This window comes from Nomascus leucogenys, chromosome 5 (genome assembly GCF_006542625.1).
Source record: "Nomascus leucogenys isolate Asia chromosome 5, Asia_NLE_v1, whole genome shotgun sequence".
In the NCBI taxonomy this organism is placed as follows: Eukaryota; Metazoa; Chordata; class Mammalia; order Primates; family Hylobatidae; genus Nomascus; species Nomascus leucogenys.
The window spans coordinates 67,005,539-67,066,486 of record NC_044385.1 but is presented as its reverse complement, the minus strand read 5'-3'; the positions used below and the strand labels follow the sequence as shown (position 1 = coordinate 67,066,486).

At 40.0% G+C, this 60,948-nt stretch overlaps 1 protein-coding gene across 1 annotated transcript; it reads left to right on the top strand.

Moving 5' to 3' along the window:
- The first annotated feature begins 340 nt into the window (after positions 1-340).
- Positions 341-43,721, top strand: MRPS31 (mitochondrial ribosomal protein S31). The gene is made up of 7 exons (XM_003270014.4): positions 341-578; positions 4,423-4,710; positions 12,339-12,497; positions 14,115-14,255; positions 17,056-17,129; positions 21,852-21,995; positions 43,422-43,721. The coding sequence occupies exons 1-7, from the start codon at positions 427-429 to the stop codon at positions 43,649-43,651; spliced, it is 1,188 nt and encodes a 395-aa protein (XP_003270062.1). The 5' UTR covers positions 341-426; the 3' UTR covers positions 43,652-43,721.
- The last annotated feature ends 17,227 nt before the right edge of the window (positions 43,722-60,948 follow it).

Here is a 60,948-nt window from a genome sequence, read left to right as displayed (position 1 = left end):
GGCCATGGCGCATTTTGAGAACGTGGTGAACGCTGTAGTCCCTTTCCCTCCAAACATCGCAAAATATTGTCTGTTAAAGAAGAGACTGATCTCACTGGCACCATCTGTAGTTTTTGCACAACTGGTCACGCCCTCCACTGTCCGGTTCGCCGGACTGGGACCCGCCTCGGCCAGCGAACCGTTGCTGAACTCTGGCGAGGACTCCGCCTCTAGGACTACAATCGCGGGGTGGGTGGGGTCGCTTGGAGGCAGCTGGCTCCCCACGGCCGCGGGCGAGTCCGGAACACAGTTACCCGCCCCTGTTGCCCACCGGAGCGCAAAGGGAGAGGAAGGCGCCAGGCCGGAAACGGAAGAGAGGGCGGGGACGTGTTTGGCAGCGGGACGCACCATTTCAGTTGTGTTCTTGGTTCATTTTGTGTCTCGGCGATGTTTCCTAGAGTCTCGACGTTCCTACCTCTTCGCCCCTTTTCCCGCCACCCTTCGTCCTCTGGAAGCCCGGAGACATCAGCGGCTGCGATTATGCTACTCGCTGTTCGGCACGGAACAGTCAGGTACCGCAGTTCAGCGCTCTTGGCCCCGTAGGTCTTCAGGCAACCCCGGGCCCCGTTCTGTACATCCTCCGACTTCCTGGGGTCGATGTTATTACCTGCTGGGTCTTAGAAGCTATTGCTTTAAATCTGAGGAAAGAGAAATCCTAGAAAGAAAAGATGACGTTCCCAAGGTCATAGTGTGCGTGAAAACAGAGCTACGATTATAAGCCTGGTCGCTGTGCTCTTTCTACTACACGCCGCGCCTCATTCCTCTTGTCATCATCTCCTGTCAGTTTACCCAGATTTTCATCTTTTGCCTCCCAAGATTTATTTAATAGTGTCATTTGTTTTCCTTTATTCTTTAGTTCATTACTGAAAAACTTGAAAAACAGCGTGCCAGTACTGGTTGTAAACCCCAAGTGAGAGAGTCCTACCATCACGGAGCGTGTAGTTCCAGCAAGTAGACAATTCAAGTGCTACGTAGTGAAGTAATGGCTGAGATAGTGTAGGTAAGCACAGAGTACACTGTTCAGCCGCCATGAATGACTATTTGCTGGGACAGCAAATAGGGACACCTAACCATTGTAGGGGAGACTCAGGATATCGTTTCTGGAAAAGTCTGATGAAATCTGAAGGAGGACCACTGGTCGAAGTTAGCCAGGAAAAAAACGGAATTGCGGCATACTTGGTTTTGGTATTTATCCTCCGAGAACTTTATTATGAAAACCTAATTCCACTGCATAAATTCCGTGCGTTAACACTCAGAAGGCAGTTTGGTTAAGTACAGTGCTGAAGCAGGTTAGTAGCGGTGAAGATGGGAAGGACCAGCTGAATGGAGGAGAAAAATTGCACAGGTAGAATTAAAGAGATGTGACATTATGGGATAATGGTACGGTGGTCAGAGATAGCAAAAATTTCAACTGGCTGCGTTGGAGTATTAGGGTATCCTTAATGTTAACAGAAGAATGCGGAGCCAGGCTTGAGAAAGATTTTTATATATATTATAATTTTAGAAAACAAAAAATACCTGTTTATGTTAGGGGGCCTTTTTATATAGAAGGTGTGAAAAATGGAAAGTCAGTCTGAAAGAGGAGTCTTGAATGTGGCGTTGAAGGTGTTGCATTTGAAGTACTGATGAGATGCTGTCAGTGGAAACAAACTCAGGTGGGAGGTTAGGTCTAGAGTTTTATTATTTTTAGTGCTAGGGAGTTACTTAGACGTGATTTTCCTATAATGTAGATTGCTTTCTGTGGTATGATAGCAGTCTTGAAAGAAAACAGTGTAGTAAAGATTACATGTGAGATTCATTCCCCTGATGACCACCTTTCTATTACAATACCTTGAATAGTAACTTTAAATGTAAAATAATGACCATTTTCTTAAATAGATTGTACCATATATTGAATATTATAATGAGAGTCCTATGTACTGATTATGAGGATATTAGTTATGCAGTTGGTTTTTTATTCTAATTTTAAAGTGCCTGATTTGATAGCCTCTGATGTTTCCATAAGCAGATCAAATAGTTTCAGCATTTTTTGAAATTGCCATTTTCTCTTTCATGTAAGTATCCTTAACCTGTGGCTGCCATTTTCTGTCTTTAAGAACTTGATACTATATATATATATTTTGGGAGAGAGTCTTGCTCTGTCGCTTAGGCTGGAGTGCAGTGCGCGATTTCGGCTCACCACAACCTCCGCCTCCCGGATTCAAGCCATTCTTCTGCCTCAGCCTCCCAAGTAACTGGGACTACAGGCACCAACCACCACACCTGGTAATTTTTGTATTTTTAGTAGAGACTGGATTTCACCATATTGGCCAAGCTGGTCTCGAACTCCTGACCTCATTATCCGCCCACCTCCGCCTCCCAAACTGCTGGAATTACAGGCGTGAGCCACCACGCCCAGCCGAACTTCATACAATATTTAACCCAGAGTCTGATACAGGCTCTTGAGCTCACCTGCATGAGAATCACCTGGGGTCTTAGTTAAAATGTTAAATTCCAAACTAAGAACTGTGTTTTAAGTCAGCTCTCTGTGTGATTTGTATAACCTCTAGAGGTTCATAACCACTACTTTAACTTCTGTGGGCAACAGTTTGTACTGTAAAGTGAGAATAATGAAACCTATTCTGTTAAATTGTAAGGATTAAGTAACGTACATAGCTAGTGTAATATGGTTCTCTGACCAGCAGCGTTAGCGTCACCTGGGAGTTTGTTAGAAATGCAAATTCTCAAGTCTCTCCTGGACAAAGCTGTTGATTCAGAATTCTTTGGTGGGACCAAAGTGTGTTTTAGCAAGGAGCATAGATAATTTCTGTGGGCCGGGTGTGGTGGCTCACACCTTGTAATCCCAGCACTTTGGGAGGCGGGCAGATCGCTTGAGCCTAGGAATTCAAGCCTGGGCAACATGGTGAAACCCTGTCTCTACAAAAAATTAGTCCCAATTACTTAGGAGGCTGAGGTGAGCTCAGGGAGGTTGAGGCTGCAGTGAGCTGAGATCACACCACTGCACTCCAGCCTATCTGACAGAGTGAGGCCCTGTCTCAAAAAAAAAAAAAAAAAAAAAAAAATTCTATGCATATTAAAGTTTGAGAAGCAGTGCTGTAGCACGTCAGCTTCATAAAGGCAGGGACCATGAAATTCTTATTTACTATATATTGTCAGTACCTAGTATAGTGCCCACCACAGAGTAGATATTCACTATATTTAACGAATAATTTTTTAATATACCCTCTTACTGAAACTAACACATCAGAGTTTTGAAAGTTCTTCAATAATCAAATACCAAAACAAGTTTTTAACCCCACAGAATAAAATTGGATATTTGGATTACTTAGAATTAGGAAATCTTTTTGCATGAGTCTAATATAGATGTAATCATTTGTGTTGTTCTTTTTCATAAATGTATCTGGTGAAGAAAGCACAAATGACATTTCTAGTCATTGATTATTTTCTTTTCTGTTCCATTCTAGCTTACCTTACAAATGGTTATGGGTTAAGTAGCGTGTAGCTCGATGAGAATGTTGATCAGATTAGATAACACCCACTCAAAGTTTTTTTGAAATAATCTTTATTGATAGAAATTTATTTTTGTATTGTTTAATTATAACTTTTTAAAGAGGTATTGTGTTAAGAGCAAGGACTTGCAGTCAGTCACATTTGGGTTTGAGAATAATAAATTGTCATTTATTAACCATGTCAGTGTTTTTCTACCGAACCCTGGGGTAAATGGAGGGAGGGAACAGACTTGGGAGCACCAGCACCCCCAGACCTCCCCTGGCCACCCCAAGGACCAAGTGATCAATATTTCAACACACCTCTACTTATTTGTGGCACACAGTGTGTCTTAGTTCTTAGTGAGCTGTGAGCTACGTGACTATGGGACTTCTCTGATTTTCAGTTTCCTTATCTGCAAAATAGAGATCTTAGGGAGTTAATGTGGGTATGAGAAATGTAAATAAAGTATATTACACAAGATGAGGCATGTAGTATATGCTAATGAATGATAAGTTGCTGCTATTATGGTTAACAATAATTATAAGAAGAGATCAGCCTGACCAACATGGGGAAACCCCATCTTTGCTAAAAATACAAAATTAGCTGGGCGTGGTGGCACATGCCTACAATCCCAGCTACTCGGGAGGTTGAGGCAGGAGAATTGCTTGAACCCAGGAGGCGGGGGTTGCAGTGAGCCGAGATCGTGCCATTGCACTCCAGCCTGGGCAACAAGAGCGAAACTGCGTCTCAAAAAAAAAAAAAAAGCAAATGGAAAGGGCTTGAATTGAAAAAAAATTTTAGATACGTAATTTTTTACTTTATTGTAAGTAAGTTTTTTACTTTATTGTAGACTGCATTGTATTTTTCATTTTTTTCTTTGATGCATCTTTCCAGGACAAAAAATAATATCCAAAGATATTTTGGCACTAACAGCGTGATCTGTAGCAAGAAAGATAAGCAGTCTGTTCGAACTGATGAGACTTCCAAGGAGACTTCAGAGAGCCAAGACAGTGAAAAGGAAAATACGAAAAAGGACTTGTTAGGCATTATTAAGGGCATGAAAGTTGAATTAAGCACAGTAAATGTACGAACAACAAAGCCCCCCAAAAGAAGACCACTTAAAAGTTTGGAAGCTACACTTGGCAGGCTTCAAAGAGCTACAGCATATGCTCCAAAGAAGAGGTAAATTTAATTGTAATTCAAATGTTGTTTGAAACTCCAGTAAGCTTTTCCTTTTGGTAAAAAATATTTTTAATACAAGTACTTGGGAAATGTTGAATTAATGAAGAATAAATATCAGCTTGTAAACACAGGGACTGTAATAATTACTTGAGGCTGGGCATGGTGGCTCACACCTATAATCCCGGCACTTTGGGAGGCCGAGGCGGGCGGATCACTTGAGGTCAGGAGTTTGGAGACCAGCCTGGCCAACATGGTGAAACCCCGTCTCTACTAAAAATACAAAAATCAGCTGGGCGTGGTGGTGCGTGCTTGTAATCCCAGCAACTTGGGAGGCTGAGGCAGGAGGACCATTTGAACCCAGGAGGCAGAGGTTGCAGTGAGCCAAGAATTGTGCCACTGCACTCCAGCCTGGGGGACCGAGCGAGACTCTGTCTCAAACAACAACAACAACAAAATAATAATTACTTGAGAAATGCTGTTATTGTATTATATTTAAATAACAAGAGGATATCTGTACACAATCCAGAGAAAGGAAAGAAGTGATCTCATTGAGAATTTCACACACTTATTACATATTTATCAGTGTTATTAACTGCTATGTAATTGCCTCTTTAAGCTGTTAATTAACAATATCATTTACATCTTGATTTGAAGGTAGCTTATTGTCTGTAAAGGACTTGCTTATTTAAAATTTTCCATTTTAAAGATTTCTGGAATAAAGTTTTAGCATGTTGATTACAGCTGCTTTATATGACTTCCCTTGATCAATACCTATCAGTGCTTTCAGCTTTCTTAGTAGTTTCCTCAGAGTATTAAAAGTATTTGTGTTTATCAAAAGAGTATTATATTTAATTCTAAGTGCAATCAGTGATACTTGGGATTGTGTGGTAGGTTAAATGGCAGTATTTTTTTTAGTGGTATGTAATGATGTATTTCAATGATGTCATTAATTCAAGTAGTAAGGTATGTGGCTTTAGGATACTCATAACTGACTTCTCTTACCAGAACAAACAGATTTTAATAGTCTTCTGTTTCCCAGACTGATTTAACATTTTAATGGAACTTCTTGGTTTCTACATTATATCAAAAAATACCTCTAGAAAGTATGATTGGGTAGTAGAGTAAGCTAATTCAGACTATCAGTACCCATAATAGGTACTTTTTCCTCCTCCTCCTGCTTTTAGAAACAAAACGGTTATATATAAATATATGGAAATAAATAATACAAACATATATAAATACTTTTCAAGAATGGCATTTTTAACGCTCCTAGACCTATTTGTGACCCATCATGCTCTTTATTATAATTATAATTGAATTAACAATTACAGAAATGGTAAAGTGAGTTGAATGCTTTGGAAAGAGTCAGTAAAGGTCATTTAAAATTTTTCTTTCCAATTAGGTATGAGTGAGGCAAACATACATGTGTGGGAAGATCATACACTTAGATTGCTTTGTAAGCTTTCTTACATTCTTGCTCCACTTTTCTACTTAAACTAAAATTGAAAATATTGGAGGATGGGTGTGATGTATATAAAAGATGTGTCTTAGAACATCTATCAGTGGTCCTATGTTCAAAGAAGAGGCTTTGGTCCCACATCAAAAGACTGGTGAATGAGGTACATTTGTTTTGAGTTTTAAAAAGGTGTCTTTTAATGATTTTTTTTCCTCCCCTCCCTCTTTTTCAAGGACTCCTAGGTGCACGGGATTAGGTTAGTCATGATCTTTGCTTCATGAGGTACTGTCATCATTGCTTCATACATAGACTGCTTTTCTTTGTTTGTATTAAATATTGAACCTTCATTGATATGGTTACCATGGCTACACTACCTCCCAAACTTAGTGGTATAAAACATTCATTCATTATGCTCACAGATTCTGTGGGTTAGCGATTTGACTAGAACACAGTGGGGCAAGGCCAATCTGTGCTCTGTGATGTCTGGGGCCTTAGTTGGAAGACTTAGAAGTCTGAGGATGGAATTGTCTGAAGTTTGCTCACTCATAGGTCTGGCAGTTGATGCTGGCTGTCAGCTGAGACCTTATTAGCAGAAACACCTACATGTGGCTTTCTTTGTGGGCTGGGCTTTATCCCTGCATGATGGCTGGGTTCCAGGGCGGGTGTCTCAAGAGAAAGTGAGCCAAGAGAAAGTTGTATTTTCTTTTTAATGACCTAGCCTTGTAATAAGATTGGACATTACCATGTTTACCCTTGTTCCACATTGATTTTCCTGGGATATTTGTTTTTATCACAACCACTCCTGAGAAACAATCTTGACAAAGATATAGTGTCATTGATAGGAATGGAGCAATATACAGTTGGTCCTCTGTATGTGCACGTTCTGCATCCAGAGATTCAACCAATTTCTGATTGAAAATATTTAAAAAAAATACAGTATAACTACTTACATAATTAGGTATTATAAGTAATCTAGAGATAATTTAAAAGTATTCGGAGGATGTGCATTACTTATATGCAGGTACTCTGCCATTTTATATAAGGGGCTTGTGCATCCATCCTGGTGGGGGCCAGAGCTGTTCCCGGAAACAATGCCCGTATCCCACGGCCCCACCTCCCCCAACCCCTGCAGATATGAAGGGACTGCTGTAATGTTACTGTGAATTGCCTAGTTTACATCATTATTGACATGATTGTATTTTCCTGTGCTGCCCCAGAGTACCTTAGGACACAGTTTGGGAGCCAGGGTCCCAGGTGGAGAGCTTGTGTCTTCTCTACTCATCTTTAGCTAAGGTAGATTCCGGGCTGGGATCTGGAATCGTCTGAGGGCCCTTTTCCAGTGGTTGATACTGGCTGTTGGCTGAGGCTTTAGCTAGGGCTCTTGGCCAGTACACTTACCCGTGGCCTTTCCATGTGGCCTGGGTTTCTTGCCTGGTAGCTGGGTTCCACAGACAAATGTCATGAGAGATGGAAGTGAAAGCTGTATCACATTATTTGATCTAGCCTCAGAAGTTGCAGTGTGTTACCTCTATCTTGTTCTGTTCATCAAGGCAGTCACAAAGTTTCCCCTGGTTTTCAGGGAGGGAAGATAGATCTCCCTCTTGATGGATATATGGCAATGTTTTGGAAGAGCATGTGGAACCAGAAGTAATGCTGTCACTATTTTCTGAAAGTATAATCTGCTTATCAGGTACATCTGGTACCTGATAACTGTAGAATTTCAGCTATATTATAGGCAACATTGTCATGACAAAATTGACCCCTAATTCATAGATTGCATCTGACCTGGGAGAACTACGGGTACCTGATGGGGATACCATATTTAGGACTTAAATGCAGTGATTATTCTTACTGCATGTCCTTTGCAGGGACCCTGGAAACTGCATGTGGCCTTGTTACAAGAGAGACTGGCTCCTGTGGGGCAGTAAGCCAGGCAGCTTGTAGATCTCATATCCTTACTCTAAGATGATTGACTGTGTGAAGTGTCACCTGCATGAACACTACAATAACTCCCACTGAGAAGGAGACCGAAGGCTGCCCTGCTGGCCTGCTGTGGTTCTGTCTTTCATCTTCCTGAATGGACTGGGCCAGGTGTCACCTGTAGTGGTCCTTTGGGTCTGAATGTTTAGTGGAACCTAAGAATATCCCTGGTGATGCAGCAGTAACCAAAATTTCTAGCATCTGCTTTAACTTCCTCTTAACCTGATTCATTTGGAAGGCATCAGCTAACTATTACTCACTTAATTGATCCCTGTGGAAATTTAGATTATTTCTGGTGTTTCACTAGTATGAAATGATGCTATGTTTAAGATCGTTTATTCATTCAGCAACTTTCGCTTGCCATTATATTTCACACCATCCAAAGTGCTAGAGGTTGGACATTGAACAAAACAAAGTCTCTGCTTCCTACATTAAAATGGGGGGAGGGATGTAGGAGAGGAGATATATGTACAACACACACACACACACACACACACACACACACACACACAATGTCTATACCATGTCAGGTGGTGAAACATGAAGAAAAATAAGAGTGATGGGGTTGGGCCAGGCACAGCCTGTAATCCCAGCACTTTGGGAGGCTGAGGCAGGAGGATTGCTTGAGTCTAGGAGTTTAAGACCAGCCCGGCCAACATAGTGAGACCCAGTCTCTACAAAAAATGGAAAAAAAAAAAAATAGGTGGGTGTGATGGCACGCACCTGTAGTCCTAGCTACTCAGGAAGCTGAGGCAGGAGGATTGCTTGAGCTGAGGAGGTTGAGGCTGCAGTGAGCTGTGGTTGTGTCACTGTACTCCAGCCTGGGTGGAAAAAAAAAAAAAAAGAATGAGGGGGCTGGAGAGGTGCTATTTTTAAGAATAATTAGGGAAGAACTCTGATAAGGTAACATTTGAGCAAAGATTAGAATCAAATTAGGGATAAAGCCATGTAGATATCTGAAAGATGAATTCCTTTTCAGGCATAGAGGATAGAACTGCCTAGGCCTTGAGGTTGGAGTATGCAGTATCCTTCAAATTCCACAAATTTGTTTCTTTTCTTTCATTTTTTGATACAGAGTCTTGCTCTATTCCCCAGGCTGGAGTGCAGTGGCACAATCGCCTCTACCTCTGGGCTCAAGCAATCCTCCCACTGCAGCCTCACAAGTAGCTAGGACTACAGACATGCACCATCACACCTGGCTAGTTTTTTTTTTTTCTTATTGTAGAGGCGGTGTTTCACTATGTTGTCCAGGCTGGTCATGAACTCCGGGACTCAAGTAATCTGCCCACCTTGGCCTCCCAAAGTGCTGGGATTACAGGCATGAGCCACCACGCCCAGCTGTTTATTTTCTTTCTTTCTTTCTTTCTTTTTTTTCTGTTTATTTTCTTTAAACACATATTCTTAGAAGTGGAATTGCTAGGTCAAAAGATGTGCATTTTTTTTTTTTGCCTTTGATATATGGCAACAAGTCGCCTGCCAAAAGCGGTGCCAATTTATCCACTCAGTAGTTTCTTTCCCTCATCAGAATTCTTTTCTGAAATTGTATGTCATACAGTTTATTTTAAAGAAATTTAAAAAGTACAGAATGTTATGAAGGGGAAAAGTTCGTATTGATGAAATCGTTTTAATTACAGGATAGAATAGATTGTTAAAAGATACTTTAACAAGTTCTCCTTACATTGTTAAAATATATGAAGAAAGATCCCTGTATGTAAAAATTATTCAATGACAGAGGCTCCCCCACAATTTTTGTTAATTAGAACATTTCAAATTATAAAGCTAGAGAGTATAACTATATAGGAAACCATTGTTATGAAATGTATCATTCTAGAAAATGAATATTCATCTGTGTTCTGTGTATACTTTGATCAAATATATTAAAATTTGAAAATGAAGTTCACAAGCAGTTTATGAAAGAAATACAATGACTTTGGAATAAGGTTAAAGCTTTATTCACAGATAACAGTTTTAAAAGCACATTTTATTTTAACTGTTACATTTCTCTATTTTTCTTTTCTTTTTTTTTTTTGAGACAGACTCTCACTCTGTGGCTCAGGCTGTAGTGCAGTGGAAAAATCATGGCTCACTGCAGCTTCTACCTCCTGTGCTCAAGAATATGTGATCCTCCCACTCAGCCTCACCAGTAGCTGGGACTATAGGCATATGCCACCACACCTGGCTAATTTTTTTTTTCCCTTTTCTTTTCTTTTTTTTCTCTATCCCAGGCTGGTCTCAAACTCCTGGGCTCAAGCGATTCTCCCGCCTCAGCCTCCCAAAGTGCTGGAATTACAGGCATGAGCCACCATGCCTGACCCCTTGTTTCGTTCTTCTGGTTTTCTTCTATCCCTATCTGATTTTAGATCTTTCATACCTTAGTTAAGTCCTTAAAATCTTTCTCCAAGAACTTCAGGAATTTGGGAAGTTTAACTTTCGTATTAGGTAACGGATCATAATATAGAAAGCCAGGAATAGTAAAACATTAATTTGGATCCCACTCATTGAGATGTCAGTTCTCAGTGAGTTGAAAAATGTTGCAAATAGCCAGGCATGGTGTCAGATGGCTATAGTCACAGCTACTCAGGAAGATGAAATGGGAGGATTGCTTGAACCCAGGACTTTGAGGCCAGACTTGAGGACATATTGAGATCCCTGTCTCTTAAAAAAAAAAAAAAGGAAAAAATGTTGTAAATAATTTATTTTCTTTTTATAATAGAATGTTTTTCTGTTAACTTGCTCTAATTTAGGAAGCTTTTAAAAGCTTTTCTTATGAAAAATTTAAAACATATGCGAAGAACACAAAATGGTATAACCCCTTTCTACTGTTGCCCAACTTCAACAGTGATCAACATTTTGCCATTCTTGTATCATTATGCCTTCACCCACTTTCCATCTCCTACTTGATGATGATTTATGGCTCTTTTTTTTAGGTAAAATTTAAGTATATTAAAGTGTACAAATCTTAGCTGTAGGATTTCGACAAACAGATAAGCCCTTGTGACCCACACACTTACCAAAACACTATGTTTTTCATTTTCACCTTCCCAGTCAGTAGCCATCAGTCCTGAGGCAATTGCTGTTTTGATTTTTTTTTTCACCTCAGATTAGTGTTCCCTGTTCTGGAACTTGATATAAATGGAATCATACAGATTTTTTTTTTTTTTTTTTTGACAGAGTCTAGTTCTGACACCCAGGCTGGAGTGCAGTGGCACAATCTTGGCTCACTTCAACCTCCACCTTCCAGGTTCAAGCAATTCTCATGTCTCAGCCTCCAGAGTAGCTGGGATTTTACAAGCACGCACTGCCATGCCTGGCTAATTTTTGTATTTTATATTCTTTGTGTCCAACTTCTTTCGCTTGATCTAATGTCTGTGAAAGTCATTCATGTTGTCATGAGCTGAGTACTTTTCCATTGTATGGATGTATCACAATTTGTTTTTCTATTCTGATGATAGACTTTTAGGTTGGTTCCAGTAAAGTTTCTGCGAACTGGTTAACCTGCCTTTATATTTGCTTAAAATATATATTGTTTCTGAAATACAATAGCATCTAATTAAAAATTCCACTAATTTATAATTTTTGAGGCTGATTGTCCCTCACCCCTCTACCTTAATATATTGTTCTGAGTTAGTGTTGTTCTTCAGCAAATATCCATTAATTTTAACATTTAACATTTCAAAGTTTATATAAAACCAGTACCTAATAGTTGAGAATTCTTGCCTTTGTCAGAAATTGAATTGAATACTTTTTTGAACACCAAAGTTTTCTCCAAAAATCATTTTACTTTTCACTAAACTAATGGTGTAATAAGCAATCTCTTCTTTTTTGTTTTTTGGTTTTCTTTGTTTGTTTTGTTTTGGTTTTTTTGAGACAGAGTCTCACTCTGTCTCCCAGTCTAGAGTGCGGTGGCGTGATCTTGGTTCACTGCAGCCTCCACCTCCCGGGTTTAAGCAATTTTCTTGCCTCAGCCTCCCGAGTAGCTGGCATTTACAGGTGCATGCCACCACGCCCAGCTAATTTTTGTATTTTTAGTAGAAATGGGGTTTCACCATGTTGGCCAGGCTGGTCTTGAACTCCTGACCTCAAGTGATCTGTCTGCCTCGGCTTCCCAAAGTGCTGGAATTACAGGCATGAGCCACCACACCTGGCCAATCTCTTTTTTTCTTTCTCATTTGTTTTTCACTTCCTTTTTCAGAATTGAGCCCCTGAGTCCTGAGTTGGTGGCAGCTGCATCTGCTGTGGCAGATTCTCTCCCTTTTGATAAGCAAACAACCAAGTCAGAGCTGCTGAGCCAGCTCCAGCAGCATGAGGAAGAGTCAAGGGCACAGAGAGATGCAGAACGACCTAAAATTAGGTGAGTGAATCAAACCCTTAAGTCAGTAATGTTTATATTGCAAAATGGGCCATTTTCATGTGGCTAGTGAGTAATACACATAATATATACCACGTAAGTGGAATTTGTATATAAAATATACCATATACTTTTAGCAATTCAACTTTTTAAAAAACTTATGTCTTAAGTATGATTATAGTTTTTAAAAAAACAATTGAATAAAGTTTCCTTTTAGGAAGTTACAGTTTCTTGTCCATGAAAAAATAAATGGTAAATTCAGTAATGTTATTAAAAATAAATAACAGAATAAGGTAGCTTCTCTGAGAAAAGTAATTTTTTTCAGTTAAATACCTTGCTGGTTTTATGCATGGTATGATAGTTGCCTTCTCTTTTTCCCCTTCTGTATTTCATCTGACATTGTTCCACTTACTCTCTTCATCTCTCATTATTTTATACCATGTTATACTACTTGCTGCCTACATTATAGTAAGTAGTAAGTATAGTAAGCAGTAACACTGCCTCATTTTGGAGAGTGATCTAAATCAGTTGTTCTCAATGAGCATGTGTACCAGATTTATTTCAAGAAATGAAAAGAAATGGCCGTGTGCTGGCTCATGCCCATGATCCCAGCACTTTGGGAGGCTAAGACAAGAGGATCACTTGAGGTCAGGAATTTGAGACCAGCCTGGACAAAAAAGCAAGACTCCATCTCTACAAAACATAAAAAAATTAGCTGAGCATGGTGGCGTGTACCTGAAGTCTAGCTACTTTGGACTGCACCCGGCCTCGGGAGGATCACTTAAGTCCAGGATTTGAAGTTGCGTTGAGCTGTGATCTCACCACAGCACTCCAGCCTGGGCAATAGTGTGAGACAAGAAACTGTAATTAAAAAAAAAAAAAAAAAGCCAGGCGCATTGGCTCACGCCTGTAATCCCAGCACTGTGAGAAGCTGAGGCGAGCGGATCACCACGTCAGGAGATCAAGACCATCCTGGCTAACACAGTGAAACCCTGTCTCTACTAAAAACACAAAAAATTAGCCTGGCATGGTGGCACACGCCTGTAGTCTCAGCTACTCGGAAGGCTGAGGCAGGAGAATTGCTTGAACCCAGGAGGCAGAGGTTGCAGTGAGCCGAGATCGCGCCACTGCACTCCAACCTGGGCAACAGAGCGAAGCTCTATCTCAAAAAAAAAAAAAAAAAAAAAAGGAAGACATAGATATCTGGACTGTCAGTTCAGTGTTCAGTGACTCATTTTATTTGTGTTTGAACAAATAAAAAGCAACAAATAAATATGGCTAACTCTTGGTTTTAATTTAGTTATTGGATGTAGGTGATAGGTATAACAGATACTGATTTTACTTTCCTATCATTTTCTCTGAATAATTTTTCATGAGACTTACATTTTAAATGAAGATTTCTGAAGTACATCTTTAAAAGATGAAAGTAAACATAAATTGTAATGTTCTGTGTTATGTGAATGTTAATAGGTGACGTTTTTTATTTAAACATTTTTATGCTGTGTCATTAGTGCATAAAAATGAAATAAGAATGAAATGATCTCAGTCTCCTGTTTAAGGAAGTTTATTACTGTTCTGTAGCTAAGATTTCTAATACACTTGACCTTTTTGTTATTTCAGTTTCAGTAACATAATATCAGATATGAAAGTTGCCAGATCTGCTACAGCTAGAGTTCGTTCAAGACCAGAGCTTCAGATTCAGTTTGATGAAGGCTATGACAATTATCCTGGCCAGGAGAAGACCGATGATCTTAGAAAAAGGTATCAGGCTTTGTAATCTGCTGGGTTTTGTTTGTGTAGTTTGTTTTTACCTTAACTGTAGATTTACCTTATTGTGTGTGTGTATTATTGCTGTTGGATATCTGAACATTATGAATGCATTTACATCTGTGTTCTTACTTTCTATATACCACTTCCTAGAGAGGAAACCATGTGCTGGATTTAGCCAGTCCTGTAGTTTTCCATACCTGAAATCAAAATGGGCCATGCTTCACATCTACCCATGATGAATAGGGGTCCTTTGATTTAGAGTAAGCGGAGCTGACTGAATTCTGAGCAAATAAGTATTTTGTGAGAAACATTATTTTTCATTTTAAATATAAGTGTCTAATACTGTATTCATATAGCCTTTGTATCTCAATACATGCTTGTCTGTTGGTCTACCTTAGAGAAATAACCCACCATCAATGAGAAGGAAAGGCAAGAGGAAAAAAGTTTATATAATACTTTAAAATGGTAGATTATTTGTGGCCATTTGAATTTACTGATTTGAAGTTCTTAAAGATGCTGAGCCATGCCTAACATAGTTATTTTAAAATCTAAAGTTGTTCTGTATTTGCATAACGGTTTCTGTTCTTTTTCTTCTTTAAACCCTGAAAGTGATAGATGGGAAGGAGGAACCAGATATTTTGGCATGGTCTGACAAAAATTAACTTGTCTTTGTAGCAGGATATGCTCACAACTGGAGTGTTTTCAATGCATTGTGTATTCCGTGGATTTGTTTTAAGTAAAATCAGAAACTTGAGTTAACTCCTTCTGGGTGTTAAATTACTGATTTATACAGGAAAGTTGGAAAAGGTGGTCAGCAGTTAACACCGGAAGTTCAAGAGGTTATGGTGACTTTGGAAGATTATTTGAATTACTAATTTAAAGTGATTTAGTATCTGTTACATATTATTGAATAAAGGAGAAGGTGTACTTGGAGTTTTACTTAAGAATATTTAACTGAATCAGTTAATCCTCGAGAATATTTAACTGAATCATTCATCTTGGACATGATTCTGTGCAACTACATTAGGATGGTATATTATAATTTGATTTTTAATATTAGATTTGATATTTAATATTTTAAAAATTAGAAGCAAGTAGGAAAGGGTTTTCTGTGCCTTCAGTGTGTTAAAAAGCCAGCTAGAGGCGAGTAAGGGGAAGCAATGGTGAGACGCCAAGTTGTTCACCCTGCTATGACTGGGGCAGGATCTGGGATATCAACCCCAGACAACCCAGGCCTGGATTGATTTTTTCTGTTGGAGATTGACAGTTCGCACTGGCCTGCCTCAGAATGTTGGCACTGCCACTGACTAATTCTGTGACTGGGGCACCTTTTATAGCCTCCATTAGCCTGTTTCCCTAGCTATAAAATGCTGAAAGTGAAACCTAGCTTAAATGGCTTTCTTAAGGAATGGAAAAGAAACATGTGTAAACTATCTGGTACATAGTAGGTGCTCAGCAAATGTCCATTCCCTCTCTTTGTAGTACGTTCCTCTTTTGAAATTGAATACTTTATCAAGGCATTTGCCCTCTGCTGTGACTTGCTTTAATCCACCATCCTGTTTATCAGACATGCGGTTGAGGGAGAAGAATGCAAGGCACTGAAGAGAGTTATGGAGCGCAAAAGCCTTTGTTTACAAATAACTTGCAACCTGCTAGAGGGAAGATTATATGATTTGAGATCACGTTATTTAACGTTAATATGGTATTTGCATTTTTTCCAGTTATTTCTGTTTAGTAGAGAGAAGTAATTTAGTTTATAAAAAAAACAAGAATTCAAAATTATTTTTAAAACTAACCCTCCAGTTTATTATTTTTTATTTTTCTTCGAGACGGAGTCTCGCTCTTATCTCCCAGCCTGGAGTGTAGTGGTGCAATCTCGGCTCACTGCAACCTCTGCCTCCTGAGTTCAAGGGATTCTCCTGCCTTAGCCTCTCAAGTAGCAGAGATTACAGGCACATGCCATCACACCTGGCTAATTTTTTTTGTATTTTTAGTATAGACAGAGTTTCACCATGTTGGCCAGGCTGGTCTCAAACTCCTGACCTCAGGTAATGCACCTGCCTTGGCCTCCCAAAGTGCTGGGATTACAGGCGTGAGCCACCTTGCCTGGCCAGCCATCCAGTTTATAAACTGGATTTTAATCTGCCAGTAAATGTATTCAAGTAAATATGTGAATTGATGCATAAAGCAGTTGATTATCAAGTGTGTAAGAAAATGTTACCTATTAACTCTCTGATATTAATTTCAATAGTTAATTAAAAAGTCATGTAAAGAAAGTTAATAATTATTTTAAAATACAGAATGATTGCCTTATGAAAGGGAATGTTGTGATTTACCAGTGCAATCTTTTATAATTATAATTTGTAATTAAACATTGCAGTGTTTTCTGCCCTTAAAGACAAATGTTGACTTTAACAGCTTCTATTTTGGCATAGTTATAGTTTTTCACAACGTGGAGTTTTTAAAACCTTAATATAAAAGCAAAAAAATAAAAATTATGGCAAATTAAGCTAATCTTTTCAATTAGGTATTTTGGAAATTAAATTGCTGTAACTGATTTGTTGTATTATGAAGCAAAACTTCAAGTATTATGAAGCAAAATTTCAAAAAATTTCTGTTTTTTGTTTATCGGTCCTAAAAATGTGGCAATTTAGCTAATATTTTTGATGTGGGTCAGTGGAATTATTTTTAATTTCTACATAGAATATTTCACTTAAGATATTTTCTCATAATTTTTGTTGACAGTTTAAAATATATTCATTAAAATGTTATTTTCTTTTTTTGGACTTAGGAAAAATATATTCACAGGGAAAAGACTTAATATTTTTGACATGATGGCAGTTACTAAAGAAGCACCTGAAACAGGTTTGTTAAGAATAACACTCTTTCTCAGGTGGAGAGACATTCCATCCTTCCAAGATGTCCTTAGTGTTCTAATGGTGTAATAGTTGGATATTTTAATATTCCATTCTGTCATTGGCCTGGATCCTGCTTACGAATGTGGCGGTTGTTACAAGGAAAACTTGGGACTGTAACGTCCCCCTAAACTGGGAAGGCGTCAAGAGACCAAAGAATAATTTGGGCAAGTCCAGCTTGACGAATAGATGAGTTTACTAGGACTTACATTACATACTGGACATTCCTGAGCAGCTCTAAAGTCACCCTGCCTCCCATCTCTGAGCAGCCTTTCAGCTAATGTTCTGTTTGCCTACTCTGTGCGCGACGACAGTGTTACCTGATATGTTCCCAGGTATGCCCTGGGATGTTTGGGTTCTCAGGGACACCTGCTTCTCAGCTAGGCACCATGGCCTTGGCTCCCTGCCCAGCCTTCAGGATCCAAGCAACACACATACGCTCTTAAGTAACCTGGTGGGGGACACATCACACTACAGTTGTCAACATTGCTAGTTTTGGTCAGGCTTCCCCCTTGAAATGTTGCATTCTGTGAGACAGCGGGAGGTAAGTACTACCAATTACCAAATCCAGAGGTCCAGATTAGCTACTAATTTGGGTTAGAACAATAATAACTACCATTTACAGTGTATCTCTATGCTATTACATAAAGCTATACTGGTTCCTGGCCTTAGGCAGCTTAGAAGAGGAGATAGCATTTACAAAATAACTTACTGAAGTGACTTAGTGATTGTTCAGGAGATGGGAAGAACATTCAAGGAATATATTTAACAGACTTGTAGTGTTTTCTTTGGGTAAGAAATTTGCCATTTTAAGTCTAAAAGAGAAATAAGTGTCCTCTTGCTTGACATTAAATTTAGTTTACTAGTAAAATAAATGAAGAAACTTAATACAAATGGTCTCTAGTGTATAAGTGATGAGCATTTCTAAAGAAAAGAAGTTAGTTTTTTGGATATTGGTAGAAACAATGTTGTATATGGACTTGGGAGGCTGAGACAACAGGATGGTTTGTGACTAGAAGTTCAAGACCAGCCTGGGCAACATAGCCCCTTTCTCTAAAAAATAGAAAAAAATTATCTAGGCATGGTGGTGCATGCCTGTAATCCTAGCGACTTGGGAAGTTGAAGTGGCAGGATCACTGGAGCCCAGAATTTGAGGCTGCTGTGAGCTATGATTGTGCTATAATACTTCATCCTAAGAATCAAAGTGAGACTCCATCTCAAAGGGGGTAAAAAAAAGAATGTTGTATATGATAGATAAGTTCCTAGGCGGGCCTCCAAAGGCTCATTTAATCTTTCTACAGTTACTTATACGAACTTTTGATTTTCCCTCTATTTAATAGACTATTAGGGGCTATATTTCTCATTCATGTAGCACCTACTCATGTGGCTTACAGATCATAGGAACTAGGTGTCTTAAATCTTAAATTCTTTTTTGAACAAACTGTACTATAAAATATCTATCTATAGAGGAAAGAAGTTAATTCAGTGTTTGTTCATTTGAACTGAAGGTGAAGCTAAAAGAACAACCCCCTTCTATTACAAAAACTGCATTCTCTTGTGTATGATGAAAAGAAAGTGCAAAATGCATAGGGACAAGGAATCGCCTCTCCCCTTCTCAAATGGTTAAGCATGCATCAGAAAGGAATTTGTTGGCCAGGTGTGGTGGCTCACGCCTGTAATCCCAGCACTTTCGGAGGCCGAGGCGGGTGGATCACCTTAGGTCAGGAGTTTGAGACCAGCCTGGCCAACATGGTGAAACCCCGCCTCTACTAAAAATACAAAAATTAGCCGGGCATGGTGTTGGGTGCCTGTAATCCCAGCTACTCGGAAGGTTGAGGCAGGAGAATCACTTGCACCCAGGAGGCGGAAGTTGCAGTGAGCCAAGATTGTACCATTACACTCCAGCCTAAGTGACGAGCAAAACTGTCTCAAAAAAAAAAAAGAAAGAAATTGGTTGTCAGGGCAGCTGCTGTTGTCCAGCCAAAAGAAGCACTTGAAGATTCTTGAGATTCTTGAAGGAACCAGCTTACTTTTTAAAATAAAAAAATCTTATTTCTAAAACTGAAGTTAGTTGGCAAGGAAGCATTGAAGTTTTATATATTTTATAAAACAATATCAAATTATTATACTCTAGTGAGGAAAATAGCACACAACTTTAATAATTTACTCTAATGAAGGTACTATTTGAATATGCTATACTTGCATGAGTCTAAAGAATGGTTTTTGTTCCCAATTAAATACAATAGCAAAATGCGGAAATGTAAATTTAGCAATTGTTCACTGTTGTTTTCCCACCACTTGAAATAATGCTGGAAATACAGTTGGCATTCAGTAATTTTTTTATTGACTGATTGAATGAGTTATTCTGTTCCATGATTCCCATGTCTTGTTCCCCACTAAGTTCTTACCACTGCTACAAAGGATATACTCGTAGGCCCTACTGGTTATCCTAGAGTCGACAGGCAGTATAGCTTAACAGAAAGAGTGTTGGTGTTGTGTAGAACTGGATTCAAATTCAGATTCTGCCTTACTAACTTTTCCCCACCTATAAAACGAGGGCTACTACATACGTCTCAAAGATTAAATGAGGTAATCTGAGAAAAGTGTCAGGCACAGTGCCTGGAACATAGTACATATTTAACAAATGCTTACAAATATTAGCAAGTGTAAAAATATAGTGATGATCCTAATGATGATGGAAAAGACATAGGTGGGTCAGTGACCACCACGTAAAAGATAACTGAGACAATTAAGTTATTTTACTGGTGAGATTGCTTTGTAAATGTGGCTAGTTAAGGCTAGCAACTGATTGTTTCCCAGTATCAGATGATCTAATCCAAAATACTTAATATCTAGCAGTCAGTGTGTGGCTAGACACATTTCTGCACATAAAGGCTCATAGAAATAGATTCAGAAAAAGCAAAATAGATAAAATAAGGCTTACCCAGGTAGAAGAGTAATTGAGCTATTTGTTGATATGCTTTAGTGGGCTTGGCAAAAGTGGGTAAAGAGGTAAGCTGGAGGACAGATCATATGCAATCTATGCCTCTAACCCAGAAATTGTGTTCCTAGGAATTTTTTCTAAGGAAATGTTACAGATATGCGCAAAAGTGTAACTACAAGGATATTTGTCACTATAGTATTTAAAAGAGAAAATATATAAATGATCAAAATATTCAATAGTGAGGGATTGTGCTACATATATATGTAAAATATATATATATAAAATGGGATACTGATGCAAGCATTCAGTGAAAAAAGTAGATTACCAAACTATATGATCCTCATTTATTTTAAAAAGTGATATCACACAGAAAAAAATAAGAAAGATAAAAGATGTTGGTAAAATAACCAAAGAATAAAAATATAGGGGAAAAGGTAGCCAAGGGATAGATATTGATATTCATTTTCTTTTTACAACTTTATTAAGGTATAATTCGTGTGCAACAAATTGCACATATTTGAAGTATATAACTTGACTAATTTTGACAAATATATACACCCATGAAACTACCAGTTATAATTTTAAACATTTTCATGACCCTCCAGTTTCCTTGTGTCCTTTTGCAATACACGCAAACACACACACCCCACACACAGTATGTAGGCAACCATAGATCTGCCTTCTGTTACAATAGATTAGTTTGCATCTTTTAGAACTGTACATAACTGAAATCACATAGTATATACTCCTTTGCATCTGGCTTCTTTGACTCAGCATAATGATTTGAGATTCATCCATATTCTGTTATGTGTACTAGTAACGCATTTTTATTACTGAGTAGGATACAATTGTATGGCTGTATCATATTTTTGTACCTATTCACCTGTTAGTGGACATTTGGGTTGTTTCCCAAATTACAACCCACATTTGGCTATTACAAAGAAAGCTGCGATTAACTTTTGTGTACAAGTCTTTGTGTGGACATGTATTATCTCTTGGGTGAATATATCCAGGGATGAAACGACTATGTTGAATAATAGATATATTGTAACTTTTTAAGAAGCTATCAAACTGTTTTCCAAGGTGGTTGTACCATTTTATGTTCCCAGCAGCAGTCACTGGTGGGAATATGGCTCATTTTCAAAAGATGATCTGAAGTTTCCAAAGTAAATTATTGAAACGTAATTTGATAGTGGTAATTAGCCAACATGATAATACGTTACTCATAGGGTTGGTTGTGAGGATTACATGCACTAATGCATAAAATGCATTTAAGCACAGAGGAAGCACTCAGTATTCATTAGCAGTTTTATTGTTATTCTGTTAATTTAACTTCTTTGGTTGTTAACAGTAGTACATTTGTGACTAATTTTGATAGACTAAAGATAAACAGGCTAGACTTTAAAAATGAAAGTCACATGTTCTACAAAAAACATTCACATGCATAAAAATACCCTTAAACAAAATACAAATTTATTTTTTTCTTTCCAGTAGAGGGGGCAGTGATTACCTGGCATTGTTGGAAAACAAAAGTTAAGCTTGCCATTATTGTAGTTACAATTTTTAATATAATTTTTGCAGTTATCTCTCAGTAACTTTTTGTTATATACTATTTAATTATGAATGTCAGGTCTGAAAAATACATGATCAATTCAGGATTGGTTGTAACTTTTAAAAAAAAGATACTTACATTGACTTGTTCTTATCTAAAATGTCTTTATTATGTAGACACATCACCTTCACTTTGGGATGTGGAATTTGCTAAGCAGTTAGCCACAGTAAATGAACAACCCCTTCAGAATGGATTTGAAGAGCTAATCCAGTGGACAAAAGAGGGGAAACTATGGGAGTTCCCAATTAACAATGAAGCAGGTAAGTGTTAATTTCAGGGGGTTATAAAATGTATTGATTGAGATTATTTCTGCCAGATATTTACTTTTAGAGTGTAGATACTTACATGAATTTCAAAATGTTTTGTCGATATCTTCATGGTGTCCTAAAATAAATCTGACAAGGTTTTTTAAAAAAGATGTTAGAATTTCACTTATTTTTAGATATTCGGTAAGGAAAAATGAAGAAGTAAAACTATATGGCAAAAATCCATCATGAATTTCTATGATGTAAAAGGACTGAGAACTGCAAATGATACCAGTTTTCTAATCGCTCAACAGGATATTACTTGGTGAATCTTCAATAAATTAAATAAGGCGTATAAGATTATACTTAAATTTTGGAGAACATTACAACTCTTAAAAGTCTCACGCTGGTGTCCTTTAGTCATAAAACCATTGCATTAATGAGATGCAGGGAACTTGTATGAGCCACTCAAAGCAAAAACAGTACGCTTTGGAAATCTTTGCCTGCATAATATAGGTGCTTTGAACTGGCAACAGAATATCATCTACTTTACTGGGTATTTTTTGGAGACGTTACCTCTTCCTAAATCAAAAGAAAAACAGTATTACTATGCTATTTATTTTTTATGATACCCATGTTGTCATCAGCTAAACATTTTAATTAAATTTATAGATGTATTTTGAAATAGAAAAGATGTATGGCTGGGCGCGGCTCACGCCTGTTATCCCAGCAGTTTAGGAGGCTGAGGCGGGCAGATAGCCTGAGTTCAGGAGTTCGAGACCAGCCTGACCAACATGGTGAAATGCCGTCTCTACTAAAAATACAAAATTAGCCAGGCATAATGGCGCATGCCTATAATCCCAGCTACTCAGGAGGTTGAGGCAGGAGAATCGCTTGAACCCGGGAGGCAGAGGTTGCAGTGAGCCGAGATCGCGCTATTGCACTCCAGCCTGGGCAACAAGAGTGAAACTGTATTTCAAAAAACAAACAAAAAAAGAAAAGATTCATTTACTTTTAGGGTAAGATTAGCTAGAAGTTGGAAAAGCCTAAATAAGTCTTAGGAAAATGTAGTCTGTATTTTAACCTTCATAATGTTAATGGTATCATTGTAATATCTTAATTTTTGATAATCTTTATTTGTTGGATTAATAGGTGGAATGGAAGCTTAAGTATCAGAAATATTTAGTCTTATATGTAAATAATATAATTAACATAAAGTGTTAACTTTTTATAGGAAACCTTCAGAGACTTAGAGATTCTTTTAGCAAATTCTTAATATTTTGTATATTCATATTGTTTTTGTTTTGTTTTTTGAGATGGAGTCTCACTCTGTCACGCAGGCTGGAGTGCAGTGGCACGATCTCGGCTCACTGCAACCTCCACCTCTACCATAAGAATTCCAGCAATTCTCATGCCTCAGCCTCCTAAGCTAATTTTTGTATTTTTAGTAGAGATGGGGTTTTGCAGTATTGGCCAGGCTGGTCTCAAACTCCAGACCTCAGGTGATCCGCCCTCTTTGGCCTCCCAAAGTGCTGGAATTACAGGCGTGAGCCACCACACCTGGCCTGTATATTCATATTGTACTTGCAATAATATAGCATACTGTGTTTCATGTATTACATAAACTGTATATTGCTTATAGTTTCTGTGTTCTAGGAGGTATCAGGGTAACATAAAAAGACCAACGCCTTTTTAGTTGTGCAAACCTGAGTACCAGCCCTGTCCATTTTAGCCATTTGCCTTTGAGGAAATTATTTAAGCTCCTGGGTCTCAGTATCCTCTCTGTAAAATAATATCTGATATTAAGGGAAGATTTGGTTTACTCTTAAAACATGTTTGGATTTCATTATTTGAAGAAACTTGGGTGTTCCAAGTCCTCATGGTTAAAAACCTGATTTAAAAACCCAGTATTAGGCTGGGCACAGTGGCTCATGTCTGTAATCCTAACTATTTGGGAGGCTGAGGCAGGAGAATCACTTGAACCCAGGAGGTAGAGATTGCAGTGAGCCAAGATCATGCCACAGCGCTCCAGCCTGGGTGACAGAGTGAAACTCTGTCTCAAAAAAAAAAAAAGGAAAAGAAAGAAAAAAAAAAACAGTACTGAGGTATAATAATGTGACTTTATTCAGGAGAGTCAGTGAAGCATAGTGGTTTTAGAAGTTCCAGATCCTGAGTAAGTTACAGACTTGATCTCTCCAAGCCTTACTTCCTTCATGTCTAAAATGTTGGGAATAATAATAGGACTCATTATACAAGATTGGTGTGAGAATTAAGTGAGGTTAAAGAAGTAGAGCATCATCACCATCATCATCCCTGTTTCTACAGCAACAACATTGTGAAGGGGTTTGCTTCTGTTACTGTTTTCCATTGTATACTGTAACATTTTATTTTTCAAAATTTTACTTTATACTGGAACATTTTAAATCTTAAAATATTAGCAAGGATAGTATGTATTATCTGGGAACCACCAAATAGAGTGTTAGGAAAGCACAAACTCATGGTGTGTTGTCATCAGCAGTGAAACACTTAAGTGCATCAAATTGATCTTGAGTGATCAAACTCCAACGGAATTTATCTTAAATTTGACCTGGTTTCTGAGAAAATTTAATTTCTAAAAAAGGAGAGAAACATGTTTTTTTGGTCAGGTTGGGGAGATAAATGTGACAGCTATCCACATGACACTGCATATTATTGATATTTCAGAGTTGGAAAAGGAGGTGATCAGTAACTCATTTTCAGCTCCTTAAGGCAATTGTTATCTGAAGTAAAAACAGGAAAGGACTATAAAACTCTTACTTTGATCGCTGCCCTGGGTACACACTTAGAAACTTGTACTTTGAGAAACTGGCATTGTAACCTGGAGCCTCAACAATTCAATAACTTTCTTTTATATTTCTTATACTTAAATGTTGAAATGAATGAAATACCTTTCTTTCCCTACTAATAATTAGCTTTATGAAGATTTATTTGGATTCTTTTGGGGAAAGATTTTTGTTTTGTTTTTAGTAGTATTGGAACATAATATTGAAAATGACAAAGTGACATATCGTGTTTACAATTTAGTTCTCAGTATGGTGTTTTTCCATTATATAAAAAATTAAGGTTTGTTGTTTTGCCACTTAATGCATATAAATTATTTTTCCAATTGAGAAGAGCTTTTTTTCTGTTTCTGTTTCAAGAACTTGTTAGTCCCTTCCCTTGTGCTTTGCCTGCATGGAGATTTACAAGCGCTATTAGGTGGAATTGTTTCTCACTTAGACTTGGCACTAGTTTTATATGTTGGATTGTTAGTGATACGTTTTTATTTTAGCCTCTACTTTGATTTTAACTAAATTTAATCACATTTATGCCTACCCAGTAACAGAGTGTTTCTAAGGCTGGTTTTTATGGGGGAGGGGGATTTGTTGGGGGGGAGGGTTGGCTTCTTTAATACAACATAAAAGCATGATCCGTGAAAGAAGAAAGTGGTAAGTTGAACTATATTAAAAATAAGACGTTTGCACTGTGAAAGACACTGTTAAAATATAAAAAGACAAGCCACAGTATAGGAGAAAATATTTGCAAAACACATATCTGTGATAAAAGACAGGTATACAAAATACATATTTAAAATGCTTGGCTGAGCGTGGTGGCTCGCACCTGTAATCCCAGAACTTTGGGAGGCTGAGGCAGGTGTATCACCTGAGGTCGCGAGTTCAAGACCAGCCTGGCCAACATGGTGAAACCCCATGTCTACTAAAAATACAAAATCAGCCAGGCGTGGTGGCACATGCCTGTAATCCCAGCTACTCGGGAGGCTGAGGCAGGAGAATCGCTTGAAACCGGGAGGCGGAAGTTGTGGTGAGCTGAGATTGCGCCATTGTACTCCAGCCTAGGCAACAAGAGTGAAACTCCGTCTCAAAATAAATAAAATAAGATAAAGTAAAATAAAATAAAGTGCAAAATATGGCCGGGCGCAGTGGCTCATGCCTATAATCCCAGCACTTTAGGAGGCCCAGGTGGGTGGATCAGTTGAGATTAGGAGTTTGAGACCAGACTGGTCAACATGGTGAAACCCCAACTCCTCTAAAAATATAAAAATTAGCCAGGCTTGGTGGTGCACGCCTGTAATTCCAGCTACTCAGGAGGCTGAGGCATGAGAATCTCTTGAACTCAGGACAGGGAGGTTGCAGTGAGCTGAGATCTCGCCACTGCACTCCAGTCTAGGTGACAGAGCAAGACTCCATCTCAGAAATAAATAAATAAAAATAAAATGGGCTGGGTGCAGTGGCTCATGCCTGTAATCGCAGCACTTTGGGAGGCCGAGGTGGGAGGATCACCTCAGGTAAGGAGTTTGAGACCAGCCTGGCCAACATGGTGAAACCCCGCCTCTACTAAAAATGCAAAAATTAGCCAGGCGTGATGGCGGGGCCTGTAATCCCAGCTACTCAGGAGGCTGAGGCACACGAATTGCTTGAACCTGGGAGGTGGAGTGTATAATGTCTTTGCTATTGTGAATAGTGCTGCAGTGAACATACATTGCTTGAACCTGGGAGGCAGAGATCGCGCCACTGCATTCCAGCCTGGGCTACAGAGCGCGACTCTATCTCAAAAATAAATAAATAAATAATAAAAAGAAAATGGCAAAATATCTGTTCAGATACCTTACCAAAGAACATATAAGGATGGCATATGAAAACATCATATGTTGTTAGGGAATTGGAAATTATTTTTTTCAAATAGCTAAATGTTTACTTTTTAATTTATGTCTCCTTTTTGAAACTCTTATTTTTTTGTGTCTCTAATTTGTGTTTTCTTCCTATTTTTTTATTTCCAACTTTAATTTTAGGTTCAGGGTTACATGTGCAAGTTTGTTACATGGGTAAATGGAGTGTCAGGGGATTTGGTGTACAGATAATTTTGTCACCCAGGTAATCAGCGTAATACCTGATAGGTGGTTTCCCAATCTTTATTCTCCTCCCACCCTCCACCCTCAAATAAGCCCCAGTGTCTGTCGTTGCCTTCTTTGTGTCTATATGTACTCAGCGTTTAGCTTCCACTTATAAGTGAGGACATGCAGTATTTGGTTTTCTGTTTCTGCAGTAATTCATTTAGGATAATGGCCCCCAGCTCCATCCATGTTGCAGCAAAGGTCATGACCTCATGATTTTTATAGCTGCATAGTATCCCATGGTGTGTATGTACCACATTTTCTTTATCCAGTCCACCATTCATGTGCACCTAGGGGTTGATTCCATGTCTTTGCTATTGTGAATAGTGCTGCAGTGAACATACATATGCATGTATCTTTATGATAGAATAGTGTATATTCCTTTGGGCATATACCCAGTAATCAGATTGCTAAGTTGAGTGGTAGTTGTGTTTTAAGTTATTTGAGAAATCTCCAGACTGCTTTCCACAGTGGCTAAACTAATTTACATTCCCACCAACAGTTTATAAGCATTCCCTTTCCTCTGCAACCTTAGGAGCATCTGTTGTTTTCAGCATTTTAATAGTAGCTATTCAGACTGGTGTGAGATGGTATCTCATTGTGGTTTTGATTTGCATTGCCTGGATGATCCGTGATAATAAGCATTTTTCATATGTTTGCTGGCCATGTGTATGTCTTCTTTTGAGAAGTGTCTGTGAATGTCCTTTGCCCATCTTTTAATAGGGTTGATTGTTTTTTGCTTCTTCAATTGTTTGAGTTCCTTATAGATTCTGGATATTAGACCTTTGTTGGATACACAGTTTGCAGATATTTTCTGTCATTCTGTAGGTTTTCTGTTTTTTTGAAATTTTATTTGCTGTGCAGAAGCTCTTTAATTAGGTCCCACTTCTCAATTTTTGTTTGTGTTACAGTTGCTTTTTTTTTTTTTTTTTTTTTTGAGACAGAGTTTTTGCTCTTGTTGCCCAGGCTGGAGTGCATTGGTGTGATCTCAGCTCACTGCAACCTCTGCTTCTTGGGTTCAAGTGATTCTCCTGCCTCAGCCTTCCAGTTAGTTGGAATTACAGGCGCCTGCCACCACGCCCAGCTAATTCTTTTTGTATTTTTAGAAGAGGCAGGGTTTCACCATGTTGGCCAGGCTGGTCTTGAACTCCTGACCTCAGGTGATCTGCCCGCCTCAGCTTCCCAAAGTGCTGTGATTACAGGGGTGAGTCACTGCGCCTTGCCTACAGTTGCTTTTTGACTTTGTCATGAAGTCCTTGCCTGGGCTGTTGTCTAGAATGGTATTTCCTAGATCTTCTTGTAGGGTTTTTATAGTTCTAGATTTCACATTTAAACCTTTAATCCATCTTGAGTTGATTTTTGTATATGGTCAAAGGTGGGGGTCCAGTTTCAGTCTTCTGCATGTGGCTAGTCTAAGGCTAATTTTTGATATGCTTTCCTAGAGTGAGTAATTCTCAATTTAGAGGCTTCAGTGGGCAAAGAAGGTCAGGATGAATGTTAATCACACTTTTGTTTCTATTCTTTAGTTGGTTTAAACTTTTTCACTTCTTATGTGTCCTCTAGGGTATCTGAAATATGTGCTGTAATATGATCCAACAGGAACAGTGAGAAAAGTTCAAATTACCATAAAACCCTAAAGAAGGGCTCTGTTATTTGGGCAAGTATAGTGTGGAGAAAATTAGGGGAAGTGTAAAGATTATTAGGTATGTGCTAACTGACAGGTAGCAGGATCTGTTTGTTGTTTTTGATGAGATTATGGCCTGTGAACAGGAGCCTTAAAGTACTGACAGGAAAATAAATAATAGTTTTGATAATACATAGAAGTGGAAACAACAATTCAAAGTGAAAATGACAGAGTTTGGTTCAGTGCTCTACTATGGCCTTCTCAAAAATAATTGGTCATTGCTATTAACTGGATTTCACCCTTTATTTGTTGTACCATATTTTAAAAGTGTTTTCAATATTTAAAGCAGAATTAGACACAATTAACCTGTCACCTTATTTGATTGTGCATCATATAGGATTTCCTTCTTATGTTTAATGTTTCACTGTCTCTTATGTTTTCTTTACTATGTTGTGCTCCTTTGGTTTATTAAAAATATTTTAAATTACATAGATAATAAAGTTTATTTGCAAAAGAGTCAAATCGTGTGAAAGAATACTGTACTTTACCCCTCAGTTCTCTTCTTTTTTTCCTGAAATAACCATTGTCAATAGTTTGATATATGTCCTCTCACTCAGCATTAAATGGCAGTTACGGATTTATCTGCTGTTTTATTTGACTTGTATGGGAGCATACCGTACATATATTGTCCTGCAGAGTGTGTGTGTGTGTGTGTGTGTGTGTGTGTATGTGTATATTTTGTTACTTAGCAATATGTCTTGGAAGCATTTCCTTGTCAGTACATAGAGATAGACCTTATTCATTTTATAGTTCTATATGCCCCGTTGTTATGAATGCAGACTATAATTTCTTTTACCATTTTCCTTTTGAATGATGGAGCTATAGTAGATCCTTTTATACATGTTCTTGTGTACATGTTTGAGTACAATTCAGAATAGGTATATTTTCAATGGCAATAAATACTTACAAAGTCTCTTCTGAAATGATAGCCAGTCAACCAACTATGTAAAAATTCTGTTTCTCCACAGCCTAACTAATACTGGATATTGTTAACCTTTCAAATGTTCTGGGTAAAAAATGATATCAGTGGTGTTTTTATTTGCATTTCCCTGATTGATAACCAGATTACAAATCTTTTCATATGTTTATTGGCTATTTGTACTTCCTCTGTGACTTACGTTTTTACATCCTTTGACTGTTTCTGTTGGGCTCTTTGTTAATAGTGTTTGTAGGAACTCAATATATTATGGACTTTCATTCTTAAACTCTTACATGTGTTGGAAATATGTTTCCCAGTTTGTCTCCTTGCCTTCTTTTAAAATAATTTGACTTTAAAAATCATAGTAAGCATTTAGTTTAATATAAGTTTAATATAAAAGGTAATAATATAAAGCACAAGGCTTATAAAGCAGTTCTTTTTATCACCTATTAGGCCTGTTCTCAGAGCCAACAGTTTTTAGTCTTTTAGCTGTGTTTTATTTTTTATATTTCTCAATTATATGCTTACCTCTATTTTAGATGTCGTCTAGTATATATATCTTCTCCTCATCCTTCCAATGTAGATACATTACAATTTTTTTGTAAGACCTGAATTCATTGTTTACACTAATATGACTATGGACAGTTGTGTGGGGTGTTGTTTTGTTACTTGGGGTTTTTTGGGACAGGGTCTCACTCCGTCACCCAGGCTGGAGTGCAGTGACAGGATCATGGCTCACTGCAACCTCGAATTCCTGGGCTCAGGTGATCCTCCCATCTCAGCCTTTCTAGTAAGGAGAGGACCACAGGCACACCACCATGCCTGGCTAATTTTTTTTTCTAAAGACGAGGTCTCACTATGTTGCCCAGGCTGGCCTCAAACTCCTGGGCTGAAGTGATCCTCCTGCCTTGGCCTCCCAAAGTGCTGGGATTACAGGTGTGAGCCACTGTTCCCAGCCTGGAAAATTGTTTAATGGTAAGACAAAAAATTACTGTATTTTCTTTCCTGTTCCCACCCAAAGTTAGCAATTGCTTTATTTTTCTTCCTATTTGCTTTGTTTTTCCTTGAGTCTCTAGCTAAGTTTTTCTACATTTCATACAGCCTCTCAAATTCACATGCACAAAAATATTGGATTTCCTGTTAATTTTGTTTTTTGTCCATGGGTGCCTGGAGCTGTCTGTAGCCATCATCTATACCTAGGTCTTCTGGCACAACTGTCTTCCTATCATTTTGCCCTCCTCCTGGGACTTCTGTCTCTTCTATGTTGGATACCCTTTCTTTTTGGATCACATATTTTCTTCTCTATCTCATTTTGTTGAAGCACATGCTTTGAGACCCTTGATATATAAAATATCTTTCCTCTGTCTTGGTACTTTTCTAATGGTTTACTTGAGGATAAAAATCAAGATTGGAAATAGTTTTATTTCACAATAAGCCTTTGCTCCATTGTCTTTCTTGCTCTGTCACCCAGGCTGTAGTGCAGTGGTGCGATCTTAGCTCCCTGCAACCTCCACCTCTCAGGTTCAAGCTATTCTCCTGCCTCAGCCTCCTGAATAGCTGGGATTAGAGACATGAGCCACTGCACCTGGCCTTTTTTTTTTTTTTTTTTTTTTGAGTCAGAGTCTCACTCTGGTTGTCCAGGCTAGAGTGCAGTGGTGCGTTCTTGGCTCACTGAAGCCTTGACCTCCCAGGCTCAGGTTATTTCCCACCTCGGCCTCCCGTACAGGCACCCACCACCATGCCTGGCTAATTTTTTATATTTTTATTAAGGACGGGGTTTTACTGTGTCACCCAGGCTGGTCTTGAACTCCTGCACTTAATAAGCAATCCACTCGCCTCATCCTCCCAGAGTGCTGGGCTTACAGCCATGATCCACGTGCCCAGCCACTGCACTGTCTTATGTCGTTGAGAATGCTTTTGCCATTTTTTCCATTCTTATCCTAGATTCATTGTATGTGATCTCTTTTATTTATTTATTTTTTGGTAACTTTTAGCATCTTTTCTTCATAATATTCATAAGTTTCAGGAGGGTTATTCTTGGAAAGGGATTTTGTTTACAATCATTGTTCTAGACATTATTAGATAATTTTAATCCAGTAACTTCATTTTTCAATTCTGGGTAAATTTTCTTGTATTATTTGATAATTTCAGCCTCCCAATCTTTTTCTTTTTCTCCTTTTGTTCTATGCTCTGGGGACATTCCTCAACTATTATCTTACAATCTCTCCATTGGATTTTTGTTTCTGATGCCATATTTTTATTTATTTATTTATTTATCTATTTTTATTTTTATTTTTTTATTATACTTTAGGTTTTAGGGTACATGTGCACAATGTGCAGGTTTGTTACATATGTATCCATGTGCCATGTTGATTTCCTGCACCCATTAACTCATCATTTAGCATTAGGTATATCTCCTAATGCTGTCCCTCCCCCCTCCCCCCACCCCACAACAGTCCCCGGAGTGTGATGTTCCCCTTCCTGTGTCCATGAGTTCTCCTTGTTCAATTCCCACCTATGAGTGAGAACATGCGGTGTTTGATTTTTTGTCCTTGCGATAGTTTACTGAGAATGATGTTTTCCAGTTTCATCCATGTCCCTACAAAGGACACGAACTCATCATTTTTTATGGCTGCATAGTATTCCATGGTGTATATGTGCCACATTTTCTTAATCCAGTCTATCGTTGTTGGACATTTGGGTTGGTTCCAACTCTTTGCTATTGTGAATAGTGCCGCAATAAACATACGTGTGCATGTGTCTTTATAGCAGCATGATTTATAGTCCTTTGGGTATATACCCAGTAATGGGATGGCTGGGTCAAATGGTATTTCTAGTTCTAGATCCCTGAGGAATCGCCACACTGACTTCCACAATGGTTGAACTAGTTTACAGTCCCACCAACAGTGTAAAAGTGTTCCTATTTCTCCACATCCTCTCCAGCACCTGTTGTTTCCTGATTTTTTAATGATGGCCATTCTAACTGTTGTGAGATGGTATCTCACTGTGGTTTTGATTTGCATTTCTCTGATGGCCAGTGATGATGAGCATTTCTTCATGTGTTTTTTGGCTGCATATCTGTCTTCTTTTGAGAAGTGTCTGTTCATGTCCTTTGCCCACTTTTTGATGGGGTTGCTTGTTTTTTTCTTGTAAATTTGTTTGAGTTCATTGTAGATTGTGGATATTAGCCCTTTGTCAGATGAGTAGGTTGCAAAAATTTTCTCCCATTCTGTAGGTTCCCTGTTCACTCTGATGGTAGTTTCTTTTGCTGTGCAGAAGCTCTTTAGTTTAATTAGATCCCATTTGTCAATTTTGGCTTTTGTTGCCATTGCTTTTGATGTTTTAGACATGAAGTCCTTGCCCACGCCTATGTCCTGAATGGTATTGCCTAGGTTTTCTTGTAGGATTTTAATGGTTTTAGGTCTAACATTTAAGTCCTTAATCCATCTTGAATTAATTTTTGTGTAAGGTGTAAGGAAGGGATCCAGTTTCAGCTTTCTACATATGGCTAGCCAGTTTTCCCAGCACCATTTATTAAATAGAGAATCCTTTCCCCATTTCTTGTTTTTGTCAGGTTTGTCAAAGATCAGATAGTTGTAGATATGCGGCATCATTTCTGAGGGCTCTGTTCTGTTCCATTGATCTATATCTCTGTTGTGGTAACAGTACCATGCTGTTTTGGTTACTGTAGCCTTGTAGTATAGTTTGAAGTCAGGTAGCGTGATGCCTCCAGCTTGTTCTTTTGGCTTAGGATTGACTTGGCAATGCGGGCTCTTTTTTGGTTCCATATGAACTTTAAAGTAGTTTTTTCCAATTCTGTGAAGAAAGTCATTGGTAGCTTGATGGGGATGGCATTGAATCTATAAATTACTTTGGGCAGTATGGCCATTTTCACGATATTGATTCTTCCAACCCATGAGCATGGAATGTTCTTCCATTTGTTTGTATCCTCTTTTATTTCATTGAGCAGTGGTTTGTAGTTCTCCTTGAGGAGGTCCTTCACATCCCTTGTAAGATGGATTCCTAGGTATTTTATTCTCTTTGAGGCAATTGTGAATGGGAGTTCACTCATGATTTGGCTCTCTGTTTGTCTGTGATTGGTGTACAAGAATGCTTGTGATTTTTGTACATTGATTTTGTATCCTGAGACTTTGCTGAAGTTGCTAATCAGCTTAAGGAGATTTTGGGCTGAGACAGTGGGATTTTCTAGATATACAATCATGTCATCTGCAAACAGGGACAGTTTGACTTCCTCTTTTCCTAATTGAATACCTTTTATTTCCTTCTCTTGCCTGATTGCTCTGGCCAGAACTTCCAGCACTATGTTGAATAGGAGCGGTGAGAGAGGGCATCCCTGTCTTGTGCCAGTTTTCAGAGGGAATGCTTCCAGTTTTTGCCCATTCAGTATGATATTGGCTGTGGGTTTGTCGTATATAGCTCTTATTATTTTGAAATACGTCCCATCAATACCTAATTTATTGAGAGTTTTTAGCATGAAGGGTTGTTGAATTTTGTCAAAGGCCTTTTCTGCATCTATTGAGATAATCATGTGGTTTTTGTCTTTGGTTCTGTTTATATGCTGGATTACATTTATTGATTTGCGTATGTTGAACCAGCCTTGCATCCCAGGGATGAAGCCCACTTGATCATGGTGTATAAGCTTTTTGATGTGCTGCTGGATTTGGTTTGCTAGTATTTTATTGAGGATTTTTGCATCAATGTTCATCAAGGATATTGGTCTAAAATTCCCTTTTTTGGTTGTGTCTCTGCCTGGCTTTGGTATCAGCACGATGCTGGCTTCATAAAATGTGTTAGGGAGGATTCTCTCTTTTTCTATCGATTGGAATAGTTTCAGAAGGAATGGTACCAGTTCCTCCTTGTACCTCTGGTAGAATTCAGCTGTGAATCCATCAGGTCCTGGACTCTTTTTGGTTGGTAAGCTATTGATTATTGCTACAATTTCAGAACCTGTTATTGGTCTATTCAGAGATTCGACTTCTTCCTGATTTAGTCTTGGGAGGTTGTATTTGTCGAGGAATTTATCCATTTCTTCTAGATTTTCTAGTTTATTTGCATAGAGGTGTTTGTAGTATTCTCTGATGATAGATTGTATTTCTGTGGGCTCGGTGGTAATATCCCCTTTTTCATTTTTTATTGCATCTATTTGATTCTTCTCTCTTTTCTTCTTTATTAGTCTTGCTAGCGGTCTATCAATTTTGTTGATCTTCTCAAAAAACCAGCTCCTGGATTCATTAATTTTTTGAAGGGTTTTTTGTGTCTTTATTTCCTTCAGTTCTGCTCTGATTTTAGTGATTTCTAGCCTTCTGCTAGCTTTTGAATGTGTTTGCTCTTGCTTTTCTAGTTCTTTTAATTGTGATGTTAGGGTGTCAATTTTGGATCTTTCCTGCTTTCTCTTGTGGGCATTTAGTGCTATAAATTTCCCTCTACACACTGCTTTGAATGTGTCCCAGAGATTCTGGTATGTTGTGTCTTTGTTCTCGTTGGTTTCAAAGAACATCTTTATTTCTGCCTTCATTTCATTATGTACCCAATAGTCATTCAGGAGCAGGTTGTTCAGTTTCCATGTAGTTGAGCGGTTTTGAGTGAGTTTTTTAATCCTGAGTTGTAGTTTGATTGCACTGTGGTCTGAGAGACAGTTTGTTATAATTTCTGTTCTTTTACATTTGCTGAGGAGAGCTTTACTTCCAACTATGTGGTCAATTTTGGAATAGGTGTGGTGTGGTGCTGAAAAAAAAATGTATATTCTGTTGATTTGGGGTGGAGAGTTCTGTAGATGTCTATTAGGTCCACTTTGTTTAGAGCTGAATTCAATTCCTGGATATCCTTGTTAACTTTCTGTCTCGATGATCTGTCTAATGTTGACAGTGGGGTGTTAAAATCTCCCATTATTATTGTGTGGGAGTTTAAGTCCCTTTGTAGGTCACTCAGGACTTGCTTTATGAACCTGGGTGCTCCTGTGTTGGGTGCATATATATTTAGGATAGTTAGCTCTTCTTGTTGAATTGATCCCTTTACCATTATGTAATGGCCTTCTTTGTCTCTTTTGATCTTTGTTGGTTTAAAGTCTATTTTATCAGAGACTAGGATTGCAACCCCTGCCTTTTTTTGTTTTCCATTTGCTTGATAGATCTTCCTCCATCCCTTTATTTGGAGTCTATGTGTGTCTCTGCACGTGAGATGGGTTTCCTGAATACAGCACACTGATGGGTCCTGACTCCTTATCCAGTTTGCCAGTCTGTGTCTTTTAATTGGAGCATTTAGCCCATTTACATTTAACGTTAATATTGTTATGTGTGAATCTGATCCTGTCATTATGATGTTAGTTGGTTATTTTGCTCATTAGTTGATGCAGTTTCTTCCTAGCCTCGATGGTCTTTACACTTTGGCATGTTTTTGCGGTGGCTGGTACCGGTTGTTCCTTTCCATGTTTAGAGCTTCCTTCAGGAGCTCTTTTAGGGCAGGCCTGGTGGTGACAAAATCACTCAGCGTTTGCTTGTCTGTAAAGTATTTTATTTCTCCTTCACTTATGAAGCTTAGTTTGGCTGGATAGGAAATTCTGGGTTGAAAATTCTTTTCTTTAAGAATGTTGAATGTTGACCCCCACTCTCTTCTGGCTTGTAGAGTTTCTGCCGAGAGATCGGCTGTTAGTCTGATGGGCTTCCCTTTGTGGGTAACCCGACCTTTCTCTCTGGCTGCCCTTAACATTTTTTCCTTCATTTCAACTTTGGTGAATCTGACAATTATGTGTCTTGGTGTTGCTCTTCTCGAGGAGTATCTTTGTGGCGTTCTCTGTATTTCCTGAATCTGAATGTTGGCCTGCCTTGCTAGATTGGGGAAGTTCTCCTGGATAATATCTTGCAGAGTGTTTTCCAACTTGGTTCCATTCTCCCCGTCATTTTCAGGTACACCAATCAGACGTAGGTTTGGTCGTTTCACGTAGTCCCAAATTTCTTGGAGGCTTTGTTCATTTCTTTTTATTCTTTTTTCTCTAGACTTCCCTTCTCGCTTCATTTCATTCATTTCATCTTCCATCAGCGATACCCTTTCTTCCAGTTGATCGCATCTGCTACTGAGGCTTCTGCAATCTTCACGTAGTTCTCGGAACTTGGCTTTCAGCTCCATCATCTCCTTTAAGCCCTTCTCTCCATTGGTTATTCTAGTTATCCATTCTTCTAATTTTTTTTCAAAGTTTTTAACTTCTTTGCTATTGTTTTGAATTTCCTCCTGTAGCTCAGAGCAGTTTGATCGTCTGAAGCCTTCTTCTCTCAACTCGTCAAAGTCATCCTCCATCCAGCTTTGTTCCGTTGCTGGTGAGGAACTGCGTTCCTTTGGAGGAGGAGAGGTGCTCTGCTTTTTAGAGTTTCCAGTTTTTCTGCTCTGTTTTTTCCCCATCTTTGCGGTTTTATCTACTTTTGGTCTTTGATGATGGTGATGTACAGATGGGTTTTTGGTGTGGATGTCCTTTCTGTTTGTTAGTTTTCCTTCTACCAGACAGGACCCTCAGCTGCAGGTCTGTTGGAGTTTACTAGAGGTCCACTCCAGACCCTGTTTGGCTGGGTGACAGCAGCGGTGGCTGCAGAACAGCGGATTTTCATGAGACCACAAATTTAGCTGTCTGATAGTTCCTCTGGAAGTTTTGTCTCAGAGGAGTACCGGGCAGAGTGAGGTGTCAGTCTGTCCCTACTGGGGGGGTGCCTCCCAGTTAGGCTGCTCAGGGGTGAGGGACCCACTTTAGGAGGCAGTCTGTCCGTTCTCAGATCTCCAGCTGTGTGCTGGGAGAACCACTACTCTCTTCAAAGCTGTCAGTCAGACAGGGACAGCCTCTGGAGGTTCTTGCTGACCTTTTGTTTGTCTGTGCCCTGCCCCCAGAGGTAGAGCCTACAGAGGCATACAGGCCTCCTTGAGCTGTGGTGGGTTCCACCCAGTTCGAGCTTCCTGGCTGCTTTGTTTACCTAAGCAAGCCTGGGCAATGGTGGGCGCCCCTCCCCCAGACTCGCTGTCGCCTTGCAGCTTGATCTCAGACTGCTGTGCTAGCAATCAGCGAGACTCCGTGGGCTTAGGACCCTCCGAGCCAGGTGCGGGACACAATCTCCTAGTGTGCCGTTTTCCAGGCCCGTTGGGAAAGCGCAGTATGAGGGTGGGACTGACCCGATTTTCCAGGTGCCGTCTGTTACCCCTTTCTTTGTCTAGGAAAGGGAACTCCCTGACCCCTTGCGCTTTCCGAGTGAGGCAGTGCCTCGCCCTGCTTCGGCTTGCGCACGGTGCGCTTCACCGACTGTCCTGCACCCACTGTTTGGCACTCCCTAGTGAGATGAAACCGGTACCTCAAGCAGAAATGCAGAAATCGCCAGTCTTCTGTGTCGCTCGGGCTGGGAGCTGGAGACCGGAGCTGTTCCTATTCGGCCATCTTGGCTCCACCCTCTTCCTGATGCCATATTTTTAACTTCCAAATGCTTCATTGGGCTGGGCGCGGTGGCTCACGCCTGTGATCCCAGCACTTTGGGAGGCCGAAGCAGGCGGATCACCTGAGGTCAGGAGTTTGAGACCAGCCTGGCCAACATGGTGAAACCCCATCTCTACTAAAAATACAAAAATTAGCTGGGCATGGTGGCGAGTGCCTGTAATCCCAGCTACTCAGGAGGCTGAGGCAAGAGAATCACTTGAACCCAGGAGGCAGAGGTTGCAGTGAGCTGAGATTGTGCCATTGCACTCCAGCCTGGGCAGCAAGAGTAAAACTCTCTCTCAAAAAAAGAAAAAAAAACTAAATGCATTGTTGTTGTTCTTCTTTTTAGTGTTAGATTTTTTTTCCCCAAAGTGTTAAGATTACAGGCGTGAGCTACTGTGCCTGGCCCAGTTTCATTCTCTTGAAGGCTCTGGGCTGTAAATGTCACACATCACTTCTGTTTAGGTTCTGCTGGTAATAATTTAAACATATGCCCATGCCTAACCCAGAAGGGGCTGGGAAATGTAATGTTGCTGAACAGCCAGGTACAGGTTTTTTTTTTTCTTTTCTTTTAAGAGGTGTAGTGTCACTTTGTCACTCAGGCTGGAGTGCAACGGTGTGATCACAGCTTACTGCAGCCTCAAACTCCTGGGCTCAAGTGACTGATCCTTCTGCCCCCAGCGTTCCAGGTACTAGGACTACAGGTGCACGCCACCACACCTGGCTAATTTTTAAATGTTCTGTAGAGATGGGGTCTCACTTTGTTGCTCAGGCTGGTCTTAAACTCCTGGCTTCAAGCTATCCTCCTGCCTCAGCCTCCCAACGTGCTGAGATTATAGACATGAGCCACCATCCCCTGCCCATGCACATGTTTAGTTCTTTTACCAAGATAAAAAGCCAGAATGGATTTGAGAGATAGATATCAGTTCCTGTGAAGGTGTCTGTCACTTATGCTAGACACTTTCTTAAAATGTCTACTGTTCTTTGAATGTTTGTTTATACTTGAAAGGAAGGCCATGAAAAGCTGTTTGTTAGAGGCGTGTGAATGGATGGGACTAGTTAACTGGTGGCTTCGTTTGAGAGGAATTGGGAAGGAACCTTCATTTAAGGACTTCTGTAACTCCATATTTATAATTCTTCTCACTAAGTTTCTCCAATGAGAAATCTTCTAACCGCTTGACTTGAGGCTACAGGCCTTGGCTGTAAGATAATTTAGAATGTTTAGAATGTCTTTAGTGAATAGAGATTTAATTTGTACATAGCTCTGTAGCCTTTTTCTATTTATCTAGAACTTATTTTTGTATATAGTATACCCTCTTTATTGCTCTCTTTTTTTCCTTTGGGTGGGGGAAAAGAATTGGGGGTGAGGGGGAATGTCTCACCATTCAGCATACAGACTTTCACTTAATTCTCCTCTTATCAATCCAACAACTCATTTTCTCTTTCCATTTTAATTTCTCCAAAAAGTAAACTGCTCATCTTCTTCAGGAATGGAAGAGGATACGCATCTAGAGGTGCATGTGGGAGATGGGACATGGGAGATCTAACTGTTCCCTAAACCCATTTTCAATGAATCCTCCTGTTTTTTGTTCCTTATCCCTACTCATAACTTCAGTGGTACCTGATTCCTCTATTCTTGAAGTCTTTTTGCTTCTTGTCTTCCTCTTTTACAGATAGTTTTGGTATCTTCTCCTCTGCTAAGTCAGTTACTACTTATATGTGCACTTTTCATCTTCTACAGTTTTACTGCCATCTCTTGTCTGTTACTGTTTCTTTTTCTTTTCATCTTTGTGCTTTTGTACTTTTTATTCTTTTTATGGCCATTTGGTAGGTGTCACAAGGAGCAGAGATTTAAGCATGGGTTCACTTTGCCATAGTTTAAGTCCTTGCTGCTTATCTTTTGTGTGTGTGTGTGTGTGTTTTGTTTTTTTGTTTTTGATACACAGTCTCACTCTGTTGCCCAGGGTGGAGTGCAGAGGCGCAATTACAGCTCACCGCAGCCTTGACCTCTGGGCTTAGGTGATCCTCCCACCTCAGCCTCTTAAGTATGATAGCTGGGGTAGGGCACAGTGGCTCACGCCTGTAATCCCAGCACTTTGGGAGGCCAAGTGGGGCGGATCACAAGCTCAGGAGTTTGAGATCAGCGTGGCCAACATGGTAAAACCCCATCTCTACTAAAAATACAGAAAGTAGCCGGGCATGGTGGCGGGTGCCTATAGTCCCAGCTACTCGGGAGGCTGAGGCAGGAGAATTGCTTGAAATCGGAAGGCGGAGGTTGCAGTGAGCAGAGATCATGCCACTGCACTCCAGCCTGGGCGAAGAAGTGAAACTCTGTCTCAGAAAAAAAAAAAAAAAAAGTGTGATAGCTGGGGTGACAGCCACATGCCAGCATGCCTGGTTAATTTTTTTGTATTTTTGGTAGAGGTGGAGTTTCGTCAGGTTGCCCAGGCTAGTCTCAAACTCCTGGGCTCAAGCAGTCTACCTGCCTTGGTCTGCCAAAGTGCTGGAATTACAGGCATGAGCCACGGTGGCTGACCTTGTTGCTCTTGTTTTAGTAAGATAATTTAGAATGTTTAGAATGTCTTTAGCAAATAGAGATTTAATTTGTACGTAGCTCTGTGGCCTTTTTCTATTTATCGCGAACCTATTTTTGTATATAGTATACCCTCTTTATTGCTCTCTTTTTTTTTTTCCTTTGCATTATATGTGCCAGTACCACTTGGCCGTCATTCATTCATTGATTCATTCAGGAAGGATCTATTCATTCTGCCCTCCTGCAGCATTCTAAGTTAAAAAGACTGTTGATCTACTTTATCTGATATTCATACAGCCAGTCATACTTTGAAAAAAATTAATGTTACCAAGATAACATTAACCATCCTTTTTACTTTCAATCTACCTATGTGGTGTTTAAGGTGAATTTCTTATGAACAGCATGTAGTTGGTTTATGTTTTTATATCCACTGTGCCAGTCTCTGTCTTTTAATTTGTATACTTAGATTATTTACATTTAAAGTATTATTTTCTGTTCATTTTCTCTATTTCTCGTTCCTCTGTCTTTTCTTTTTTCTTTTTCTTTCTTTCCTTTTTTTTTTTTTTTTTTTTTGGACAGAGTCTCACTTTGTTGCCCAGGCTGGAGTGCAGTGGCGCAATCTCAGCTCACTGCAACCTCCGCCTCCTGGGTTCAAGCAGTTCTGCCTCAGCCTCCCGAGTAGCTGGGACTACAGGCGCCTGCCACCATGCCCAGCTAATTTTTGTATTTTTAGTAGAGATGGGGTTTCACCACGTTGGCCAGGCTGGTCTCAAACTCCTGACCCTGTGACCTGCCCCACCCCTACCCCCACCCCCAGCCTCCCGAAGTATTGGGATTACAGGCATGAGCCACCATACCTGGCCTCCTCTGTCTTTTCTTGGCTTTTTTTTTTTTTTTTTTTTTTTTTTTTTTGAGACAGGGTCTCACTCTGTCGCCCAGGCTAGAGTGCAGTGGTATGATCACAGCTCACTACAGCCTCGACCTCCCAGGCTCAGGTGATCCTCCCACCTCAGCCTTTCAAGTAGCTGGGACTACAGGCAGGTGTCACCACACCTGGCTAATTTTTTGCATTTTTTGTAGAGACAGGGTTTTACCATGTTTCCCAGTCTGGTCTTGAACTCCTGGGCTCAAGCAATCCCCTTGTCTCAGCCTCCCAAAGTGCTGGGATTATTGGTGTGAGCCACGGTGCCTGGCCTCTCAGCTTCTTGTGAGCTGCCTGAACATTTTTCACAATTCTGTCTTGTTTTATTTATGTATTTTAAAATATAATTCTTACAGTGTTCTTGATGGTTGCCATTATTTATGAAAATATTCCTTAGCGGCCGGATGCAGTGGCTCACACCTGTAATCCCAGCACTTTGGAAGGCCGAGGCAGGTGGATCACCTGAGGTCAGGAGTTCAAGCCAGCCTGACCAACATGGTGAAACCCCATCTCTACTAAAAATACAAAAATCAGCTGGGTATGGTGGCGGGCACCTGCAATCACAGCTACAGGGGAGGCTGAGGCAGGAGAGTCACTTGAACTTGAGAGGTGGAGGTTGCAGGGAGCTGAGATTGCGCCATTGCACTCCAGCCTGGGTGACAAGAGTGAAACTCCATCTCAAAAGAAAAAAATAATCATTAGCAAGAATTGCTATCCTTTTTATTTATTTATTTATTTTTTTTATTTTTTTTATTTTTTTGTTTTGAGACAGAGTGTCACTCTGTTGTTCAGGCTGGAGTGTAGTGGCTCGATCTTGGCTCCCTACAACCTTTGCCTCTCGGGTTCAAACAATTCTTATACCTCAGCCTCCCAAGTAGCTGGGATTACAGACACATGCCATCATGCCTGGCTAATTTTTTTGGTATTTTTAGTGGAGACAGGGTTTCACCATGTTGGCCAGGCTTGTCTTGAACTCCTGACCTTGAGTGAGCCGCCTGCCTCAGCCTCCCAAAGTGCTGGGCTTATAGGCGTGAGCCACCACGCCTGGTCTTGCCATCACGTTTTTAACATTTTCAGCATGCTAGGCATTGTAAATGAACTTTATATATAGTTTGTGTCTGTTTGATCTTTACAAAAATGCCAGCAAGGTGCTATTTTAGTTCTCATTATTATGCCTGAGGAATCTGCTACTCAGAGAAGTTAATTAATTTGTCCAAAGTCACTGTTGTTTTTTTTTTTTTTTTTTTTTGGGACGGAGTCTTGCTCTGTCGCCCAGGCTGGAGTGCAATGGCGCAATCTCGGCTCACTGCAAGCTCCGCCTCCCGGGTTCACGCCATTCTCCTGCCTCAGCCTCTCCTAGCAGCTGGGACTACAGGCGCCCGCCACCACGCCCGGCTAATTTTTTGTATTTTTAGTAGAGACGGGGTTTCACCGTGGTCTTGATCTCCTGACCTCGTGATCCGCCCTCCTCGGCCTCCCAAAGTGCTGGGATTACAAGCGTGAGCCACCGCGCCCGGCCCACTGTTGTTAAATTGGTGAGCAAAGTTAGGTCTAACTCTAGGCCAGGTGCGGTGGCTCACACCTGTAATCCCAACACTTTGGGAGGCCGAGGCGGGCAGATAACTTGAGGTCAGGAGTTCGAGACCAGCCTGGCCAACATGGTGAAACCCTGTCTCTACTAAAAATAAAAAAATTAGCTGCGCGTGGTGGTACATGCCTGTAGTCCCAGCTACTCGGGAGGCTGAGGCAGGAGAATCACATGAAACCCAAAAGGCAGAGGTTGCAGTGAGTTGAGATCATCCCACTCCACTTCAGCCTGAGCAACAGAGCAAGACTCCATCTCAAAAAAAAAAAAAAAAAAAATACAACCTAGGTCTAGCTCCAGAGTTCATGCCTTAAACTGTAATATTATATTACCTCAATATTATTTTTATGATGTAGGTTTTGTATTTACACTTATAATGTAATGTATTTTGTCTCATTTCCTAGGTTTTGATGATGATGGTTCAGAATTTCATGAACATATATTTCTGGAGAAACACCTGGAGAGCTTTCCAAAACAAGGACCAATTCGCCACTTCATGGAGCTGGTGACTTGTGGCCTTTCCAAAAACCCGTATCTTAGTGTTAAACAGAAGGTTGAGCACATAGAGTGGTTTAGAAATTATTTTAATGAAAAAAAGGATATTCTAAAAGAAAGTAACATACAGTTCAATTAAGACCATGGAAGTTTTTATTTCAAACAATTAGAGATGGATATTACAACTAAATAAAATAATTTTACTAGAGTTTGTATATGTTATGTTGATTATTACATTTGATTTGGCTGGTATAAATGTTACATTGTTTTAAAAAATATGGTAACTGAAAAATATTCTTGCATGGAGAAAAATCATCAGCATTCATAGGTTCAAAAGAATATCTGGGAATTAGTAATACATTTAAGACAACAACTCCTAACCTTTTTCTTTTCACTCAGTGACCATACTTCTTTGAAATACAATACAATTACTGGATGATATCACAGTACTATAAGAGTTGAGATGATTTATAGACAGATATATATGTACATACGTTTATTTGTTTACATTTATACATGCTTATATTTTACACTAAATTAACTACCCTCACCTAAGTCTGGGTCACTATAGAGAAATTATTCTTGTAGAAATAAAGGGCTTATTCTAATCCATTCTAGTACTTTAGGTCTTCATGCCAAAGTTAGAATTATTTATTTTCCATTATGCTGCTGAGCAGCGTGACTCAACTTTCATACAATTCAAAGGATTGAGGGCTGGGCGCAGTGGCTCATGCGTATAATCCCAGCACTTTGAGAGGCCAAGGCAGGAAGATCACGTAAACCCACGAGTTTGAGACCAGCCTGGGCAACATAGGGAGACCCTGTCTCTACAAAAAATTAAAAAATTAGCCAGGCGTGGTAGCATGCACCTGCAGTCACAGCTGTTCAGGGACCTGAGGTGGAAGCATCCCCTGATCCTAGGGGGTTAAGGCTTCAGTGAGCTCTGATTACACCACTGCAGTCTAGCCTGAGTGATAGAGCAAGACTCTGTCTCAAGAAAATTTTATTTTTATTTTTATTTATTTATGTTTTTTTAGCAGAGCCTTGCTCTGTCACCCAGGCTGGAGTGTAGTGGCATGATCTCGGCTCACTGCAACCTCCACCTCCAGGGTTCAAGCAATTCTCCTGCCTCAGCCCCCCAAGTAGCTGGTATTACAGGTGCCCACCACCACGCCCAGCTAATTTTTTTGTATTTTCAGTAGAGATGGGGTTTCACCATGTTGGCCAGGCTGGTTTTGAGCTCCTGACCTCAAGTGATCTGCCTGCTTCGGCCTCCCAAAGCTCTAGGATTACAGATGTGAGCCATGGCACCTGGCCTAAATTCTTTTTTAAGGTTTAAGGATTCTAAAAAAACTCAAAACAAGATTTAGTTGACAGTGGTCCCAAGCTAATAGTGTTCCAGTTCAACAGGAACCGTGTGAAGGAATCCACCATACCAACAGGCTTCAAATGACAAAACACACAAGGAAGCAGAACCATGAATGTGTACCAGCAGAAACAAGAACAGAATCAGACTCATAAAGCCTCTGAATATTGGGCTTATCAGAGTCAGAATATACGATATGTGTAAGATGGAATGAATATTGAGCAGGATGCTTTAAAAGTGACCAAGCAGATTTGAAAAACATTAAAAATTTTGGCCTTCTCTTCCCAGTTCTTCCCAAAGTTGAGAAAAGCTGGGTTGAGAGGACAAAAAAAAAAAGAAAAATTCAGTGGAGTTTAACAGCAGTAAAGAAGTATCCATATGCAGCAGAGAGAAGCAAAGAGGAAAGAAATAGGAAAGGGAAGTAAAAGAGTAACATTTGTACAATCATATTGCCAATAGGAAGGAAAAGAGAAAATAGGTCAGAGGCTAACTCTAAATAATTGTTTTTTATTTTTTTATTTTTTTGTATTGAGACAGAGCCTTGTTCTGTTGCCCAGGCTGGAGTGCAGTGGCACGATCTCAGCTCACTGCAACCTCCACCTCCCAGGTTCAAGTGATCCTCTTGCCTCAGCACCCCCAGTAGCTGGGATTACAGGCACATGCCAGCATGCCTGGCTAATTTTTTTTTTTTTTTTTTGAGATGGAGTCTCGCTCTGTCGCCCAGGCTGGAGTGCAGTGGTGCAATCTGGGCTCACTGCAAGCTCCGCCTCCTGGGTTCACACCATTCTTCTGCCTCAGCCTCCCGAGTAGCTGGGACTACAGGCGCCCACCACTATGCCCGGCTAATTTTTTTGTATTTTTAGTAGAGACAGGGTTTCACCATGTTAGCCAGGATGGTCTCAATCTCCTGACCTCGTGATCCGCCCCCCTTGGCCTCCCAAAGTGCTAGGATTACAGGCGTGAGCCACTGCGCCTGGCCATGCCTGGCTAATTTTTGTATTTTTAGTCGAGACGGGGTTTCGCCATGTTGGCCAGGCTGGTCTTGAACTCCTGACCTCAGGTGATCCACCCACTTCAGTCTCCCAAAGTGCTGGGATTACAGGCCTGAGCCAACGTGCCCGGCCTCTAAATAGTTAATGGGTGAGAGTTTTTTACAATTCATGAAAGATATTAATTCACAGTTAATCAACAATCCCTTGGCCAGGTGTGGTGGCTCATGCCTGTAATCCCAGCATTTTGAGAGGCAAAGGTGGGCAGATCACTTGAGGCCAGGAGTTTGAGACCAGCCTGGCCAACATGGCAAAACCCCGTGTCTACTAAAAATATAAAATGTAGCTGGGCATGGCAGTACATGCCTATAGTCCCAGCTACTTGGGAGGCTGAGGCATGAGAATTGCTTGAACCCAGGAGGTGAAGGTTGCAGTGAGCCAAGGTCACCCCACTGCACTCCAGCCTGGGTGACAGAGTGAGACTCTGTCCCAAAAAGAAAAAGAAAAAAACAACAATCTGTTGGTCATGTATAGAAACTGCTCCCAGTAACAGCAGAATACATTTTTTTTCCAGTACACATGAGACACTGAAAATTTTTTATTTTATTTTTGGGTGTTTAGTTTGTTTATATTTACCACAGTTACTGATATATTTGGAATGTCTTTCAGAAATGAAGGCTAAATGCATTTGTCAAACAAAAACAGTTGGCCACCAGCAGACTTTCATTAAAAGACTCCTAAAGTTGTACCTCAGGCAGAAGAGATTTTAAATTTAAGGCCTGAGATGCAAGAAGAAAATGGTAGATGAATAAAGCAGTGAGTATGCTGCTGGCTCACTCTCTTTCAGCAGCATGCTCTGCCTCAATGTTCAGAGTATGTCTTTATAAACTCTCTGCTCTCTATTGCCCTTCAGTAAGCTGTCTGCTATTAAAAAAAAAAGTAGTGAATATATATTTTAATTCTAAGCACTAATAAAACAGTCATACCGTATGGGATTAATTAAAATACATGACAGTAGAATATGTCCAAGTGGATTATTTATTTATTTATATTTTTATTTATTTATTTATTTATTGAGACAGCTTTGCTCTTTTTGCCCAGGCCAGAGTGTAATGGCACGATCTAGGCTCATCACAACCTCTGCCTCCCAGGTTCAAGCAATTCTTCTGCCTCAGCCTCCTGAGTAGCTGGGATTACAGGCACACGCCACCACGCCTGGCTAATTTTTTATTTTTAGTAGAGATGGGATTTCACCATGTTGGCCAGGCTGGTCATGAACTCCTGACCTCCAGTAATCCACCTGCCTTGGCCTCCCAAAGTGCTGAGATTACAGGCGTGAGCCACTGCACCTGGCTGGATTTTTTTAAATGTCAAGTGATAACACTATTTACTGGAGGTATATGTAAAGCAAGAATACAGAAAGGATGAAAGTAAAAGGGAAGCTGGTATAGCTATATTAATACCAGGAAAAAAATAGTCTGAAAGACATTAGAGACTTAAAAAAATTCTATATATCAGAAGAATACAAAGTTGTATGTACCTAATAACACGACTCAAAATATACAAGGCAAAAGCTGATAGAAATACAAATAAACAAATATACCATTATGATGAAATATTTTAACATAATAATTGATGAACTCAGCAGACAAACAGAAGCTTTGCTATACCTAATTATCTTGACCTAATGGAAATTTGTAGATCATTACACAGTGATCTAAATAGCTGCAAATACATTTATTTCAAGCACACACATTGATAAATCAATCATAAACTTAGTCATAAAGCACATCTAAACACATTTCAATGGAATGTAGAACATGTTTTCCAATTACATTGCAGGTAAGTTAGAGACCAGTAACTGAATGCTAATCAGGAAAACTCCATATGTTGAGAAATTTTAAAACTCTTTTAACATATTCATATGCCAGTGAAAAAAATATTCAGGCCAGGCACAGTGGCTCACGCCTGTAATCCCAGCACTTTGGGAGGCTGAGGCGGGCAGATCACCTGAAGTCAGGAGTTCGAGACCAGCCTGGCCAACATGGTGAAACTTTGTCTCTACTAAAAAATACAAAAATTACCTGGGCATGGTGGCATATGCCTGTAGTCCCAGCTACTTGGGAGGCTGAGGCAGGACAATTGCTTGAACCTGGGAGGTGGAAGTTGCAGTGAGCCGAGATTGCGTCACTGCACTCTGCAGCCTGGGCGACAGAATGAGACTCCATCTCAAAAAGAAAAAAAGAATGAAAATCAATGAAGTAAGGTTATAATCTTAAGATATAAGGAACAAGTGGTGTTTTGGTTTTTTTTAAATCTGTTTTGTTGTTGTTGTTGTTGTTGTTGTTTTTTTTTTGAGACAGAGTCTTGCCCAGGCTGGAGTGCAGTGGCACATGGCTCACTGCCGCCTTGACCTGGGCTCAAGTGATCCTCCCACTGCAGCCTCCCATGTAGTTGGGACCACAGGCTCACACCACCATGCATAGCTAGTAATGTTTTCATTTGTAGTCTCACCATGTTGTCCGGGCTGGCCTTGAACTCCTGGGCTCAAGCTATCCTCCTGCTCAGCCCCACAAAGTGTTGAGATTACAGGTGTGAGCCACCATGCCTGGCCTACATGAAATATATGCTTATTTGGTTGTGATTTTTACACTTTTATGTTGCCAAGATGAACCCCCATTACCCCCCAAAAAGGAACATCCTACTAGCTTCACATTACAAATGGAATATTAACACAATATAAACAGAAAACTGAGATGGGGTGATTAGGAGATTTAATAACAATATATCTTAAAGGGAAATAGAATGAAATGTCTAAGGTAAAGGCAGAAGTTAATAGAAATAGTATAATAGGATCCATAAAGTCAAACACGGATTCATTTTTAAAAAAAGAATACATTTCTGTCCAGATTTATTTTTTTAAAAAGCTGGGTGCAGTTGCTCACATCTGTAATCCTTGTGACTTGGGAGGGAAATGGAAGGATTGCCTAAGCCCAGGAGTTGGAGGCTGCAGTGAGCTATGATCGTGCCACTGTACCCCATCCTGAGTGACAGAGCAAGACCCCGTATCTGAGGAAATAATTTTTTAAAAAAATCTTTAAAATATGAATAACTATTGATGTAAAAATTAAGAGATTTATTTTTCAAGAAGCTATTATGAACAATTTTATGGCAAGAAATTTCAAAATTTCATGGGCAAATTACTCAAAACTATGTTAGCAAAAATAATTTTAAAGGAAAAATGGAATAATCATTAAAGAAATTTGATTGATATTTTAAAATCTTCCCAGAAAACAAACACTAAACCCAGAGAAGTTTTCAGGAACGTTCTACTGAACATTCAGGAAAAAAAAAATTCCAATTTTATATAAATTATTCCAAAACATAGAAAAAGAGGAAGCACTCCACAATTAATCTCAATCATGAAGACAAATTTGAAAAATCCAAAGGAAGATAGTAAAGCAAATTCAGCAATGACTAGAAATCATTATCAAGCTGAGTTTGTTCCAGAATGTCAGGGCGGTTTAACAATGGAGGAAAAACATCACATCTCAAAAGATGCAGGAAAAAAGGTTTGGTAAACCTTGACAGCCATTTATAATTTTTTAAAAAATAAATTTTAGAAAGCTTGGAGTAGAGAACTTTTTTAACCTAATAAGTGGCATTTACAAAAAGCCTACAACAAATATCTTACTTTATGCTGAATTACTAAATGATTTCCTTTTAGATTATAAACAAGAGCGGGATAATCACTATCATGATTTCAACATTGTACTGGGGGCCTAGCCTCTGCGGAATAGCAAGAAAAAAGGTGATCCGCTCTATAGTAACCCCAAGTAAATCACAACTTCTCTTTGAGTGTGGATGAGACCTGAGACTTGCTTCCAACGATAGAATATGGCTAAGGTGATCAGGGTAGTCACTCCTTTGACTGGTTCATATTATATGGCAAAAGTAATGGAATAGTTACTCTTGTGATTATGTGATGTTACAGAAGACTCCTTGTTAGCGGACTAGAGTGTACTATCATGTTGTGAAAAGGCCTGTGAATGAGCCACCTGGCAAGAAACCCTGGGGACCACTAGGAGCTGATGGAAACCCCCAGCTGACAGCCAGAACAACGCAGGGACTCCATCCTACAGCCTCAGATAGCTGAATCCTGCCAACAATCACCTGAACTTAGAAGAGGACACTAAGTTTTAAAAAGGACCACGGTCTGGCTGTCACCTTGATTACAGCCTTGTGAGACCCTGAGCAGGAGACCAACAGAAACTGTGAGATAATAAGTACATGTTTTAAGCCACTAAGTGTGAGGTAATTCATTATGCACCAGTAGATAGCTAATAAAGGAAGAAAGAGACAAACCTAATTAGAGACTAGATTACATAGAAAACAAGAATGTCTATAGCTAAATCATAAGAATTAACAATTTATTTGGCACTTCTGCAGTTGCATTTCTATATGCCAGCAATAAACAGGTAAAAATACAATTTATAAAAAGTTAACATTTACAGTAGTATCAAAAATATAAATAAATAAAATCTTAATAAAATATATGCAAGAACAGGCTGGGTGCAGCGGTTCACACCTGTAATCCCAGCACTTTGGGAGGCCGAGGCGGGCGGATCACGAGGTCAGGAGATCGAGACCATCCTGGCTAACACGGTGAAACCTCGTCTCTAGTAAAAATACAGAAAATTAGCCGGGCGTGGTGGCGGGCGCCTGTAGTCCCAGCTGCTCGAGAGGCTGAGGCAGGAGAATGGCATGAACCCGGGAGGTGGAGCTTGCAGTGAGCCGAGATGGCGCCACTGCACTCCAGCCTGGGCGACAGAGCAAGACTCCGTCTCAAAAAAAAAAAAAAAAAAAAAAAAAAAAAAACAACTTTAATGAAACATAGATTAGTAATAAAAATAAATAAAGAGATTTAGGCTGGGCACAGTGGCTCATGCCTGTAATCTCAGCACTTTGGGAAGCCGAGGCCGGCAGATCACCTGAGGTCAGAAGTTCAAGACCAGACTGGTTAACATGGCAAAACCCCATCTCTACTAAAAATAACAAAAGTTAGTTGGGCATGGTGGCACACAACTATAGTCCCAGCTACTTGAGAGGCTGAGCTGGGAGGATCACTTGAACCTGGGAGGTTGAGGTTGCAGTGAGCTGAGATTATGCCACTGCGCTGCAGCCTGGGTGACAGGAAGACTCTGTCTCAAAAATTAATAATAATAAAGAGATTTAATTGGGTAAATAAGTTCTAGAATAGAGGCTCAATATCATGAAGCTGTTACTTCTTTCCATATTAATCTCTAGATTTAATGCAGTTCCATACAAAATTCCAACAGGATTTTTTTTCTTTTTTGAGATGGCGTTTTGCTCTTGTTGCCCAGGCTGGAGTGCAATAGCACAAGCTCCTCTCACTGCAACCTCCGCCTCCTGAGTTGAAGTGATTCTCCTGCCTCAGCCTCCCAAGTAGCTGGGATTACAGGCACGTGCCACCCAACAGGGTTTCACCATGTTGGTCAGGCTGGTCTTGAACTCCTGATCTCAGGTGATCCGTCCGCCTCGGCTTCCCAAAGTGCTGGGATTACAGGCATGAGCCACCACACCCGGCCCCAATAGGATTTGTCATGGAACTTCATAAATGTATTGTAAAATCATAGGGAGAAGCAAAGAACCAAGAAGAGCCAAAATACTCTTGAAAAAGAGGACAAGGTGAGGGAGTTGCCCTAACTTGTAAGCGATCAAGACTTACTATAAAGCTATAATAATTAGACATGATACACACAGATAGTTAAATGGACTGATGGAACAGAATAGAGAACAGAAATAGAACATTATTATATGGAAATTTGATATGTGACAAAATCAGTGCTATGGTTTTGTATTAGTCCATTTTCATACTGCTATGAAGAAATATCCAAGACTGGGTAATTTATAAAGAAAAAGAGGTTTAATGGACTCACAATTCCACATGGCTGGGGAGGCCTCACAATCATGGCGGAAGGTGAAGGAGAAGCAAAGGCACATCTTACCTGGTAGCAGGCAAGAGAGTGTGTGCAGGGAACTGCCCTTTATAAAACCATCAGATCTCATAAGTCTTATTCACTGTCACAAGAATAGCATGGGAAAAACCCACCCCCATGATTCAGTTACCTCCCATCGGGTCCCTCATATGACATGTGGAGATTATGGGAGCTACAATTCAAGATGAGATTTGGATGGGGACACAGCCAAACCATATCAGGTTTGAATGTGCCCTCCAAAACTCATGTTGACCCTTAATCCCCAATGTGGCAGCATCGAGAGATGGGGCCTTTAACGAGTTGATTGAATCATGAGGGCTCTGCCCTTGATGGATTAATCCACTCATGGATTAATGAATTAATGGGCTGTCATGGGAGGGCACCAGTGGCTTTATAAGAGGGAGAATCTTTAGCATAGCATGTGAGCATGCTCAGCTACTTCAGAACTTTGTAGAGAGTCCCCACCAGCAAGAAGGCTCTCACCAGACATGGCCCCTTGACCTTGACATCTCAGCTTCTATAACTAAGAAATAAATTCCTTTTCTTTCTAAATTACCCAGTTTCAGGTATTCTGTTATAAGCAACAGAAAATGGACTAAGATAGTTGGCATTGTAGATCAATGGGAAAAGCGTGGCTATTCAATAAATAGTGCAAAGACAATTGGTTATCCATATGGAGGAGGAAAAAATGGATTCTCTGCTTCATACCATACATACAAAAAAATCCAATTCCGTTGGATTTATGATTTAAATGAGAAACAAAATTTAAAATATTTGAAGCAGGCTGAGTGCAGTGGCTCACGCCTGTAATCCCAGCACTTTGGGAGGCCGAGGTGGGCAGATCACTTGAGGTCAGGAGTTCAAGACCAGCCTAGCCAACATGGTGAAACCCTGTCTCTACTAAAAATACAAAAAGTTAGCCAGACATGGTGGTGTGCACCTGTAATCCCAGTTATTCAGGAGGCTGAGGCAGGAGAATCACTTGAACCTGGGAGGTAGAGGTTGCAGTGAGCCAAGATCACACCACTGCACTCCAGCCTGGGCAACAGAGGGGGAAACTATCTCAAAAAAAAAAAAAAAAAGCTTGAAGCAAAATATAGGAGAATATCTTTATGGCTCTGGTGTAGGCAAGGATTTAAGATATCAAAAGCACTATCTCTAAAGAAAAGATGAATAAATTTGACTATGTTAAAATTTAGAACTTTTAATCAAAAAGGCAAAACCAGGAGTGAAAAGATAAGCATCAAACTTGGAGAAGAGAAATGTTCATATATAATCACTAAATGGTTAGTATACAGAAAATATAAAGAACTCCTGCAGCCAAAAGTACCATTTATAAATCTATGGATGGATGTTTTCTGAAGGTCCTTTGCCTGGAGAAAAAAATAGTGCATTAAAAAGCTTCTGTCCAAAACAAACAAACTCCTAAAAATCAAGTAGAAGGGCTGGGTGCAGTGGCTCATGCCTGTAATTCCAGCACTTTGGGAGGCTGAGGTGACAAGAGCAAAACTCTGTCTCAAAAAAAAAAAAAAAAAAAAAGAAAAAAATCAAGTAGAAGACAACCCAAAAACATAGTGGGCAAATGCCATAGCATTTCATACATTTCATAGAAGAAAAAATATAAGTGGCTAATAAGTAACAAACAGTCTGTCAGACCATGGTGCAATCAAATTAGAACTCAGGATTAAGAAACTCACTGAAAACCATACAACTACATGGAAACTGAACAACCTGCTCCTGAACGACTACTGGGTAAATAACGAAATCAAGGCAGAAATAACAGGAGAAAGTGGGAAAGATCTAAAATCACCACCTAACACCACAATTAAAGAACTAGAGAAGCAAGAGTAATCAAATTCAAAAGCTAGCAGAAGACAAGAAATAACTAAGATCAGAGCAGAACTGAAGGAGATAGAGACATGAAAAACCCTTCAAAACATCAACAAATCCAGGAGCTGGGTTTTTGAAAAGATTACCAAAATAGATAGATCACTAGCCAGATTAATAAAGAAGAAAGGAGAGAAGAATCAAATAGACACAATAAAAAATGATAAAGGGGATATCACCACTGATCCCACAGAAATACAAACTGCCATCAGAAAATACTATAAACACCTCTATGCAAATAAACTGGAAAATCTAGAAGAAATGGATAAATTCCTGGACACATACACCCTCCCAAGACTAAACCAGGAAGACGTCAACTCCCTCAATAGACCAATAACAAGTTCTGAAATTGAGGCAGTAATTAATAGCCTACCAACCAAAAAAAGCCCAGGACCAGACAGTTTCACAGCTGAATTCTACCAAGAGGAGCTGGTACCATTCCTTCTGAAACTATTCCAAACAACAGAAAAAGAGGAACTCCTCCCTAACTCATTTTATGAGGCCAGCATCATCCTGATACCAAAACCTGGCAGAGACAAAACAAAAAAAAGAATATTTCAGGCCAGTATCCTCGATCAACATCGATGTGAAAATCCTCAATAAAATACTGGCAAACCAAATCCAGCAGCACATCAAAAAGCTTATCCACCACAATCAAGTCTGCTTCATCCCTGGGATGCAAGGCTGGTTCAACATATGCAAATCAATAAATGTAATCCATCACATAAACATAACCAATGACAAAAGCCACATGATTATCTCAATAGATGCAGAAAAGTCCTTCAATAAAATTCAACACCCTTCATGCTAAAAACTCTCAATAAACTAAGTATTGATGGAACGTATCTCAAAATAATAAGAGCTATTTATAACAAACCCACAGCCAATATCATACTGAATGGGCAAAAGCTGGAAGCATTCCCTATGAAAACCGGCACAAGACAAGGATGCCCTCTCACCACTCCTACTCAACATAGTATTAGAAGTTCTGGCCAGGGTAATCAGGCAAGAGAAGGAAATAAAAGGTATTCAAATAGAAAGATAGGAAGTCAAATTGTCTGTTTGCAAATGACATGATTGTATATTTAGTAAACCCCATCCTCTCAGCCCAAAATCACCTTAAGCTGATAAGCAACTTCAGCAAAGTCTCAGGATACAAAATCAGTGTGCAAAAATCACAAGCATTCCTATCCACCAATAATAGACAAACAGAGAGCCAAATCATGAGTGAACTCCCATTCATAATTGCTGCAAAGAGAATAAAATACCTAGGAATACAACTTATAAGGGATGTGAAGTACCTCTTCAAGGAGAACTACAAACCACTGCTCAAGGAAATAAGAGAGGACACAAACAAATGGAAAAACGTTCCATGATCATGAATAGGAAGAGTCAATATCATGAAAATGGCCATACTGCCCAAAGTAATTTATAGATTCAATGCTATCCCCATCAAGCTACCATTGACTTTCTTCACAGAATTAGAAAAAAGCTACTTTAAATTTCAGATGGAACCAAAAAAGAGCCCATATAGCCAAGACAATCCTAAGCAAAAAGAACAAAGCTGGAGGCATCATGCTACCTGACTTCAAACTATATTACAAGGTTACAGTAACCAAAACAGCATGGTACTGGTACCAAAACAGACCAGTGGAACAGAATAGAGGCCTCAGAAATAATGCCACACATCTACAAATGTTTGATCTTTGATAAACCTGACAAAAACAAGCAATGGGGAAAGGATTCCCTATTTAATAAATAGTGTTGGGAAAACTGACTAGCCATATGCAGAAAACTGAAATTAAACCCCTTCCTTACACCTTACACAAAAATCAACTCGAGATGGATTAAAGACTTAAATGAAGACCTAAAACCATAAAACTCTAGAATAAAACATAGCCAATACCGTTCAGGACATTGGCATGGGCAAAGACTTCACGACTAAAACACCAAAAGCAATGGCAACAAAAGCCAAAATTGACAAATGGGATCTAATTAAACTAAAGAGCTTCTGCACAGCAAAAGAAACTATCATCAGAGTGAACAGTCAATCTACAGAATAGGAGAAAATTTTTGCAATCTATCCATCTGACAAAGAGCTAATATCCAGAATCTACAAGAAACTTAAACAAATTTACAAGAAAAAAACAACCCCATCAAAAAGTGGGCAAAGGATATGAACAGACACTTCTCAGAAGAAGACATTTATGCGGGCAAGAAACATATGGAAAAAAGCTCATCATCACTGGTCATTAGAGAAATGCAAACCAAAACTACAATGAGATACCATCTCACACCAGTTAGAATGGCAATCATTAAAATGTCAGGAAACAACAGATGCTAGAGAGGACGTGGAGAAATAGGAACACTTTTACACTGTTAGTGGGAGTGTAAATTAGTTCAACAATTGTGGAAGACAGTATGATGATTCCTCAAGGATCTAGAACCAGAAATACCATTAGACCCAGCAATCCCATTACTGGGTATATACCCAAAGGATTATAAGTCATTCTACTATAAAGACACATGCACACGTCTGTTTATTGGAGCACTATTGACAATAGCAAAGTCTTGGAACCAACCCAAATGCCCATCAATGATAGACTGGATAAAGAAAACGTGGCACATGTACACCATGGAATACTATGCAGCCACAAAAAAGAATGAGTTCATGTCCTTTGCAGGGACATGGATGAAGCTGGAAACCATCATTCTCAGCAAACTAACACAGGAACAGAAAACCAAACATCGCGTTTTCTCACTCGTAAGTGGGAGTTGAACAATGAGAACACATGGACACAGGGAGGGGAACATCACACACCAGGGCCTGTGGGGGGATGGGGTCTGGGGGGAACAGTATTAGGAGAAATACCTAATGTAGATGACTAGTTGATGGGTGCAGCAAACCACCATGGCACATGAATACCTATGTAACAAACCTGCATGTTCTGCACATGTACTCCAGAACTTAAAGAATAATAAAAAAAGAAGAAAAGTGGAATGTACATTGTTTTTAAAAAGTTTCAGCATTTTGCGAAAGCACATGGTTCTAGATGAAGAGCTGCACAGTGCTAGGGGAAATTCTGAATGGTGTTCAAGTCCTCAGCACAGCCAGCAGCAGCAGGATGTGGTTTTTAATGCTATGAAAGTAGTGCTTCAGATGGTGCTTATTCTTATTTTTAATTTATTTTTGTATTGGATTAATTTATTTTTATATATTTTAATTGACAAAAATTATATATATGGTGTACAACTTGATGGTTGATACACATATACATTGTGAAATGAGCATCACAATCAAGCTAATTAACATATTATCACTTCTTCATAGTTACCATTTTGTGGATGTGCATGTATTTATTTCTGAAATAATTTTAGACTTACAGAAAAGTTGCAGAAATAGTACAGAGTTCACATATACCTACCACTTCGCTTCCCTTAATGTTAACAACTTATATAACCGTAAGCTGGGCATGGTGGCTCATGCCTGTAATCCTAACACTTTGGGAGGCTGAGGTGGGCAGATCACTTGAGGTCAGGAGACCACCTGGCCAACATGGTGAAACCCCGTCTCTACTAAAAATACAAAAATTAGCAGGACATGGTGGCACGTGCCTGTAATCCCAGCTATTCTGGAGGCTGAAGCATGAGAATTGCTTGAACCTGGGAGGCGGGGGTTGCAGTGAGCCGAGATCGCGCCACTGCACTCCAGCCCTGGTGACAGAGACTCCATCTCAAATTAAAACAACAACAACAAGGACAACAACAACAACAACAAAACTGATATAACCATCGTTCAATAATCAAGATGAGGAAATTAACTTTGATACAATACTATGAATTAAACTACAGCCCTTTGATTTTTCACCATCTCCTCCCACCCCTTACCATCTATGTCGTCTCAGTTTCCTCCAATCTGTGACAGTTGTTCCGTATTTCCTTGTCTTTCATGGACTCTTGATGAGTACTGGCCAGCTGTTTTGTAGAATGATCCTCAGTTTGGGTTTGTCCATGTTTTCCTCATGATTAGACTAAGGTGATGGGTTTGGGGGAAGAAGATCACAAGGTGAAATTCTCTTGTTATTTCCTATCAGGGTATAGGATGCCAACGTGGCTTATTAGTGATATTTACCACGATCACTTGGTTAAGGTGGAATCTCCCAGGTTTCATTATGTAAGTTACTTTTCTCCCTTTGTAAATGATAAACATCTTGGATAGACGCTTTGAGACTGTGCTAGCATCCCGTTTCTTCTCAAACTTTTGCCTGGTGATTTTCATATTCATTGGTGGATCTTGTCAACAGTTACTACTGTGGCGTTCTAGTGGGGATTTTGTATTTTACTCATTCCTTCTACATTGATTATTGGAATTCTATAAAGAAGAGTTGTCCCTTCTCTTAAACATTTATTTATTGAATTATTTATTTATATCTATATGGATTTATGGGTTTTAGTCCTATGGGATTGTGTTAGTCAGTTCTTGCCTTGCTATAAAGGAATACCTGACACTGTGTAATTTATGAAGAAAAGAGATTGGCCGGGCGCAGTGGCTCACGCCTGTAATCCCAGCACTTTGGGAGGCCGAGGCGGGTGGATCATTTGAGGTCAGAAGTTCGAGACCAGCCTGGCCAACATGGTGAAACCCCGTCTCTACTAAAAATACAAAAATTAGCAGGGTGTGGTGGTACACGCCTGTAATCCCAGCTACTGGGCAGGCTGAGGCAGGAGAATTGTTTGAACCTGGGAGGTGGAGGTTGCAGTGAGCTGATATCATACCACTGCACTCCAGCCTGGGCAACAGAATAAGACTCCATCTCAAAAAAAAAAAGAAAAGAGATTTATTTTGGCTCATGGTTCTGCAGGCTGTACAGGAAGTGTGATGCCAGCATCTGCTTCTGATGAGGCCTCAAGAAGCTTCCAATCAAGGTGAAAGGTGAAGGGGAGCCAGAGAGTCACATGGCAAGAGAGGGAGCAAGAGTCAGGGGAGGTCCCAGGCTCCTTTAAACAACCAGATCTCCCATGAACTGAGCAAGAACTCACTCATCACCAAACAATGATCCAATTGCCTCCCATGATCCAATCGCCCCCCACCAGGCCCCACCAGGCCCCACCTTCAACAATGGGAATTACATTTCAACATGAGGTTTGGAGGGGACAAACATCCAAACCATATCATTCTGCCTCTAGCCCCCTCAATCTCATGTCCTCACATTTCAAAATACAATTATGGGCCTTGCGCAGTGGTACATGCCTATAATCCTAGCACTTTGGGAGGCCGAGGCAGGTGGATCACCTGAGGTCAAGAGTTCAAAACCAGCCTGGCCAACATGGTGAAACCTCGTCTCTACTAAAAATACAAAAAAATTAGCTGGGCGTGGTGGCAAGCATCTGTAATCCCAGCTACTCGGGAGGCTAAGGCAGGAGAATCGCTTGAACCTGGGAGACAGAGGTTGTGGTGAGCCGAGATTGCACCATTGCACTCCAGCCTGGGCAATAGAACAAAAACTCGTCTTGGCCGGGCGCGGTGACTCATGCCTGTAATCTCAGCACTTTGGGAGGCCGAGTCGGGCAGATCACCTGAGGTCAGGAGTTCGAGATCAGCCTGACCAACATGGCGAAACCCCATCTCTACTAAAAATACAAAAATTAGCTGGGCATGGTGGTGGGTGCCTATAATCCCAACTACTTGGGAGGCTGAGGCAGGAGAATTGCTTGAACCTGGGAGGCGGAGGTTGCAGTGAGCCGAGATCGCACCATTGCACTCCAGCCTGGGCGACAGAGCAAAACTCCGTCTCCAAAAAAAAAAAAAAGTCATGCCTTTGCACTAGTTCCTCAAAGCTTTAACTCCAGCATTAACTCAAAAGTCCCAAGTCCCAAGTCCAAAGTCCAAAGTCTCATTTGGAGATGAGTCCCTTTCACCCATGAGCCTATGAGATCAAAAACAAGTTATTTACTCCCAAGATACAATGGTGGTACAGGCACTGGGTAGACATTCTCATTCCAAAGGGGAGAAATTAGCCAAAAGCAGCAGGCAATAGGCCCCACACAAGTCTGAAATCCAGCAAGGCAGTTATTAAATCTAAAAGCTCCAAACTAATCTCCTTTGACTCCTTGTCTACCATCCAGGGCACACAGGGCTCCAAAGGCCTTGGGCAACTCCTCCCTTTGGCTTTGCTGGATGTAGCCTACACGGCTGCTCTGATGGACTGGAATTCATGCCTGCGGCTTTTCTGGGCTCAGGATGCAAGCTGCTGCTGGCTCTACCATTCTCGGATCAAGAGGGCGGCAGTCCCGTTCTCACAGCTCTACTAGGTGATATAATCTAGTATTACCATTTTCTTGCTCAAGTTGTTCCAGGTTTGGCCATTGAGAGCTTTTTCGTGGTGGTTCCTGTGACCTTTTGACATGTCCCCATCTTTTTGGGGCACTTTCCTATTGTCTGGTGCCACAAGATAGTCCAGGCCCTTCTTTTGTTTGTTTGTTTTGGAGACAGAGTCTCACTCTGTTACCCAGGCTGGAGTGCAATGGCGTGGTCTTGGCCCACTGCAACCTCCGCCTCCCAGGTTCAAGCAATTCTCCTGCCTCAGCCTCTCAAGTAGCTGGGACTACAGGCACGTGCCACCATACCCAGCTAATTTTTGTATTTTTAGTAGAAACAGGGTTTCACTTTGTTGGCCAGGCTGGTCTCAAACTCCTGACCTTGTGATCCTCCCACCTCAGCCTCCCAAAGTGTTGGAATTACAGGTGTGAGCCATCGTGTGTGGCCAGCTCTAGGCCCTTCTTTGTCGCTACTCCAGTCCTGGAATCAATCACTTCTCTGGGAAAACTTGGATTTTTTTTTTTTTTTTGAGATGGAGTCTTGCTCTGTTGCCCAGGCTGGAGTGCATTGGTGTGATCTCAGCTCACTGCAGCCTCTGCGTCCCAGGTTCAAGTGATTCTCCTGCCTCAGCCTCCTGGGTAGCTGGGATTACAGGTGCCCGACAACATGCCTGGCTAATTTTTATATTTTAATTAATTATTATTATTATTTTTTGAGTCAGAGTCTCACTCTGTTGCCCAGGCTGGAATGCAATGGCGCCATCTCGGCTCACTGCAACCTCTGCCTCCCTGAAGCCTCCACCTCCTGGGTTCAAGCGATTCTCCTGCCTCAGCCTCCCGAGTAATTGGGATTACA

Coding starts and splice junctions, on each gene's coding strand:
- MRPS31 (XM_003270014.4), top strand. CDS start 427: ATGTTTCCTAGAGTCTCGACGTTCCTACCTCTTCGCCCCTTTTCCCGC. Junction 12,498..14,114: donor GCAGAACGACCTAAAATTAG/GTGAGTGAATCA, acceptor TTGTTATTTCAG/TTTCAGTAACATAATATCAG. Junction 21,996..43,421: donor CCCAATTAACAATGAAGCAG/GTAAGTGTTAAT, acceptor CTCATTTCCTAG/GTTTTGATGATGATGGTTCA.